Genomic DNA, 72,089 nt, shown 5'->3' with positions numbered 1-72,089 from the left:
CCCCAAAAAACTGATTTTAAGCCACCAAATGTGTGGTAATTTGTTGCAGCAGCAATAGAAAACTAATATAGGATTAGGATCCAATCAATGGGTTTTTCTTGAGTAATTGATCACAAAAGAAATTTCATGTTTTCTGTATGGTATATAGAACAGATATGAGGTATGAAACCATTAGCCATTAACCCATATGATTGAAGACAGCTTGAATGTGAAACTGACAAATGTAGAAGAGGAAAAAGAAAAAGAAAAAAAAAAATTATAGAAAAGCAGGAGCACAGCCCTGGTCAAAACATGCTTGAAACCTGCAACGATTCAGGACTGTTGTAGTTACATAAACTTATAAATTCCCTTCAACATTGACAAGAGTTTTCAATTACTTGCAATGGAAAGCAACTTAATATAACAGTTTTGCACAAAAACCTAAATTTTTAAATACAACATCTAGTATGCTTTCAAAGCTGAATGAAGTAAGAAGGAAGCTGTCCTGGTTTGAACCAGTATAACTAATTAGTAAGAACTCTGAAAGCAGGCATAATATTATGGTGCCTGTCTTGTTCACCACCATAGCCTCACTCTAGCACTGTTAACAAATGTAAATGGTGCTTAATAAATATTTTTGAAATGGGTTGATGACTATAGTGTGCTTGGATGGCTTAGTCAGTTAAACCGAAGTGCCGAAGTGCTCTTCGGTTTTGGGTCAGGTCATTATCTCAAGGTCATGAGATGGAGCCCTGGTCTGGCTCCACTGAGCATGGAGTCTGCTTGAGATTCTCTTCCTCTCACTCCCCCTCTGCCTTTCACCCTGCTTTTGTGTGCACATGTGTGCTTTGTCTCTCAAAAATAAATAATTTTTTTAAAAAAGAAATAAGTTGATGACTAAATATAAAATGTACAAAGTGTGACTAGAATATCGTTATCAGCTAATCTTACCTTTTTTTTTTTAATTTTTATTTATTTATGATAGTCACACACACAGAGAGAGAGGCAGAGACACAGGCAGAGGGAGAAGCAGGCTCCATGCATTGGAAGCCCCATGTGGGACTCGATCCTGGGTCTCCAGGATCGCGCCCTGGGCCAAAGGCAGGCGCCAAACCGCTGCGCCACCCAGGGTTCCCCATCAGCTAATCTTACCTTAAAAATATGTTTTAAGCTGTAAGAGGTTGAATATACAAATGCACAATGGCCGAGCAGTAAATAAAAATAGAACTCTGATCCACAACCTCTAGTAACCAGTCAGGAAGGCAAATCACAACCTCTGTAAGTAATCAGCTCTAAACAATCAGAACTTGGTCAGTGACTGCCAGCTTCCCTATCTTTGCCCTATGACTCCAACTCAGGACCTACCAAAGAAAGCCAAATATGCTCCTCAAATCAATCACATAAGATGCCTAACTTCTAGTTAGCCTGCCTCTAGCTTCCTCTTGCCAACAATCTCCAATAAGTACATACCTGACATCATCTCTTTTTCCCTATAAAACCTTTCTCATTGCCAAGTGAGAGTGGCTTGTGGCTGACTCCTTTGCTATAGCAAACTGAATTAATAGCTTCTGTTTCTTCTCATTTGGATTGTCTTCATTTATTTCCACAGCTATACAAACGAGGCTGACAATAATCTTTCTTTAGGTTATTTCTTGTCTTAGTCATTTATGCATAAGACACACTTTCTGTGAAAAGGTACCTTTCCAATAAGTCTTCACCAAATGAATGGGTCGAACAAATTTTTTTGAAATGCAAAGTGAATAGATGGGAATTAAATATTTCTGTCCTGAAATAATCTCCCATTGATCTGGAATTTGCTTAAAGTTTGACCACAGATTCTGCACCAGACCTTGGGGAAATTATATTCTGGAGGGACAGAGAATATATAGAATTTATATAATTTATATTTATATAATATTTTTAATTATAACCTTAGTAAGGGCTGAAGGTAGAAATTCAGAAGGATAAAATGATGTGGTACAACGGTTCCAGGCTTGACTGAGGACTGAGAAGTGCTTTATGAAATAGAGATAGAGGATCCAGTTGCCCTTTCCTTTAATTATCTTCTAAAACTTTAGAGATTAGTTATGATTTCAGGAAGGATTTAAAACCCAAATGACTTTAACTGAATTCTTGTCATTTGGGCAGAATGGGGCAAAAACCTTTTGGCTTATTGGAAAGTAAAGTTACATTTCTTAGCTTACTAGAGATTTCGGATTCTGACTTATACCTACCATACTTACATACCCTATTCCTTAGGTGTTAAAAATGATTGTATCAGATTCATTTATTTTCCTTGTAGAAATATCTGTGCTTTTATAGTAAACTACTTGTATAAAAAAAAAAAAAAGTGAATAAGGACTGCTTGAAAACTCATTGGCTTTTGTTTCCTGGCAAAATACAGGGCAGATTCCTTAATAGAGTCCTTAGGAATACTCTTCATAATTTATCCTCAAACCTCTCTTGCTTTAATTTCCTAAGACTACCTGTCACTCCTTTAGTATTTTCAACATGCCAAGTTTCTTTTCCTTATACATGGAACTTATTTTCATAGCTCCATCTTTCTATTCATGTGCTTTAATCAACTTGAATTGCCTTGTTTGCCTTCTTTCGCTTGTATATTCAGTACATATGCCCAGGCTAACTATGATTTCTCTGTGAGACTTTTCCTACACAACCCCCCTTAGATAAGCATTATTAATTTCCTACCTTACCCTTATAATTTAGCACAATTTCTTATCACTAATTTAGTTTTCTGAAGTGTTAGGGCAAGCATTTGGTGATGAAAACCACATATTTCAGTTGTCTTCACCAACAGCATTCATAATATTATTGTTCAAATTTCCTTAAAACAATATAATACTTCATATAACTAAAATGCGGTCTCAAATATATAGATTATTTCAACTCTATTTACAATTTGGAAAATCATTTATTAAGAGAGGTTAATGGTGTAGTTATGAACAGTAATTTATAGTGGTTAAGAGGTCAAGCTCTAAAGCTCTGAAACCAACCTATTCCAACTTGACTTTTGGACCTGCTACTTACTAGCTGTGTGACCATGAGCAAATGACTTCTACTTTTTGTGTCTCCAGATCTTCATTTCCTGATATGTCAAATGGGGACATTTATAGTACCTGGCATAGAATGTTGCAGTAAGGTATATAAATGGATAAAAAGAGGTTAAAACAATGTCTGGCACATAGTAATGTCTTAGCATATTGTACCTATTAATTCTATCAGTAGTCATGATTGTAATGTAGAAAGAGGCAAGGGATCAGTTGTGTTGTTAGTATGTACCAGACAATATTCTAGTTTTTTCATCCATCATGGACTTATAGTCTACCAAGGGGGCAGAAACATAAGCAGATCAATGCACGTCACATCTTGTGTCACACAAGAGGTGAAGGCACATAGGAGATCAGGAATATTGTGGGAGAAGCATTAGAGAAGAAGTGACATCTGGGTTGAGTTACAGAGTTCTAGTAGGAGTTAGCAACAACAACAACAACAACAACAGAGAGGCAGGGTCCTAGGCACGTACAGTCCCACATGAATGCCGGGAACCTGGGAGACCATGGCACTAAGAGCCCCTCACTATAGTATGGCAGTGGTAGTCAATAGCCAAGGTTAACAGAGAAAGATGATTTTAGATTTGAAAAGGGTTTGTGTTTCATGTGGAGATGTTTGGATCTTTCATAGAAAGAGTTAGAAAAAAAATTAGCACAGAAATTTTATTTTTGATTATTTTAAAACTATTACTTGCCATTAGTATGGACAATATATTAGGAGACAGTGAGTTAGGAGCAGGTATGCCAGGTAGAAATTTACTGCACTAATTCAGAAATGATTACAAAGCCCTGGATAGAAAGAGGAATAATTTACAGAGTAGAGAGACAATATTTGAAAACATATCAAGCAGGTTGAGAAGAATAACAAGGCTAGAGGTGAAAATGGGAGATTGTGAGGTTTGGGCATGTTTGCAGAAACATAACTATAATTAAGTTTCAACTGAGGAAAAATAAGATGGAATAGAAAAATGCCACATGGCACTGAATGTTCAATATTTTCTGGCTTAAAGTATTGAAGTAGTTTTTTAATCAATTAACTGATGTCCTGAACTTGGAGACCACACTACATAAATAAGAGGTAAGTAAATGTTTGTCACTATCATTATGAGAACACTGAGGTTATAACTTATTATAAGCTATAATTTAAATAATTTATTTTGATAAACAAAATGAAAGGTAAAAAAATTGGTAAATCTTGTTACTTATGTAATTTGTGTTAATTATGGCTTTGTGTTGATTATTTTAAAAATACATTATAACATAAGAGCAATCTTACGAAATGGGTATCTATATCCCATTTTATTTATGAAGAATGTGAAGTTAAAAGCATTTAAATAATTTAAAGTTAAATGAGAAGTGGCAGAGTCAGGATTAAAATTCTAATCAATCAACTCTGCATATTTTATTCCTCTACAGCCACATTACACTCTTGACAAAGTAAAAAATAAAACAAATAAAAAGATTAGATAGACACTAAATCCAGTTTTGTATAGGAAGGTCACATTTCTTCTACATGCAAGGAAGAAAGCCTCCTCCAGTATGAAAAAAACATTAATTAATATTGTACTCCTTACAATGTGCTGACATTGTGACACGAGTTGGGACTTTAAAATATGCAAAGTACTGTTTTTGTGTGTAAGAAATGCAAGGCTCTGACCTCAAAGAATATTTACAGACTACTACTGAAAGTATAAAAAGGCAGAAAAGTGGGGCTAAAATGGTGAAGCAATACTTAAATCCAGGGGCACAATTTTGCATAGTCTGAATTCACCTTCACCTGTATAAGGATAAACAGAAAGTACCTCAGATTTCAGTGTTAGGAGATTTAGATTATTATGAAGAATTCAGAGAAACCCTGATGGTACTCCCACTTGATGCTCTTTACATTAAAAAAAAAAAAAAATTTATTCCCCCTAGAGACCTTTTTCCAATTAATTCAGAGGAAAGGAAATAAAGTCAGACACTTCTCCACTCCACCCCTAAGCTCCGCCTCACCCAGAACAGGGAGTGAAAGAGGGACGGGGCCCAGTCTCCCACGGAGCCCACCCCTTCTCCAACACTTCCTTCCTAACAAAGTGCAAGATTAGAAAAATTTAACTGTATTGTTTTTACCCTGGCACTGCAAAGAGGCCCCTCTGAAGCCAAAAAGTAAGTGGGGGGGGGGGGGGGGGGGGGAGGCAGATTTTTTTTTTTTTTTGTAATGCAAAACCAAATTATTTCCGTGTCCGACAATGAATTGTGGGATACTATTAAAAGCAAAGCAGTCTTCTGTCAAATAGAGATCCAGATTTTTAAGTAGCTGCTTTTGGGAACGACTACGATGGACGACTTGCTGCGTTGCCTTCACGTGTTAAGCCTGTGCTGCCTGACGCTTCACCAAACTGTTCCGACGGTGCCTTCCTCCGAAGTCAGCCTTTCTAATTCCTTCTGAGAGCTATGCTGGTATTCCAGATATTTTGTTCCTCTTCTGTTTACCTATGAACCTTTTCAGGAATTCTAAGAGCTACAAGTCAAAACAAACAAAACCCACAAAAACGAAAACAGGGAAGGGACGCATTAAAGACCATGAAGGCCCCTCTGAGGCAGAGAAGATGCGCTGGCTGGGCGTGGGGGGTTGACGGAGGTGAGATAATGGGACAAGGAGAAGAGAAAGGCCCCAAACCTTTTTCTTTGAACCTGAACCTCTTTATATATTTACGGCTGTCACGGAGGGGAGGGAGTTTGGAGGGACAGTACTTCATCAAAGGCAGGGAATGAAAACCAAATAAGCAATTGTTCGGGTCATAACCTCCTGCCTCCTTGCTCCTAAAATCTTTGGGGACCGGGAGGGGAAAACGGGAAGTAGGAAGTGGATGGGGGGGGGTAATGTTTGAGGGTCTGGAGCTCAGCGCTCACTGCCCAAGGAGAGGCTGCTGGGTCCTACCGAGGGAGGGGCCTCAGCGCGACCCGTAGGGCGCCGCCACGCTCGCTCGTCCTGCCTCTCCGCCGGCTCCGCACAGCTCCGAGGGCTCCTGCGGCAGGGGCCGGCCTGCATCACAGCGGCGGCGCGCTCTCCTGGAAGCTGTCCCGGACGTCACTCCCCATCAGAACCTCACGCTAGATGAAGGAGGCCTTCTCACAGCGAAAGACCAAGTCCATCGCGCACACGCGGCGGGAGGATTTGTCCAGGAGCTTCACACCTCGGGGGGGGGGGGGGGGCATCAGCCCCGGTGTGGGACTGACTTGGCCGGCAGAAGTAGAGGCTGGCGGATCTTTTACAGACGCCCTTGAGGTCCTTCGAACGCCCTTGAGGTGCTTCTACGCCAGGAAGCTGCACATTATGGGCTTGCAAGCCAGAAGGACCTGCATCAAGTCCCGAGCCATCTTCTTCGGTGGCGCGTCTGTGGTGCTCTAAGGCCATGTGCCCGGCGGAGCGGCTGCGGGAATTGCATGCTCTCGCGAGACCTCAGCTCTGCGTGTCCCTCTTCGGTCCCTCTTCGGGCACCGTAGGCTCTAATCTCTCTGGATGCCTTTCCGCACCTGCTGGCCTGGAAACTTCTAAGATGCCGGGCTCCAAGCAGCGAAAGGTCAGAAGGTCAGAAGGGTGTCTCCTAACTATGAGCAACCTTTGGGTGGCCCACTTTTTTTTAAGTTTTATGATTTAAGATTTTATTTATGAGAGACAGAGGGGGGTGGGCAGAGACACAGGCAGAGGGAGAAGCAGGCTCCATGCAGGGAGCCCGACGGGGGACTCGATCCTGGGGCTCCAGGGTCAGGCCCTGGGCTGAAGGTGGCGCTAAACCGCTGCGCCACCCGGGCTGCCCAGGGCCCGCAGTCTTTTGACTGACGAGACTAACTGCTCCCCTGCTGCCTTTATCTGGAGTGCATGAGTCAGTCTTGCTTGGGGCTTTGACATTCAGGGATCAGTTCTTGATGAGGACAGCTAACATTTCAGTTTTTTTGTTTTTTTTTTTCCCATGAGCTGAACTTTGGTGAACTTAAAACAATTTTTATTCTATAGTGAAGTGAATTTATATATATACACATATATGTATATATATATTTCAAAGAAGCAACAATTTGTTATATATGTAGAATCTTATGAATAAGCAAATACATGTTTTATCCAGTTTTCCAAAACATTTTTAGAACTGACTTAAGATAATGGTAATTTATCTTGAATTGCTTTTGAATGCAATATAAAATCATTCTTTTCTTATGATTGCTTGATTCTCGATTTCAAATTTGTCTTTGTATGTAATGATAATCTCTCTAGTTTTGGAGTTTGTTTGTTGTTGTTGTTGTTGTTGTTTTTTCAAATGAAACAGGTGGATTCGTAAAGCCTGTAGAAAATGTACTTAATTTTACATGATCAGTTATCTATCAAGTATCAGTTAAGGTTTTAAATAGTGAATAAACAATTCAATGACAAAACAAAATCTAGTGTCACCTCTAGAAAAATGGCAACTATGTATTAATATAAAGGTCAGCTAGAATGCCGGTGTGGAAATGCTACCTCTAAGGCTCTATGAGTTACTAGGTGTGGGACTTTAGGAAAGCATTTTACTTAAGCATGCCTGGGTTTCCTCACCAATAAAAATGTACTTAGCATTGTTGTAGGTGTTCTATGACTTACAGAGATACTGCATCTGAAGCATTTAGCATGTTACTTGCCGTATAGTTAACATTGAGTAAGCATTATTATTTATCTATTGCATACCCACAGACAGATTTGGGAAGGAAGGAGGCTGCATAGTGAGTTGCCTAGCTTTATTTTTCCTGCTGCCGAAAATAACCTGATAGGTCCAAGAGGGTACTGAAGTTAACTTCTATTGGGAGAACTGATTGTGAAATTTTCAGGAAATTTGGGAGTTGGTTGCAATTATGTTGGTACCTTGAAATTGGCTATGATGGGATTATTTATACCCATTATTCTCAGAAGGCTGTTGCTTATAAACATTTACTACGATAATACTAAAATTAGCTTTGTTATCCAAATCAGTAGTGTTCTCCTCTTTTGTTCTGCTGGTCACATGTAAAGGATCCTTAGACAAATTATAGAAAATATTACATTCATCAAAAAAAAAAAAGAAGAAATTGGAAATTTGGCAGTTTATGATATTACCTGTTTACCAACAGCATGACCTGGAAATTCTACTCCAAGGTATTCGCCAAAGAGAAATGAAGGCATATATCCATAAAAGAATTGTTCAGGAATTTCCCAGCAATGTTATTCATAATGGGCAAAACCAGAGTTCTGACAACAGAAGAGTATAAAAATAAATTTTATATTTGTACGAATGAATACTAAATAATAATAAAAAGAAATGAATTGTTGATGCATAAAACTGAGTTAAAGAATCTCATAGAAGTATGAGATTGATTGAAAGAAGCCAGACAAAAAAAGAATTTGCAGCAGATGACTTTATTTATATAAAGATTAAGACCAGATACAAGTGATCTATGGTGAGAGAAATTAGAACAGTTGTTGCCTTTGGTGACTGAGAGGTGGTGGTGGTCGTGGTGATGGTGGTGATTGATTGGCAAGGAACATAACAGGAAATTTTGAGGTGATGGAAACATTCTATATCTTCAAGTGGCTGTTGGCTACGTGGATATACACACTTATATTTTATCAAACTGTGCACTAAAGATCTGTACATTTTACTCTATGTATAAATTATATATCAATAAACAAAAGTAAAGCGATATATTTAATAGAAGATAAGAGTAGATAGGGGTGATGACTAAATTTAATAATTAGAAAATAAAGTTTGGAGAATTATGTATATTTATGTGAAAAGAAAAAAGGTAATAATTAAGTGTATAATCCATCTAATCTTTCAGTCACTATATATTTTTTTTAATTGTGGGGATCCCTGGTTTGCTTAGCAGTTTAGCGCCTGCCTTCAGCCCAGGGTGTGATCCTGGAGTTCCAGGATTGAGTCCCACATCAGGCTTCCTGCCTGGAGCCTGCTTCTCCTTCTGCCTGTGTCTCTATTTCTCTCTCTCTCTCTCTCTCTCTCTCTCTCTCTGTCTCCCTGTCTTTCATGAATAAATAGATAAAATCTTTAAAAATATGTATACTTTATAATTTTTTTTTAATTGTGTGACCTTGGACAACTAACTAGACTTTAAGAATATTCTGGTTTCTAATCTGCTAAAATGGGATTAAATATAATATTTATCTCAAAAGCTAGCTAGCTAGATTAAATAATTCATCAAAAAAATTTAAGGTGCCTGGCATTTAGTAAATGCTTAAAAAATATAAATTCTTTTGTAGCTATTTTTATTATTAGAGGATATATATATAAAATAGAACTCAAGGAGAATACTTACTGAATTTCCAGCTCCATCTCATGAAAGTGCCAGAAAGAATAAAGCAGGTAAATAAAAAACTAATAGATTAAATTTCCCCTGAGATGAGTGAGCACTTGGAATCTTCAAAACGAAAGGACCCAGGAAGTGCAAAATAAGTGAGAAGAAACAAATTTAATCAGTTTTGCTGCAGTTTCAATTTTCAATTAGAAAGAGAAAGTATCCCCCAGAAAGAGGGAAAGTGATAGATTACTTTCAATAGGCAAGAGACAAATTGTCATCATCCTTCTAACCAGCAATAATGTATATTCTAGAGAACAATGAATTTGTGGCTTCTAATGCATGTGGAAAATAGTTTCAAATCTAGACTTAAATGTAGGGAGGGATTGAAGAATAAAATCATAGGCATTTAAGTACTCAGAAATTCACTTCTGACATACTTTCCTTTTCTAGGAAAAATAAAATCTTTAGTATCTTATATTTAGCATTAGTAATAAATGATGAAGATGAGAATGGAATTTGTGGGCAGGAGAGAGGAGTTAATTTACTTCATTGCATACATCTCTATATTTCTACAAAATCTTTTTCACTATGATTACTTATTTCATTAGCAAATATATAACTTAGGTAAGTTAAACAAAAATATCATATATGTATCATTTCTCTTTTTAAAAAAATATTTATTTTTTTAATAAAAATACGGAAAGGAAGAAGGACAGGGAGAGAATCTCAAGTAGGCTTCCACTCCCTACTGATCTTAGAGCCTGACACGTGGCCCGATTTCACCACCTTAAGATCATGAGCTAAGCCAAAATCAGGAGTCTGACACTTAACTGACTGAACTACCCAAGCACTCCTTTAGGCTGTTTTTTGGAAAAGATTTATCTATGTTGTTTTGAATACCAGTAGTTTATGTTTTTTATAGCTAAGCAATAATCCATTTTTTGAATATACAAGTTGTTATCCATTTATATGTTAATGAGCATTAAGGCTGTTTCAGGTTTTGGCTATTATGAATTAGTGTGGTCTAAAGACCCTCATATGAATAATTTTGAGAATGTATGTTTTCATTGCTCTTTGATAAATAGTCTAAAAATGACTTTTCAGGCTCATAAGATACACACATGTACACAGAGTGTGCACACCATATTTTAATGCAGTAACAGCAGGTTATTTTGTTATAGTATTAAGGAATGACAAACAATTTTCCAGAATATTTGGAGAATATTTTCCTCAGTAGTGTGTGAGAGTTCCAGATCCTCCACAGCTTTACCAACATTCTGGTAGACTTTAACTTGAAGAATTCTGGCTCATTGTAATTTCAGTTTGTATTATTCTGATGATCAAAGATGTTGAGAGCTTTTTCATGTGTTTATTAGTCATTTGTATATCTTGTTCTGTGAAGGTTTAGTTCAAGTTTTGCCCATGTTGTATTTTTTATAATTGATTTTTAAAAGTCATTTATATATTGTGGATATATATTCAGAATATGAGTCATTTTCAAATATATTTAAGGAAAATAGTTTTTTTTGTTTGTTTACTGTGGCTTGTTTCTTCATTTTTTCTTTTTCTTTTCTTTTTTTTTTTTTTTTAAGATTTATTTATCTATTTGAGACAGAGAAAGAGCACTTGCATGTGTGAACAAGTGGCGTGGGGGCCAGGGGAGAGACAGAATCTCAAGTAGACTCACCACTGAGCACAGAGCCAGACTCAGGGCTTAATCTCAAGACCCTGAGATGGGGACCTGAGTGGAAACCAAGAGTTGGACACAACCTACTGAGCCGTCAGGGTGCTCCTGTCTCTTTGTCTTCTTAGAGATATTCTTTTATTACCTGAGAATTTTAGTTTTGACATAGTTCAACTTTTAATTTTTTTCTCTTATATCAGTGTTTTTTTTTTTTTTTTTTTTTTTTTGCCTAATCTTTCTTTACTCAGGAAAGATTTAGTTCTTAAACCTCAGGTTTTGAGGTGGAAATATTCTACCACTCTAATTATTTTCCCCTTCTTAATGATTATCCATATCTACCTTTCTATTCAAAGAATGGGATATGACAAATTCAAATAATCAATGAAAGCACCTTCCTACTAGAGATGACTATACAAGTGTGGTTGTTCCAAAAGATTCTTAAAATGCCAAAGCAATTCCAGAATGTTTTAGTAGGTTATGTTTTTGTGGAGGACATTATATTTGAGCTATTTCTCTCAGAAGGAGAGAAAAACATATTTAAGTCAAAGTCAAATTTTCTACAAACTATGTCGATATAAAACCCTAAATACACATCTGGTCTTCTGGGAAACTCTTTCAACTTCACAGACTAATGTTATAGTCAAAAGTTACAGAAATTTTGGGATGCTGGGTGGCTCAGTGATTGAGCGTCTGCCTTCAGCCCGGAGCGTGATCCTGGAGGCCTGGGATAGAGTCCTACATCGGGCTCCCTGCATGGAACCTACTTTTCTCTCTGGCTGTGTCTCTGCCTCTCTCTCCCTCTGTGTTTCTCATGGATAAATAAATAAAATCTAAAAAAAAAAGTTACAGAAATTTTAATTTATCAAGTGTTTTAAGGCAATGATTATTCAAATACAAACTCAGGTCTATTTTGCAGAATACGTATAGTTGTGCTACAGATCTAAATTTATACTAAAATATAAAAACACAAACTTTCTTGGCAACGTGTTTTTTTTTTTCTAGTTATGTATAGATATAAGCATTTTATAGGAAACCATCCTGCACATTCAAAGTGGTCCTTGATTTTGTGACACAAGTAAAACATTTGAGATTTTTAAAAAGATTTTATATATTTATTTATTTACTTATTTTAGAGAGAACATGCACATAGAAGAGAGAGCGCAAATGGAGGAGGAGCAGAGGAAAAAAGACAAGCATACTCCACTCTGAGCACAGAGCAGACTAAAAGGAATGTGATCCCATGATCCTGAGGTCATGACCTTAGCTGAAACCCAGAGTGGGATGCTTAACCGACAGAGCTACCCACATTTGAATTCTTAACTGAAAATTGCATTGCTCTTTAGCATATCTTTATACTTTCAATTGATGGTCACATAATACAAAAAATAAGTTTAAAAGTGCAATCAGTGCTCCAAAGCTTAAGAAAATCCATTTCCAAATGTTTATCTTTCTTACAATTTAAAACTCTGGAAGTAAAATACCATTCTTTCACTCCTATGTCATATGTATTTTTAATATGTAAACACACACTCTGTATATTTGTTTTCTGTAAGTAAAGTATAAATGGGCAAGGGCACCTGGGTGGCTCAGTCGGTTAAATGTTGGACTCATGATTTCTGTTCATGTCATAATCTCATGGGTTGTGGGATTGAGCCCCACATTTGGGGCTGTATGCTCAGTGGGAAATCTGCTTGAGATTCTCTCTCTCCTTCTCCCCTCACTCTACTTACTCACTCTCTCTCTCTCTAAAATACATAAATCTTAAAAAAAATTTAAGTATATATGATTAAGTTAAACACTGGTGAACAGTCAGTCATGCTCTATTGTTCTGCCCCAGATTTCTGAAAAGCAGCCAAGTAGTATGTCATCCCAAGGCCAAGATTGTTAAAATAATATATTTTCCCAAAATGAGATAAAAACTGTAATTATGAATGTGCCTGAAGTTGGTTCACAGGGATCCCAAGGAGAATGTGTGGTCCCTGACTTCTGTTTTTATTTGATCCTGAAATTTAGGGGTTTAATTTTTTTTCTTCTTATTTTACTTGTAATAATTGCTTTTTACAGTTATTCAATAAAAATTTCAATTCATAACTTTGTATTTTGAAATCTACACAGATGCAAGATCCTATTTATATATGTTTAGTAAACCATGTTAGGATTTTCAAAGCTTAGATTATTATTACAGGTAGACCTTAATCGAGGACGCTTATATTAAATTAAGCCAGGCACTCCAAAAAGAGTGTAGAAAATCTAAGCAGTTGCTGAAACAACTCTTATTTGTAAGCTGGTTGAAATCATTAAGCTTCTTTTACTTATATTGTAGGCCAGAGGGCATATGCTGAGATATGGAACCTGGTATAGTTTACTCTTGGCTCAGGATATATCAGCTTTCATATTTTTTTTTCCTTGAGCATGAAATACTCAGTTTTTAAAGGAATTTTCAGAATCATTAATATTTAACTTATTCTGCATATCACAAAGAAGGAATGACAGCAATCACCTTAATTTTCAGGTGTGTATTCCATGTAGCATAATATATAAATTGCTTGGTTAGACTGTTGTCATACTTACTCTAAAAATAAGAATTTATACTAGAAAGTCCAAATATTAACTGCATTTATTAAATAATACAAGAGCAGGGATGATTTGTTAAGATTTAGTTTTATTTGCTACATTCAAAAAATGTGTTCTACATATTTTGCTTTTAGGTACTTTTTTCATTACATCCATTCTTTTTCATCTCTTAGATAAAGGAGAAATAGCAAACACTATATAAATTAAACACACATGCAAGGAAGAAACAGAGTGCCTAGGGACATTAGGGAAGACTTCAGAGAGCCTTGAGTTATGACCAGAAGGATAGTAGGCTTTTTCCAGATGGACAATGCAGTTCTAATTATTCTTTTTACTCTCCCCTCCAGCTGTTTTGTTTGTGATTTTTGTTTAAGGTGTTGACTCTTGTATTTGTAATAATTTTTTTTCCCTTCCCACATAACTGTGCATTTGGGAAAATGGTTACTGCCAAAAATCCTTCATTGGTTGGTCCAGGTGCCCAAAGGGTGAAGAATTTATGGAGACTTTTCTTTTAGCCATGACAGAGGCAAGTTTATTACTATAAACTTTCTCAAACCCTATTTGGCAAAATACCTTTCTCTTATTGCTATTAAGTATCCTGTGAGTATTCATTATACATGCAAGAGTGTAAGGAAGTAAGCATCTTTTTAATCTTATATCTAAGGAAAATAACTTCTAGTATTCTTTCTACAACTCTTAAGTATGTAGAAAAAATCATAATCATGAAATATCCATTTCATGGAATTTTCCTGAGGCAAAGTAGTAAGTAGCTAAATCACCACTCCTCCACTTATTTTTGTGTACTTCCTTGGCCCCCAGTTTGATCTGATTTAATTCTTTAGCCTTAATTGCCATTTCTTTTTTCAATGGTTAAGTTATATAAAAAAATGTGTACAATTTCTAATGAATTGCACATAAAAATAACTGTTATATATCTCATATTAAGACTGTAGAAAAAATATACTTCCAACTCTTAACATGGAGAAGTACATCTTAAATACTTGTTAATGTGCATTAAATATAACCTTCCTACAAGATGTGATTCCATTTCAGCAAATCATGTTCGTGGAAAAAGTAATATGGGATTCAAACAATTAAATAGGACTATTAAATTGCAGCTCACTTATGTGCTGTATTTCATGTGTTTTTTTGCAGAGTTTTAATCACAGAGCATGTAAAATTATTTCTAACCAACTGACAAGGAATCTGAAATTAAGGTAGAAGAAAGACTTTTTACTTAATAGATTTCCGATTAAGATTATTATTTCTTAAGGAAGGCATTATGCCTAACTGCCGGATTTGTGTGCTAATTTTGCAGACAAGGTGCTTGTGTTTCTGTGTTTGCAAATTGTAGAAGAAAAAATAAACTAAGAAAAGTTTTCCATTTTTAATATTTTAAGTATTTAATAATTACTTGTGTATTAATTGCATGGAATGCAGTTTACCTTCTGAAATATGTGACTTAGTTTAAGCATCCAATGAATAAGGGTTAAAAGTACAAATTAACTTATTTTTGTGTGTTAGTTGAATTTGTATTGGCCTACCTTACCCCTGACAAAGTTGAAGTTTACCTGAGCTTTATGATCTTGGAAAATAACAGTTAAGAAATACCTTCCCCCATGCCTCCTCATTTGGTGTTCTGGTAAATGCCCTACTACAAATAACTATTCCCATGCAACTTAAATGAGATTCATGGATAGCACTCTTGCTTATATATTGACAAGGCTAGACATAGACCCTTCAAATTTCTATTCCTTGGCTTATAAATGGATAGATAAACTGTGCTACTGAGCAATATGGACAAAATGCTTGGTAACCTGACTTGACCCAGGTTTAGTGTTTTCCCTTGGTCCCTGAACTTTGGCTCCTCCTTTATGAGTCCCTCCTGAGAATCAGCTCACCTCACAGAAAAACATTTCCTGATCAGCTGTCTGAGTAAGCCACCTGCTCAGCATCCCACTTCTGCGCAATGAGTTCTTTCTAGCCTTGTTTATTCATTCCTATAAATAAAATTCATTTCTGCCTGACCTTTGACAGGTTTATAGATGTTTTAGGTTCAGAGTATTTTCTCTACTGTCACAGTTGGTCTCCCTCTATTGCAACAGTGTTTTTACCTTACCTGAGTCTGGATTTGGTTTTAATTGATAATCCCTTTTAAAATTATGATTAGTTTCTGACTTAAGTTAAGAAAAATTGTTACAGACAATAATTCATGCAAACCCATCTGTACAAATCAGAAATAGAATTAGGATCCCTCTCAAATTTGAGAGTTTAGCTTACATATTTTTAGGAAGAAAGAGAATCAGAATAATTTAGTCTTCATTTTATGCTGGCCTAGGTTTCAAAATAGTCAATTATATTCAATTTACTATTATAACTATCTGAAAAAGCTAATCAAGTATCATAAAATTGAAGTAGAAAATGAAGCAAGCTCAAGACTTTTACTTTGCACGTTAGGGTAAAATTCTGGTCTAAATGTGCACCTTGAGAAAGCTAACATGCTTTACTTCTTGAAAGGAAAGTTTTAGGTATAATCAAAGGCTCATCTTTATGTAGGGTGTGGCAAATCAGGGAAGAAGATATCTGGACAATTTATTTTTTAATTTTTAAGAGTTTTATTTATTTATTTGACAGAGAGAGAGAGAGCACAAGGAAGGGGGAGTGGCAGGCAGAGGGAGAGGGAGAAGCAAGTTCTCCACCGAGCAGAGAGCCCTATGTGGGTCTCAATCCCAGGACCCTGGGATCACGACCTGAGCCAAAGGCAGACACTTAACTGAGTCACCCACGCACCCCATGGACAATTTATTATATTATATCCCAAGTACCTAGCCCGAGGTGTGAAGTATAGTGTATAATGACTCAGTATTTATAGAATAAATTTGTTTTTTTTTATGGTATCTTTTTGACACAAATGTATTTGATTTTTTATTTTAGTTCACTCAAAAACATGTCAATTCTCGGAATAAGATTGACAAAAGTAAGTATGTACATATTTATTCATTGAATAGAAGAAAGGGGATGTTAGGAAAATGAGAAAGTGACATGTGCATGTATTTATAACACTCATATTCAAGTTTAATAAGCAACTCTAAATTTTATGCTTTGTCATCTTGAGATGAAATTTTGCATGGCATTATGTATTTTCTGGTCATTTATTTTTTTTTATTTTGAATTCATAAACTAATGTTATTATATACTTTCATGTGTATATAAACTAATGGTATGGTAGTATATTGTGAGTTAATAAATATAAGTTAGATTCCAAAAATCCAATCCAATATGAATCACAATTTAAAAAATAAGACTCAAAATCGTTTTCTTGAGATCTACAATCTTGACCCTGAAATTTTTTTAAAAAAGTGTAACATGATAAAGTCTTTGTCAGCTTGAGTGTTGGCCACTCTTGGTGTTTTTTTCTGTCTCATTGTGTACCCTTCATCTACATTCCCAAATTTTAGGAAATAGGCACTTTTGGTGATACTATTTATATAAGGAAATTTATTCTGTTATGCACATACTTATGTTACAATAGCCCTCTCCCTCTAACCCAATTCTTATTCTCTCCCATACTATACTGGGTTGATGATGTTGCCTCAGAATTCATTTCCATTAGGAACCTTATAACATGACCTTTTTTTGGAAATAGGGTCTTAGATGAGGTCATAATGAATTAGGATGAGCCTTGAATCAATATGACTGTTGTCCTTATAAGAAGAGGGAAATTTGGACACAGAATCACAGACATGAATTCAGAAAATCAAGGATTGCCAACAGCTATCATAAGCTAGAAGAGGCAGGGGAGGATTCTTCTCTTGAGATTTAAGGGAGAGTATGAGATATTTATCTGGTCCTCTAGCCTCTAGATGTATGAGAGAATAAATGTTCATTTAAGCTACCCAGTTTGTGCTACTGTTACAGTAGCTACAGGAAACTAATATATTCTATACCCAAAAGAACCTGTGTGGGTATTTAGGATAGGGATTTTGTAAAGAAGACTAAAAAGAGAGCTGTAGGAGCTCTCATCACTCACAGAGTACCATATGCTTCTAAGGGCTGACAGTGAATGTTTTTTGTGTCTAAAGGGTGGCATCACTGATTCCTTCTATTAAAGGAGAACAAAGTTTCTTATTTTTAAAAATAAAGTCTGACTTAGATAAGATAGCAATATAAGCTGTAAGATATACAAAAATAGTTAATAACTTAAAAATGATGGAAATAACATGTCCCACTCATGTAACTGTTTAAAGTAGGTGTTCCTGGTTGGGAGACTATTCTCCAAATCTAGGTTCAGGGACCCAGGTTCCTTTTCCTGTTTTGTTGCAACATCAACACAAGGCTTCAAAATCACCATGGAAGGGAAAAGAATGATACTATAGGAAGATTTTAGTAGGTCAGATTTGAAAGTGATACACATTTTTAGTAACTATATTTCAAAGCCAGAACTCAGATTGCATTGTTACAACCAGGAGTCTGATAAAAGATCTGGAGAATTGTTCATATCTTATACCCAGCAAATAGACAAAGTGAGTTTGGTGAAAGTTTGGTCATAAGTTCAATTCACTTCAATAAATAATTACTGAGTAATCATGGTGGGCCAGGAATATGTGCTGTCAGTCTGTAACTAATGAGTTATTAGGGGATTGTCTATAATTCAGAATTCATAATAATGTAAACCAAGTTTAAATGGTTCTTAATATATTGATATTAAATATAAGGTCGATATTTTCTATTTTTATTTGTATTTAGGTTTTAAATATTAATTTAGCTTCACTGATATAGTCTTGATATTTAATGTTAATCTTTTTTTTTAAATTGTTATTTATTTATGATAGTCACACAGAGAGAAAGAGAGAGAGAGGCAGAAACACAGGCAGAGGGAGCCCGACGTGGGATTTGATCCCGGGTCTCCAGGATCGTGCCCTGGGCCAAAGGCAGGCGCTAAACCGCTGCGCCACCCAGGGATCCCTAATGTTAATCTTTTATTCATTAAAATGTTCTGAAATTTAGGCAGCCCGGGTGGCTCAGCGGTTTGGTGCTGCCTTCGGCCCAGGGCCTAATCCTAGAGACCAGAGATCAAGTCCCACGTTGGGCTTCCTGCATGGAGCCTGCTTCTCCCTCTGCCTGTGTCTCTGCTTCTCTCTCTCTCTCTCTCTCTCTCCTCTTTCTCTCATGAATAAATAAATAAGATCTTTTAAAAAAAATGTTCTGAAAATTTTAATTTTTTTTTAATTTTTTTTTTTTTTTAATTTGTTTACGATAGTCACAGAGAGAGAGAGAGAGGCAGAGACACAGGCAGAGGGAGAAGCAGGCTCCATGCACCGGGAGCCCGATGTGGGATTTGATCCCGGGTCTCCAGGATCGCGCCCTGGGCCAAAGGCAGGCGCCAAACCGCTGCGCCACCCAGGGATCCCTAATGTTAATCTTTTATTCATTAAAATGTTCTGAAATTTAGGCAGCCTGGGTGGCTCAGCGGTTTGGTGCTGCCTTCGGCCCAGGGCCTAATCCTAGAGACCAGAGATCAAGTCCCACGTTGGGCTTCCTGCATGGAGCCTGCTTCTCCCTCTGCCTGTGTCTCTGCTTCTCTCTCTCTCTCTCTCTCTCTCCTCTTTCTCTCATGAATAAATAAATAAGATCTTTTAAAAAAATGTTCTGAAAATTTTAAAATAAGGATCACTTTGGTACAGATACAGGATATTGAGCAATATTTAAATATGTACTCACTTCAAACCCATAATCATACCAGTCATATTCAACTGAGATAAAAATTGGAAAAGTGTGGTTAAAGGAAATGGCAATTTTGAATCTCTGAGAGCTAATTGAATGAACCTCCATGTTAACTGCGGCATTTGAAAGCCTTGTTTACAAGAGTTACTCCAGAAAGTATTACAAGAAAGTATCATTCTGCAGTATCTGGTGATCTTAGCATACGACTGAATAGCATCAGAAGCATCTTAAACAAAAAAAAACAGAAAAATTAGGAAATACCTTTTGTTCCAATGATAGGAATTTTATTTGTAGGCTGTTATCTCTTGGTTTACAAAAGTTAAGTGTCGACAATGTTCTCAGTAATTTATACTCTTCCATTTTAGCATAGAGGATTTCAGATAGGTGTCTTCACATTTCAGCTGGGGTGGGACCAGCAGGAGCTGGGGAGTCAGCCCCTGCAGTATTTGGGCATAAAGTTTGGAGAAGGAACTGGGCTCAGCAGGGTCTTGATACAGGGTGACAGAATTATCATTTCAATCTCTTGCACTTAAATTAGGAGTTCAATAAAGAGGCTACAGAGATCAAGATGTTTTGATCAATGGATTTATTTTTGGCTATCCTGGACAAAAATGACTGGAGCAAGATGTATGTTTTTCTCTCTGTCTCAACCTGTCTCTCCCTTTCCTGCTCTGGAAATTATCCTTGCAGCCCTATATCTTAGAAGTTAAAATGCAAATAAAAGTGAAAAGCCAAAGTGTTCATTGTTATACATTTTTATCATAGTTATAATGGAAAATAAAACATCTTTTATTCAAATTGTAATTGAAGGCTGAGTTAAATTTGTGATTGTAGTTTACCCTGAAGTAAATGGTAGTTAAACACAACAAATTAAAACAACAAAAACAAATAGTGTGTCTAAGAAATATGTAGTATGGGGGGTAAAAAAGTTACCACTATCATATTTCCGACTAATTATTAACTGTTAGTACCTATCCGAATCTGTTGCTGAAATTTGTCATCATCCAAACTTGAAATTGCCTAGGTAGAAGTAGTTAGAGAGACAATGGGAATCACAGCAATCCCAAGGAGAAAAGTTGCACTTCTTGTTATCTGTTATCAAACAGATGGACAAAATGCTTGTTACACTTTGCAATAAAGCCATGTATCTAACATGATTGTACATTATGAGATTTAATAGGGAAAATTCAGGATGTCAGAGTGGATTGTTAGCTTTTCCCCTTCTTATAGATTCGGTAATATCCTGTAATAAGGATACAGACCGGAGTTAAAACTGACTCATTGAAAAGGAAAGGCATACTTTTTGCCCCTGGCCAACCTCCAAGGATGGCTGAGAATATAATAACCTGGAGCCCTGTTTAGATATAAAAGCTAAATTATTTAACAAAAAGCCTGTTAGTGTTAGCAGAGGTAAGGAAGTCTGAACAAAAATTGGCAATAAGATTGAGTTATGTGAGAAGCCTGATTCCCACAGGCCCTTTCCATGAATCTCCTGTTATATACTACCAGGCCGACCCAAGAGACAATTATTTTTATGGTAGAAGTGCAGATAGCAGGGAGGAGTGCAGATTAACTGTGCCTCCCCATGCTGAACCATTGTCTCAAATTGTCCAAAGCAGATACCTCAGTGGAGGTCATTAAATTAAGGGCTAGGGAAGTGAACATATAACTGAGAATTGTTGCTAGGAAACAGATAACTCCAAGTTCCAGCTCTAGAATCCGGAAACATGGCTTAACACAATATCTGACTTTAAGGGAGTTGCTTTCCCAGTGCCTGGGATTAAGAGATGATGTTTGAACTTCCACTTAGGAATCAGTCCTCTATTCATCACTTGCTCTTCTCACACAGAAATGAAGACACATACACCCAAACCTACAGGAAGTGAGATGATGCAGAAAATCAGGACCCAGAATATGCACTCTTGCCAATTTCCTCTCAGGTGTGGTCTGGATAACACTAAATAAGGGACTCCTTTAGAGGCCCAAACCAAGAGGCAGGAGGGGCTGGGGTATAAGTAATAAACCAAGAAACTTTTTTTCTGGAAAAATATCTAGGAGGGTTGCTGAAGGAGAGGTGGGTGGGGGGATGGGTAACTAGGTTAATGGACATTTAGGGGGGCATGTGATGTGATCAGCCCTGGGTGTTATTTTATATGTTGGCAAACTGAATTAATAAAAACTAAAAGAAAAAAAAAAAGAAACTTAAAAAATATCTAGGAAACATCCCACTATCAGGGAAAAATTCTTTCAAAAAGGATATGAAGTAAGGAGCAATGACCACTTGACTTTGTTTCCAATTAATTATTTCTTCAATGATTTTTTTTTCTGTTGTAAGATCTTTATCCTCCATTTTATCCAGAAATATCTAAACTTTGCAGTTATGTGAAATAAAATATTTCCTTAGGTTTCAGTCAAGGTAGGTTGGCTTTTCTTTTAACCAATATTAAAAACTTTCTTAGAATGGAAATTCTGTTCTCTGATCTTTATGTTCCAGAGAATATCTTTGTCTTCTAACTTAATTAAGAATTTAGTAACATCCTTTAGTCAAAATTGCATTCTTTCTGATTTTTAAAGATATTTATACTTGGTCTGGAAAGCCAGGAAGATGTCTGTTTAAAATTTAATTATTGTTGCAATATAGAGGACCTGCTTTAAAAAATCTGGAAGCCTTTCATATCTATTTTTTTCCTCCTTGAAATTCTGAAATAGTTTTCAGGAATGAATTGTTTATACTCATCTTGATTGGCCTTCTGTACATCATTTGAAATTAAAGACCTCTGTCTTCCTTCAGTTCAGAGAAATTCTTGATTAATTTTTTTTCATTTTTTACCCTGGTTTTAGTCTCACTGTCTGAGTCATATTTTAATTTCTGGTTTGATTTCTTCTTGTCTTTTCTTTTTGAACCTTGCCTTTCTCTTTTTGCAACTTATTCTGGGAGATTTTTCCAGATTCATAGTCCAAATCACTGTATCAACTACATTTCTTTTTTTTTTTTTTTTTAGGATGGTGATTAAATATTTTTATATTTCTTTAAAGTACATTTTCTATTCCAACCAACTACATCCCCTGCTGGACAAATCACCTTGTTTCTCCTAGTATAAGATTTAGTCCATGCAACAACCTCTTCATAAAATGCTGTTCTACCTGCATTTACATATTTCCTACTTATTCATCATATTTCAAATAATATACCATATTCTCAGGGAATTCTTCAATTCCAGGGATGTTTTATGCTGTTGTTAAATCTGTTATTCTTATCTTCATTGCATGTATAATTCGTAACTTAAATGTTATTTAATGATTTTTCTTCAACTAATTTTACACTTCAGAAGAAAAATGATGTGTGATCACAGACCATTGTAGTATCTGTGTGGAATGTTACAAATATGTGTGGGATGAATGAATTAACAAATTATGGCATGGGAAAGGAAGTTTCTTTTTCACTCCAACCTCCTCTCCAGTTCTTATATACTTCTTAAACATTCCTTAGCGATCTCTGCCATTATTATGGTTAGTGATTAATTTCTGAAGACCTTAGCCCCACAGTTCCTGTTAAGGAAATGCTTATATATATATACATATATATATATATATATGTATATGTATATATATATATATTTTTTTTTTTAAATGCTGCTGAGATATTTACCCTATAGCTTATGACAGTCTTACCTGGTTTTTCTTTATACCCTAAACTATGATTGCAGTATTATCCTTATTATCATGTATAATTTATCTCTCTCTCCTCTAAGCATGGTATTCCTGACTTCCTCTTCCACCATTGTTACAAGGAATTCATTGAGTATTCTCATAGTAGCTTATCCTCCTACAGTCAGATTTCTGTCTGAGAACATTCTCTTGATCATCTGTTGTAACACAGTAGCACATCTCCTCATTTTGGACTGTGCAGCTGCCATTTTCACATTTCTGAATTCTGACTGCAGCTTGCAATTATGTGCATTTGTTGATTTCTTGTATCTTTTGATTTATTATATGTCTCATTTAAGTCTCTCAGCAATGAGGAATCTGAAATTCAGAGATTTAAGCAAACTTCTTAATATCAGTCATTAATAAATGACTGAGCTAGCTTACTCATGCAAGTCTCTTTAGTATGGAAATCTATTTTAAAGTCAAAATTTGTCCGTGTCATTCACTTCCCTGTTTAAATTCTTCAATTGCTCTCTGTCACCTAAAAGATTAAGTCTAATCCTTAAGCATGATACATAAGCCCTTCCATGAATTGGCCTCTTTTTATAGATCCTGCTTCATTTCTTGCTCTTTTACACCACAAACTTCGTACAAAGTGCTTCACACAATATATCATTTCATACAGTTCTATTCTTTTATTCATACGGTTTCTTTTGACAGAAGTGCCGGCTCCACATTTTTCTTTAACATTTATAGTTCTTTTTCTTCAAGCCTCAGCTCATTTCTGCTCTTAATGCTTTCTAAGATTATCTGGGTGGTTTAAATGTTCCTCCTCTGCTCTTTTCAGCACGCTGAGTATTTGCCTTCTTACATATATTGTATTACATAGGAATCAGTGATATTTTGTCTTTGTCTCCTCCACCGGGATATAAAGTACTTGAGGGGAGCACCTCTAATTTTACTGATTTATTTTATTTTTAAATTAAGATATAATTGGCATACAATACTACAGTAGTTTCAGGTACAACATAATGATTTGATGTCTGTATACACTGCAAAGTGATCACCAGGAGTCTTGTTACAATGTTACCTTACAAAGTTAGCATAAGTTATTGACTATATGCCCATGCTGTACATTGCATCTCCATGACTTATTTATTTAATAACTATAAGTTTGTTTTTCTTAATCTCTTTCACCTATTTCCCCCCTTCCAACCCCCCTGCCCCCCACACTCTGGCAATCACTAATGCGCTCTCTGTATCTATGAGTCTGGGTTTTATCTTGTTTTGTTTTTTAGATTCCACATATGAGTGAAATCGTGCAGTATTTATTTTTCTCTATCAGAATTATTTCATTTAGTATAATCTCCTTAAATTCCATCTATGTTGTTGCAAATGGCAAGACTTTTTTCTTTTTCTTTTTTTTTTAAATTTTTTTAAATTATTTTATTTTATTTTTTATTTATTTATGATAGTCACAGAGAGAGAGAGAGAGAGAGGCAGAGACATAGGCAATGGGAGAAGCAGGCTCCATGCACCGGGAGCCTGATGTGGGATTCGATCCCGGGTCTCCAGGATCGCGCCCTGGGCCAAAGGCAGGTGCCAAACTGCTGCGCCACCCAGGGATCCCCGACTTTTTTCTTTTTCTATATCAGAGTAGTATTCCTTTTTGCATATACCACATCCTTTTTATGCACGTATCTATTGATGAGCAATTAGATTGTTTCCATATCTTGGCTATTGTAAATAATGCAAGAATGAACATAGGGGATCATTTATCTTTTAAAATTAATGTTTTTATTATAATAATAATAATAATTATTATTATTATTGGCTGGATACCCAGTACTGAAATTTCTGGATCATGTTGTAGCTCTCTCTCTCTCCTTTTTTTTTTTTTTTTTTTTCTTTTTTTTTTTTTTTGAGGACCACCATATTGTCATGGTGGCTGCATCAATTTACATTCCTACCAAGAGTGCATGACGATTCCCTTTTCTCCACATCCTTGACAACACTTCTTGATAATAGCCATTGTAACAGGTGTAAGGTGATATCTCATTGTAGTTTTGATTTGCATTTCCCTAATGATTAGTGATGTTGAGCATCTTTTCATGTGCTGATTGGCCATCTGTGTGTCCTTTTTGTAAAAAATGTCCTTTTAGCTCCTCTCCCCTTTTTTTAATTGGATTTTTTTTAAAATTATTGAGTTGTGTAAAATTCTTTATATATTTTGGATATTAACCCCTTATTGGATATACTAATACCATTCAGTAGGTTGCCTTTTTGTTTTGTTGAGGGTTTCCTTCACTGTGCAGAAGATTTCTGGTTTGATGTAGTCCCAGTCATTGATTTTCACTTTGGTTGCCCTTCCTTTGGAGTCAGATACAGAATAACATAGCTAAGACTGATGTCAAGGAACTGAATGCCCATGTTTTCTTCTGGGAATTTTTTTTACAGTAAGCTGTAGGCCTAATGTGAAGTTTAAACTCATGACCCTGAGATCAAGAGTCACATGCTTTACTAACTGAGCCAACCAGGACCCCTTCTTCTAGGATTTTTATGATTTTAGCCTTTATATTCAAGTCTTTAATCCATTTTTAGTTGATTTTTTTATATTGGGTAAGATAGTAGTCTAGTTTCATTCTTCTCCATAGAGTTTTTCTAACAACATTTACTGAAAAGACTCTCTGTTCCCCATTATATACTCCTGTGTTGTAATTTACTTGACCATATATGGGTAGGTTTATTTATGGGCTCTCTATTCTGTTCCATTGATCAAGGTATGTATTTTTATAGTGGTACCATACTGTTTTGATTATTATAGGTTTTGTAATAGATTATTATAGGTTAGTAATATAGTTTGAAATCAGGCAGTATGATGCCTATGGTTTTGTTCTTCTCTTTCAAGATGGTTTTGGCTATTTGGGGCCTTTTGTATCTCTGTAAAAATTTTAGAATTATTTGCTATAGTCAGTGAAAAGGGTCATTGGATTTTTGATCGGTATTACATTAAATCTGTGGATTGTTTTGGGTAGTATGGACATTTTAACAAATATGAATCTTCCCAATCCATGAGCATGGGATATCTTTCCATTTATTTGTGTCTTTTTCAATTTCTTTCATCAGTGTCATATAGTTTTCAATGTACAGGTCTTTCACCTCCTTGGTTAAATTTATTTTAAGGTATTTTATTATTTTTGATGTAATTGTAAGTGGGATTGTTTTTCTTGATTTCTATTTTTGATGGTTACTTATTAGTGTATAGAAATGCAGCAGATTTTTAGATATTAATTTTGTATCCTGTAACTTTATTGAATTTATATCAGTTCTAACAGTATTACTGTGGAGTCTTTAGGACATTTATATATAATATCATGTTGTCTGTATATACTGACTGTTTTACTTTCTTTATAATTTTTATGATTTTTATTTCCTTTTCCTGCCTAATTGCTCCTGTTAGGATTTTCAATACTATATTGAATAATAGTAGGGGTAGTAAGCATCTTTGTTTTCTGATCTTAGAGAAAAAACTTTTAGCTTTATACATTGGATATGATATTAGTTGTGAATTTGTTATACAAGTCTTTTATTATGTTGAGATACAGTTTCTCTATAACCACTTATTAAGAGATTCTATCATAAATGGACGTTGAGCTTTGGCAATTTTTTTCTGCATCTATTGAGATGATCATATGATTTTTATTTTTCATTTTGTTAGTATGGTTTATCACTTTGATTATTTTGAGTTGTTGAACCATCCTTGCATCCCTGGAATAAATTCCACTTGATCATAGTGTATAATCCTTTCACTGTGTTGTTTAATTCAGTTTGCTAATATTTTGTTGAGGATTTTTGCATCTATTTTTTAAAAATATTTTATTTATTTATTCATGAGAGACGTAGAGAGAGAGAGGCAGAGACACAGGTAGAGGGAGAAGCAGGCTCCCTGTCAGGAGCCCAATGCAGGACTTGATCCCAGGTCACTGGGATCATGCCCTGAGCCTAAGGTACCTAAGGTAGACACTCAACCACTGAGCCACCCAGGCATCCTTGCATCTATGTTCATCAGGTATATTGACCTGTAATTTTCTGTTTCTTTTTTTGTTTGTTTGTTTGTTTGTTTTTGGGGGGTGATCTTGTCTGGTTTTGGTATCAGGATAATATTAGCCTTGTAAAAAACGAGTTTGAAAGCTTTCCCTTCCCTTCAATATTTTGGAAGAGTTTAGAGAAGGATAGGTATTCAAAAACGAGTTTGAAAGCTTTCCCTTCCCTTCAGTATTTTGGAAGAGTTAGAGAAGGATAGGTATTACTTTGAATGTTTACTAGAACATTTCACCTAGAATGAAAAAGAGAAGTGTGTATTTTATATTATACTCTTTTCTACCATTCTACTGAATAGAATCCAAGAAGTATTTGAAAGGAACTATTTTTGCAATCTATTCTATTAAAAACAAGCAAACAAACAAAATACAAAATGGTTTTTCTCTTAAAGTGAGGAAAAGGATGCTAAAATTCTTTATGTGACTGACACTAGAGCAGATGGTATAAATCAATAATTTTCTTTTTGTTTTAAGACTCCTGGGAAGTAGAGAGCTACAGGTATGAATAGAGTAAAATTTCAGTTTCTTTCCTTATATAAGACATCTAGCTCACATTCTCAATTGCTAAATTATATGGATTCAAGGCATATTACTTTTAGTACTGAGCTAGTCTATTTGAGAATTTTTTTTAAAATTACAAAATTTAAAATGATGTATTTCCAATGAAAAACCACGTGATGTCATTATTCCTTTCAGCCTCATCTTTACTTCTGGACTTAATTTCTTTTGGAAGTCCATTTTATTATTTATTTATTTAAGAGAGAGGTGAAGAGGGGAAGAGGAACAGGGGAAAAGAGACAAGCAGACTCTTCCTTGAATGTGTAACCTGACATGGGGCCCAATCTCATGACCTGAAGATCATTACCTGAGACAAAAAGAGTCAGTCACTTAACTGACTGAGCTATCCAGGTGCCCCTTGGAAGCACATTTTAAAATAACTGTTTCATAGAAGGTTTTGAATTTTTTATTGAATTATCAGTATTTAATTATTGATTTTAAAAAAGTAATTAGAAGGATATGTAATTATTTTATCTTCATATTGAAGATATTATTTCATTTATAGTTGATCTCTGTTTCTACAAAAATATATATTTCAAATCAACTTGATCCATTTTGTGAAATGGATCTTTTAATTTCCTTTAGATTCTAAGATTTTCTCTTTGTCTTTGATATTCTGCATTTTCACTATCATATATCTAGAAATTGATTTCTTTTTTATTTATCCAGATCAGAACTTTATAAGATACTTCCATCTCTACAATTTGAGTAGTGATAATGACTTGATGGATAAAAATGACATGATGCATTGGCTTACTCATCCTAGAATCCCCCGCCTTCATCTCACACAGAAGATAAAGAAAAATCTTTGAAAACTTCTATATGAAATTGAGGTGTTAGTATTTGATATAATTGTGAGAGATTTATAAAGTTGAGGTAAAGTCAAGATCATCTACCTATTCATTTGTCTTTTCTACTAATGAACAAGATGAAGAAAATATTAAAGTTACTACTATATTATTTGGGGTGCCTAGCTAGCTCAGTCAGTAGAGCATGCACCTCGATCTAGGGTTGAGAATTTGAGTACCATGTTGGGCATAGAGATTACTTTAAAAATTTAATACAATATTATTCAAGTGCTCCTTTCCAGTTTTCTGAATGTCAAGCAGTTCTGGCAACTGTAGCTCTTTTGTTTTGACTTTCTATCTCTTGATTTCCACTACATAGTGTTCTTTTCCTGTAACACAGTGTTGCATAAACAGGTGTCACCAAGCCTACATCTTGTCATCCTATGTGAATTGAGGCTTGGGAAACTTATATAAATGGCCGATGTTCCTCTATTGCTATTGTGAGTAGTAAAGTTCTTTGCCTTTGACTTGGGAGTCTTGTGTCTTCTGCCACTATTCAAGAAATTGGAAGACTAATTTGTTAACCTGCAAAGTTCAGTAAAATCTCAGACCTTTCACCTTTCATATATGGATGTGTCTTGATCTTCATATTACCAGATTGCTACTTGTAATTCTAATTCCTGGTAATTAGACATATATTTTCGGTAAAAGGATTATATGATTTCAACATTTGGCAAGACAGGCCTATTAAAACAAAACTCAACTATCCATTATAGAATACAATTAGAATATCCTAGATTAATGATGGATAGATAATAGATGTGTGAAAAGATCATTATTAAAATGTTTGCAATGTACACACTCTATAAGCAAACTTTATTTCATTCAATATTTGTGTTTTACTACTGTATTATTTGGGGTACATGGCTAGCACAGTCAGTATAGCATGCAACTCTTGATGTAGGGTTGAGAATTTGAGCATAAGTAACATAAGAATATATAGTTTTGAATAAGAGTCCGTCTTTCCTTCGAAAGGACTGTAGAGACACGTTAGGATTGAGAAACCAAATTTGCCATGTTAATCTTTTCTCACACAAGATTTGGCTCAGTTTTTCACTGCCTTCTTGAAGGGAAAGTTTTTATTCATGCCTGATTCCCTGTGTATTGCTGGAGTTGTGTTGGCATGGAATAAGATCCCCATTGAGACATTTAGGAATTGATGGTCAAGGTCATGTGGACCAGAAGCACCTTCCTAGATGGAGATTCATCTTCTAGGGTGTGTTTGAAATTTCTGGTGTTTTTTCAATGCAAAAATGTTGCAGCTCTTTAACTTCTGATTTATAATCCCATCCATACTCAGACTTTAAAAAAATGAGTGTCTGTGTATAATGTGAAGGAATATACTTAGTGAGAGATACTAGTGCTTCAGTAAAAATTGTCAGAGCAGATGATTTGCTCATCAGGAATTGAACACACATTAGTGAGTGGACTGAGAGCCAAAACTGAGAAGCTTTATTTATTGTCATAAGTGATTATTAACAGTTTGGGTGAGTAGAACTCACTATGACAGGCAGTAAGGGTTAAATGCAGAAATATTACTAAAATATTATTTTAGAATAATCTAGGAGTTTCTAAATGATACAAATATATCTAGTTGACATCTTCAAAATAATGTTGGATATGGCTTAGAACTTAGCAAAAATAGACTCTGTTTCCTTGATATCCATGATCACTTTGTCTTCAAAGATCTGATTTTTTTTCTCTGTATATCAGAGTTTCTGTTTCATAAGAGAGACTTGATTACAGTAGCTCAAGCAAAAAGGCTTTGTTTACATCATTCAAAAATAAATCTACTGGTAGTACTCTAAGAATGAAATTCTGCCTCAGTAATGACAGGAAATGGTCTTCTATCTCTTGCTACATTTTCTTTAGCAATGCTGTTATATTCCCAGTTATCACTGGCGTTCTAGAAAAGGAAAATGGAAAAGCCATCAAGGTAGTGCCAGTTGACTTCTCCTTCATTTCACAGTTCAGAAGTAAGTCACATGAACATTTTTCTGTCCCTAAGAGATTTGAAAGAAATGTAGGGATTTTAAAAAAGATTTCTAGCCTCTCTTTTGGAGGCAGGGTAAAAAGCCATTTTCTGTTGAGTGAGCCAAACTACAGTATCTGTCATACTTTCTTCTGAAATGTCACTATATTTTTATCATTTCAAACCTATGGTTGACTTTTCTTATTCTATATTTACTGATTTCTCTGCATTAAAATTCATTTAAATGCTTTACAGTTGCAGTCATAATGCATATCACTAAAATTCTCAATTAAATACCAATTGAGTTAAACAAACAAAAGTAGACATTGAGATAAATGATAAGATGGTGTTATTTTAGAAAAAAAAATTACGAACAGCAGGCCTTGGATGGTTGAGAAATTCGTTTACAACCTATATAATCTTCCATGTGGGGGAAAAAAGCAGAATTAATGTCTATAAAGAAATTGTAAAGAATATTTTATTCATTGTTTTCCTACTATAATATTGGTTCCTTCTAATGCAGTTTCAATCTTTTGCTGAGTATGACCTAAAATGGCCATTTTTTTTCACCTGTCGCCGAGTTCTTATTTTTCTGCATCTACTCATAGAGTACAGTGTATATGATATGATATGATATGATACATATAGAGGAAAATGGACAGTGTCAATTCTGTAATGTTATATATAGTAATTTGTCAAGAAGCATAAAGGAACTTAGGTCAGTATGATCACAGTGAGCAACAAATGCTGATGATTTATTATTTTTTATACTGTACTATTAAACAAAACAAATTAATAAAATTATCTTTAGGCACTACCATACCCAAAGAACCTGACAGCAGAATGATCCAATCCTTTGTTTCAGAGACTCTACATTAGATAAATGCTTTCCAGGGCCTGAATATTTCCTAGGGAGTGTTCATAGTGCACTCTAGAATAGTACTACTAAAAAGTGGGATATATGTGTGGCTAAGAACTATCCATACACCGATTTTATGCTGCACACTGACCTAGAAATACAGCTTTTCAAGTGAAGTTTTATAAAAGATATTTTATATAAGATATAAAGTATAAAAGATGTTTTATACAAGTCATAATACTAATCTAGAACTAAAATTCCTGAGTACGTTAATGGCTAGACTATAAATTCCTCATTTTATCCAGGGAGCAGTGAAAAGCTGCTTCTTAAAAAAATGTTGTGATAAAGAAGTAAAATTTTAAGTTTTAAGTCTCTATGGCAGAATAGCTGGAGAGAGAAATTAAATTACTTGTTTCTCATCTGCAAGCTTCACATAATAGAGAAATTAAATTACTTGTTTCTCATCTGCAAGCTTCACATCCTTCCTCCATCTCCGTAACATTATGAGAGTTTGGTGTCTTAAATGTTTCTTCATTCCATTTGGTCAAGGGATTATTAAGAATTATTTGTTTTTGAAAGTCATAAGCTGGTCATAAATTAATAGCCAAGAGGCCACATACATGGCCTTACATTTATTTTATTTGGCTTACATAATCTGAAAAAGTGAGCCAACATTTTGATTTCAAAAGACATCAAATAAAAATACACATTTCTAATTTTCCTATCAGAATCAGTAGTTTTGATTCTTCTGGTGCCACATTTCTGTACAACAATATTAACTATAGTTGAGCAGTCCCACTCCCTTTGGTTAACTATTTCCATGATATTTTCTCCCCATCCTTTCACTTTCAACTTATTCAAATCTTTGAATGTAATCTCTTGTAGATGGTGTATAAGTTGGGTCATATGTTTTTAAAAATCTATTATATAGTTTCTGATGTTTGGATTATGTTAATTGATTTATATTCAGTGTAATTTCTAAGAAGGTAGGATTAACATCTGAAATGTAGATAAAATTTTTTATGTCTTATGTCATCTTTGTGCCAGATCCAGGCTGGGTGAAGAGAACTATTCATTATCTAGACTTTCTTGGCTTTAAGCTATATGCAGAACTGATGGACTATTGAAGTTACTGTTGTTTACATACTTCAGTTTAATTTGGACAGACCAATAGGTGAAAGAAAACAATTGTAAGGATTGTAAGAAAATGTAATATGGTATAATTGGTCCTCAGTTACTTTTTAGAGTTGCTCAAGGTTGAATACATGTGAAGTAAAATAAGTTTTAAATCAGATTATAGCATTAAGATTTTCATTTTCAAATTTCTATGCATGCTTATAGCGTGCAAGGTAGAAAGAATTTCAATTTTGGTTTATTTCTGTACATGGGATAATAATCAGTGGAGGCATAATCAAATCAGTTTTTAAAGGAATAGTTTTTTTTTTTCTACATTCATTATGATGAATTATAAAGCAGGAAAGAAAGGTGCAACTTTAATTCAGCTTTCTCATGGTTGAGCATTTTTTAATCAACATAGCCACAGGGTGTCTAATTTTCTCCTTTTGGTATGATTCTTTTCTGTATTCAATAACAATTGCAGTTGATAATGGTTATGATAATAGAGGCTACATTTATTGAATTTGTACTCTGATCCAGGCTCTAAGCTATTAGTGTCACATTCTCATATGCTTGTATGCCTACTTTTTTTAATCATTGTTTTTCTGTCTCTTCCTCTTCTCTCCTTCTCATTGTCTCCCTCTTTCTAAACTCAGTCTCTTCACTCAAACATAAGAGCTGCTGGCTATAAATGTCCCTCAATCATTGGTAATAAGATGTATTGCAAAACAATAACAAAAAAAGTTGACAGTTATAGAATATTGTGTGCTGGAGTTAGAGATTTATTCAGTATAAGCAAACTGTACTGTGTTCTGCCACCATGGATGTATTGATGTTCTCCACTAGTGTGTGTGTGTGTGTGTGTGTGTGTGTGTGTGTGTGTGTGTGTTTGTGTGAATAAATTGATCTATTTTAATAAATTGGTTCATGCTATTGTGAAGGCTGGCAAGTCCAAAATCCATGGAGTGGGCTGGCAGGCAATAAACCAGATCAGAGCTGGTACTATAGTTTGAATCCAAAGGCAATCAGGTTGAAGACAACAGAGAAGAGCTGATGTTGCTGTTCAAGTCCCAAGACCATCTGCTGGCAGAGTTCCATCTTTATCAGGAGAGATCAGTGTGGTGTTCTACTCAGAGGTTCAACTGATCACATTACACTTACTTACATTATGCAGACCAATCTGTTTCACTCAAGTTTACCAAATTAAATGTTATTACATCCAAGAACTTCCAGAATAATGTTTTACCACAGATTTGGGCACCATTGCCCAGCATCCTTTGTTAACTTGCCACCTAAATGCATCTCCTTAAACCATATTTATTCTCCAAATAAAGATAACACCAACGTCATACTTCCCCTAATGTGATACAACTATTCTACATGGAGCAAAAAACATATTCATTGCCCAGAAGAGGATGAAAAGTCGAGCATTGTTTACTATTCTTGATAGCTCATTACTTAAATACTATGATATAAAGTCAGTACTTCTTATATTACATGATTACATGATATGAGCATAAGAGGAAAGAAAACAAAGATAGCTATACTGCATCTGTCACACAAACACATATATATATATCACACAAAGTGAAGAAGAAATATGACAATTACAGTCCTTGGTTTTATAGCAGGACTATAATATTTATCATTACCTTCTTCCACAACCAATTCTGCATTCCCTTTGCCTTCAGCAAGCATCTCTTTTGGTAATGGTTCTTTACCTGTTGAGATGACCCAAACCTTCATTCCTTAAGGTTCTGGGATATTATTATACCTGTCTGGATTGAGCTGCTGCGGTTTACCACTGACTTTATCACAGGGTATGGTAACACTAAGAGAGACCCCAGGGAATATTCTATATTTCAGACATACTCTTTTTTATTTCTGTTGTAGAGGAGTAGTATCGTTGGTCATCAGGATCATTCACCCCAGCCAATACTGTAACTCCTTTTTTTTTTTTTTTTTTTTTTGCTTTTTGATTCAGATCCATGAAAATTTAAAGTGGCTGGGTAGCTAGCTAAACTCCTAGTTCAATGGAATCATTGTTGTGTGCTCTGGTGAAAGTGTTCCTCCCTCTGGAACTACATCTCCAGGCCAGGTTGCACGGACAGGGAGCAGGCATTTTGCTACTCTGTCGTTAACGCATAAACTATGTGATAAAACTTCCTTTCCACCCTTTCATTCCTGTACCTGTGAATCCTAGCTATCTGAGAAAGCATCATTTACTGGACACTGATTCAGAGCATATATAACCTTCTAGGAGAATCTTGCCTCAGTTCTGTGAGATATTATCATCTAGCTGGCACCATAGCTGAGCTGTTGAAAGGCCATTCCACCAACGTAATATTAACTTTATCTAAAACACCCTTATAAAAGCATCTAGAATACTATTAGACTACATTATCTGGGCTCTCTGGACCAGCCATTTTGACACACAAAATTAACTATTACAATGGACAGGATACTTTCAGGCTTTACACTGAATTAAGAGTGATCTTCCATCAGTTAAGTGATTGTGGTGTCAAGAGGAGAGAGGGTGCTATCCACCACCACATACTGAAAGTGGTATTTTAGATATCTTTGTCTACTTCCTATATTTAAAAACTTGTTCTGATGGGCCTAAATCATCATGACTTGAAACTGTTTCCTTCTTCAATATATTTAAAACCACATAATTTCCACTAACCCTCACTCTTCCTTGACACCGAGTTTTGAACTGGTTATGAGTTTCATCTTGTGAAAACTTCCTTTCTCTTTTGTGAATCAAGCACCGCACATTTTCCTCAAACTATCTTTTAAGAAAATTCACATTCTACATAGGGACAGTCTCATATCCAACATGTCCTTGAGGCATTTTAGTTATGTATGATATTGGCTGCTGTCAGAGCTTGTTGATCTGGAATTTCTTCAACTTATTAAATGTGTTTAAATAAAAATTTCTCTCATATTTCCACATTTGTTTTCATTAGAGAATCACCACTGATTCCTGTATTGAAGTAATTATGTTTATAGAAGCAATGTTCACAAGTCCTAAGGAGGACCAATAACTTTGTTTAAATTTTCCCCAGTCATTCCTTTCCCCAGCTTTGGAATTTTTCTGTTCTTGCATAGCATTCTATTTTAATGGTAGCACCTGTGTTTCCTTACAGTTATTCTTTTCCTTTTATGAAAGAATATGATTCAAAGTTTCCAATTCTGTATGATCATACATGACATCGTTGAATAATTACCGAGCACTTAGTGTGTTCAAGAACTCTTTGGGAAAAAAAAAAAAAAAGAACTCTTTGGGCAGTTGTGGTTTATCAGTGACCGAGGTAAGTAAAGACCTCTAGCCTCATGGTGCTCTTCAAATTCCTCCTGCTCTATTTAGATTAGTTCAGTTGAATATTTTAATCTTCTTTTTACTTGGTCACTTTTCTACTACATGTGTATCTTTTGAGAACAATGGAAATGTGAAGCCATTTTCACAAAAACAAAGGTTAAGGTTTTATTATCAACAACATAATTTCACTTCAGGAAGAAATGAAAATATCATGGAAGAAAGACCTGAAATACAAGAAGGAATGGTGGGCATAAACATTAGTAACAATAACAACAAAAAAGTAAAAATTAGCTATATAAAATTTTAAAAATATAACAACATATAATTAATAATAATGTATCACTTGAAGGAATATAAAACTTAAGACCAAAACTCCAGACAATATTAACATGTAAATCAACAAGGGATTGATTGGCATTAACGTTCTGTAAGGTATTTACATTGTAAAGAAAAGAATAAATTTAATTAGCACTAGTTTCTAAAGTCAAAATAGTAGAGTTTCAAGGATAAACATTAAAAAGAAAAACTAGAAGAAGGAAATAGGGGAGCTTTAAGGAAAGAAGAGAAATAGAAGTATCTACTAAATAAAGAATAAAAACATAAAAAATGAAAAAAGCAAAGTAAAGCTAGATATTAAAAAATGAAAATCTCAGCAATGAAAGCAAATATGAATATATTAAACTTACCAGTCCAAATAAATATTTTTCAGATTGGATTAAAAATCCAGCTGCAAAAGGAGACTCCCATGAGTAAATGAAAAGCAGGAGTGGAAAAAAGTTACAGCAATAAACGAATAACTTTAAGGAAGCTGGCATAGCTATAAAAATATGAAACAAAGTAGTGCTTGAAAATATGAGTGTATAATTATGAAATGGATATATAGTGATATGATATCATACTTTTAGACTGAGGAAAATATAATAAAAAAAAAATGTTCTAATCTAGAAATCCTCTCCATAAAGGTAGTATAGAAAGACAGCACTTTTTATTGAATAAGCATTAACCATGTTGTTACTCATTATAGGCAATCCAATAAAGAGATTACACAGACAGAAAAAAGTTTTCAACCTTTTGTATAGCCACATCAGTACAACCCATTACAGACATGTTCTCAAGATAAACAATAACCAGTAATCAAGTAAGAGGACTTGATAGTACTATTTATCACACATAGTTCATCTTAACTCTACCTTTAACCATCAGTGTTCACTAATTGTCTTTATTCAGAGGAGAAACAAACTACATACCTTTATGACAAGGAGTAGTTTTGTAATTTGGAGCAAGGCATCCATTGAAGTTAGGCTCCAGCTCTCCCACAGAAAATACGAAAAAGGGGTTTTATTTTCTTTGATGTTCCCAGGTCATTGAGAAAGATATTTCTGGGTCCTACATATGACAAAAGGTCTATATTTTCTTCAGAGAGATTTATTAACATTTGATAGGAGAAAGTACTTAGAATTAAAAGCCTCTAAAGTAAATGCCCTGAGGAAGAGGAAAGAGAACTATCTTACTATTTTTTAATTTGTATTTGTCCTTACAATACTCATCAGGACAATATAGAAAAAAAAAAAAAAAGGAAGAAAGAAAGAGAGGAGAAAGAAATAAACCTGTATGCACCTGATAAAATAACCTCACAATATATAAAGCAATAATTGATAAAATTATAGAATAAGACTACTATACCATGGCATTAAAATATTCTAGTATACCTCTCTTTAATATTGACAAATAAAGTAAATAAAAATGACATTAATCAAAATGTATTCTAACACAATATACAAGGTTGATTTGATGGAAATATGGAGCCTTTCTGTTCTAGCATTGGTAGACTAGAAATTTTTATTCCCCAGATTCTGGTCTATAGAATGGTGAAGATACTCTAAAAGCACTCGTAACAAGAAAATGATGGCCAGTTGTGAGGTAATATTTATTATCATACTGTTTGTCTTGATTAAAGACAAGACAATACAATTAATGATTTAAAAAGTAAAAGAAAGGAGTAAACTTTCTGCATTTAAGGCAATCATAATGAAATATAGTAGATTGAGTGGCTTAAACACAGAAATTTATTTTCTCACAGTTCTGGAGGCTGGAAGTCCCATATTAAGTCTGGTAGTGTCAATTTCTGGTGAGGATCTCTTCCTGGCTTGCTAATGACTATTTGTTGTTGTTGTTATTGTTGCTTTGTCCTCACATTATCTTTCTTGGCATGAGTGCATGCTGGAGGTAGGGATAGGAGAGGAGAGAGAGAAAGATAACTGGTTTCTGAGGTCTCTTCTTATAAAAACACTAATCCTAATGGATCAGGGCCTGACTTTTATGATCTCATTTAATTTTAATTACTTTCTTTTGGACTTCATATTCAAATATAGCTGTACTTGGAGCTTCAACATGTATTTTAGGAGGGCACAAATATCCAGTCTATAACTCTGTCATTATTCTCATTGTATAAAATTTGTCACATAGAAAACAGAAAATAATCTATAGATACTTTATATGGTTAATAAGACAGTTTGTAAAGGTTATTAGATAAGATATCGGTAAACAAAAATCAGTTTTATTTATGTGATCCAGTGGCCAGAGAACAGTTAATTAATACAAAACACTATTTCTAGTGACAGCAAATACATATGTGATTTATCATAACTTTAAATAAATCAAGAAAATCCCATGTTTATTTTAGAAATAAAATTTTAAATATTACTTCACAAAATTATTTATTCACTATCATTCCAGCCATAATTTCAAAGGGATTTTCCAAGTAACTTGATAAGCTTATGCTACCCAGAAAACAAATGCTCCAAGAGAATCTCAATGCACACTTTACAAGAAGAAATAGAATATTTTTATTTTGGGGTATCAATATTTGTTACCAATTATAGTGACTTAGAAGGCTGTATAAATTAGCAAAAAACAACATACAGACAAACCAAACAAGAATATACAAGTTGAATCTAATGGTCCAGAGCAAGGAGCCTCAAAATAGCACATAGTTAGGGAAACTTGGTATTTGGTAGAAGTTATTGAAGATCACTAAGGACGGAAAATCTAAGATCAATGTAAGTGAAAAAATGGGAAAACAAAAAGGAATCTGGCTACTTCCCCTATCATTCACATTCACAAGAATCAGTTCTTGACAGACTAATAGCAAAAAAAATGACAAAGTTAAAAATAAATAATTAAAGAAAAATATCATTATAAAATTGGAAAAGACTGAAAATTAGATTACATTAAAATGAAAACATTTTGCCTCATAAAAGAGAACAAAAGTAAAATTGAAAACTTTACAGATTAATGCTGTACTTTAAAAAAATTAATAAATTTAGACTATGACATTAAAGTAACAATTATATAAACAAAATTAAACAAATGTAATAAGGTCCAGTATAAAAATAAGAAAAAAAAGAATATGAACATTTCATACACAAGGAAACTCAATTCTAAACTATAAAGTGTAAAAAAACTTCTCAATTTTCTTAGTAATCAATACAATGCAAATTAAGACAGCAATGGTGTTAGAGTTTACATCTAATGAGAGTAGTGTTAGTTAAAAAGCTTCATAACATAAATTGGTGAGATTATGGAACAAGAAAATTTCATATGTTAGTGGAGGATAATTTGTTACAAACAGTTTGGAAAATAATTTGGCATTATCTTATAAATTTCAACACAAACACACCCTTCAATCAAGCAGGATTTTTTTTATTTTAAAGATTATTATTATTATTATTATTATTATTATAGTTAATGATGTATTAGTTTCAGTTACACAACATAGTGATTCAACACTTGTGTACATTATGCAATCCTCCCCACAATAAAAGTAGCAATTAAACAATTTGATTTCTAGGTAAAATACCCACATAAAATCTTGAACATAGACATGAAGAAAAATATTCAAGAATGATCATAAAATTATTCATAATAGAAAAAATCTGGACTAATGTCCATCAACAAAATAATGCATCAATAAATTATGAATATTAACAAAATGAAACATTATAAAAGTTGAAAATAATTAGTTTTGTAAAGCTAACATGGATTAATTTTACAAAATTTAGTAAAACAAGTCACAGAATGGCATTTTCAGTGTGATATTTCATAAAGCTCTAAAATAAGGAAAATGCTTGATGTATTAATCAGATATGCATACATATATACATATCCACACATACTATGAAAAAGTAAAAGAAAGAAAGGAAATGGCATGCAAAATCTAGGCAAAGAGATGAGGTTGAAACAGTGTACACATTTAATTTTTTTATTTGGCGATGTTTTGTTCCTAAGTGTGCAGTAAATTTAAAGATGTTCATTTTATTATCACATGACATAACTTACATGTATAATACATGCATTTTTCTGTGGTCCATGTATTACATAATTAATTGTTCCATAGGAAAACATTAAAAATGCAAGGAAAATAAATATAATTTGGAGGAGGGTGGTTTTCTGTTATTTCCCCATGTCTGACACTAATTATTTAAAGGCCAAAATGTGACATAAGCATCTTTTGTAAACTATACCACCTTTAACATCTTTCTGGTCTTAAACCAAGACTGCAGTCCTGGCTGAGAAAAGAAAATGAAGTAGATAAAATTGTTCAACCCACTAATACTTGAAATTCTCATACATTGAAACTGTCACTTTTAAGGTGAGCCTTGTCTTGCATTAAAGACTCTTTCTCATCAAAACGCTGCCCTGTCTGTCCCCCATACCTGCAGAACCAGCTGTGGCCAAGTGCTGAGGTTTGTTGGACGCAGAGGTCTGCGCAGTTTGTTCACTGAACCCATACAGCTTGCATTGCTCAAACCTGCACCTGTTATAAACATTCACCTGCCTGCACACACCTGCTGTGACAGCTGCATCAAGAGACTGGTTCTTACCATGGAGTATTTTGGTCCCAAAATATGACTCCTTTTGCCAGTTTCTCAAGGTTTCTTGCCAAGGCCCCATGTGTTAGAGTGTGGAAGTAATGATTTTGCATATACCCCTATAATCCACATTTTGAAACAATTAGGAAGTAGATATAGAATGAGATAGAGATAAAAATATACATGATAATGTTGTATTGTTTCATGTTGTGTCATGTTACGTTATAGGAGAGCACAGGTTGTACCTGAGACCAAAATGATCTTTTTATTACTTCCTTCACTATCACTGTAGACCTTTGGACCCACTGAATCAGATGATCAGCTTCCCAGTCAGTTTAATAAAAGATTGCACTCATCCTTGGATAGGATTATTAAAGGTGTGGAACAAAAGTCAGCCTTATATATTTTTTTAAAGATTTTATTTATCCATTCCTAGAGACACACAGAGAGAGAGGCAGAGACACAGGCAGAGGGAGAAGCAGGTTCCATGCAGGAAGCCCAATGTGGGACTCGATCCCGGGTCTCCAGGATCACACCCCGGGCTGCAGGCGGTGCTAAACCGCAGCGCCACCAGGGCTGCCCAGCCTTATATTTTTTGCTGGTAGTGTAAATTGCTAGAACATTTTGAAAAATTATTTGTCATTATCTTATAAATGTGCATACCCCCTGTATAAGGTGAGGATGTTCATAATAAAATTATACACAAACACATAAATACTTGTAAGTCTCATATATATACCCCCATTATAGTATATATGAATATAATACATATATAATGACTCATATAATTATATGAGTATGTAATATTCATGTATACCCCAAAATAAATATACATATTTTATGTGTGTATTTTATGTATAATTTGTGTGTGTGTGTGTGTGTGTGTGTGTAATTATTGTTAGGTCTATGGAGAAAGTTGGTAACCTTCTAATTATAGGTTATTTATGCTCTGGTTTATTATATATTTGTGTATAAAAGTATAAAAATTATCAGATATATTTATTTTGTACATGGTATGTGTCATTCTTATGCTCAACTATATCTTTACAGTATTTTATGTGCACTGAAAATTTGCCCAATCTAGATTGGGATCATTGTGATTTACTTTCACAGTGTACTTTGACTCAAGCTCTAAATATTACTTAATGACTTGTATGTGTCCCACATGTTTAAAGGCTGTAAAAATAATTAGAGATATTGATGTTACTTTGAAGAAGCTTAATGAGAAATAAAGAAAGAAAGACATGAAAAAATGCAATAAAATCTTTTATACATGCTATGGTATAATCTGTAGAAGGCTATAATAGAAGTAGAAAAGATGATAAGAACAATTTATGTTTGAGAATATTGTTTCAGGGATGACTTTTTTTTTTTAATTAATTTTTATTGGTGTTCAGTTTACCAACATACAGAAAAACACCCAGTGCTCATCCCGTCAAGTGTCCACCTCAGTGCCCGTCACCCATTCCCCTCCAACACCCGCCCTCCTCCCCCCTTCCACCACCCCTAGTTCGTTTCCCCAAGTTAGGAGTCTTTATGTTCTGTCTCCCTTCCTGATATTTCTCAGGGATGACTTTTAAAATACAATGTAACTTGAATGGAATCACAAACTAGAAGATGATTTTCCTGGGCAGATTAATGTGGAAAATATTTTCTAGGAAGGAAATTAGAGGAATCAAAGACTCTAGAAAATTTAAATAACCAAAAGCCCTTTGAAGGCCATATTTCTGGAAAGACAAAGGTATTTTACTTTTTACTTCACAGATATTTTTAGGGAAAGAACAACGAGATGTATAGCTACATTAACTCATATTTCTTTAGTATCAGAAAGGTAAAGAGCATGAGGCAGCACATTGATTTTATTTGGACTTTACATGAAAAAGATTTAAAATGTTAAATCTTATGTATTGGCAGCAAATTAAAATTTAGTTTACTTTTTCCTAGAAATACACCCTGAAGAATTTCATCATAGCTGAGAGAAAAATAATATATTTTATTCTTTTAAATCAGATACTTTTAATTTTTATTTTGTTCAAGATTTTTATTTCTTTTTAAAAAATTATTTAAAATCAGTTTAGTTAGCATATACGTATTATTCATTTAAGAGGTAGAATTTAGTGATTCATCAGTTGCATATAACACCCAGTGCTTATTAAGTGCCCCCCTTGAAGCCCATCACGTAATACCCCTTCCACTCACCCACCTCCCCTATAGCAATCCTCAATTTGTTTCCTAGAGTTCAGAATCTCTTATGTTTTGCCTCACTCTCTATTCACACCTTATTTTATTTTTTCTTCCCTTCATCTATGTTCATATGTTTTATTTCTTAAGTTACACACATGAGTGAAATCATATGGTATTTGTCTTTCTGTGACTGACTTATTTTGCTTGGCATAATACCTTCCACTTCCATCCACATCATTGCAAATGACAAGATTTCATTCTTTTTGATGGATAATATATTATATATATATATTATATATATACCATTTTGAACCATTCTGAAAAATTATTTGTCATTATTATATATTATATATATTATATTATTATATATTATATATATTATATTATATATATTGTCATTGTCACATTATATATGTGTATATATACATATGTACATATGTTTCATCTTCTTTATCCATTCACCTATCATTGGACATTTGGGCTCTTTTCATACTTTGGCTATTGTGGACATGGCTGCTATGAACATTGGGGTGCATGTGCCTCTTCAAATCCCTATGTTTGTATCCTGTGGATAAATTCCTAGTAGTGCAATTGCTAGGTCATAGGGTAGTTCTATTTTTAAGTTTTTGAGGAACTTCCATACTGTTTTCCTGAGTGGCTGCCCCTTTCTCTGCATTCTTTCCAACATCTGTTATTTCCTGAGTTGTTAATTTTAGCCATTCTGATCAGTGTGAGGTGGTCTTTCATTGTAGTTTTGATTTGTATTTTCATGATACTAAATGATGTTGAGCATTTTGTGTGTGTGTATTGGCCATCTGTAGGTCTTCTTTGGAGAAATGTCTATGTTTTCTGCCCATTTCTTGATTGGATTTTTTGTTTCTTGGATGTTGAGTTTGGTAAATTTTTTATAGATTTTGGATACTAGCCCTTTATCTGAAAAGACACTTGAAAATATCTTCTCCCATTCAGAAGGTTGCATTTTAGTTTTGTTTATTTCCTTTGCTGTGCAAATGCTTTTTATTTTGATGATAAAGATTTTTATTTTTAAGTAATTTTTAAACCCCACATGGAGCTCGAACTCAAAACCCCAAGATCAAGAGTTGCATGCTCCACCCACTGAGCCAGCCAGGTGCCCCAGATACTTTTTATTTTAATCTTCAAACCCATTGTGATTTTTTTGCATTAATGTCATCCATTTGTATGAATGTTTTTTCCTGGAATTAGTCTATAATAAGACCATTGAGACAGAACTTGACCCTCAATAATGAAACTTAGTTTTTAGCCTATCTAGCCATCCCTGAAAGCTAACATGTCATTTTCATGGGAACAAAATAGTAATTAAAATATTAAATGTTTTATTATTTTCTATCCTAACAGGGTAAAATAGCAACCAAATACCTTCAAGTTGAGTGTGAGAAAATATACAATATCATATGCCATAATACTCGACTTACCATGTAGTGGAATATTTAACAATTTGAAACACACAAAAAAACATAATATGGAGAGCAAAAATAAAAATATAATCTTTGAGCAGAAAATTGGAATAGGTCTTATAAAGCCCATATACTTATGCCTCAGTGTTTCCTTTTATCTAGCAGCTTTTGTAATATTTGTAAAGCCAATTGAAGACATTTGATTTTATGGTTCATGTTTGTATCACATTGGCACCTTTCTGGATAAAAGTTAGCAACTGAGAAGGAGGATTGGGCTTGTGAGACATATCAGTAGTGAGAAGTGAAAAGCCTTATTGAGAAGAAATACATACTTTAAAAATCTAAGTTATAGTGAAGAAAACCACAAATGTTGCATCAATTGTAAGAATCCTAAAGCACAAGAGTAAAACTTGAATTGTGTTAAATATTTTGTGTTTACTAAAGCAACACATTAAGAAAGCACTCTGATTCTTTAATTAACTTTCAAATTGCAACCAGAATAATTTCTTCAAAGATGAGGATTGATTATGCTACTTTACTCCTGTAAATTCTTCAGTAACTTTCCATTGCTCCTAGGAGTTAATCTCTCATGTTCAGAAACTTGTGCTCTTATTGCTGGAATACTTTGCATCTAGTTTCATGTAGTAAATTATAGTGATCTCACTTCCTCAAGGATATCTCCGCTGAACCTTTCCAGACCAGGTAATTTTCCCTATCCTACAATCCCACAGTATCTCATTTCCTCTTTTGAAATATTAATTACAGATACTTATTCAACTGACTGTGTTCTTACTGAGACTATAAATTCCATAAAGTTGGTTACAATGATTGTTTTACTCCAACTGCTACTTAATGAATAAATAGGTACCTAAAAGATGAGATGAATAATTTTTATACCTTTGATTTAAAATATCCTCAAACTAAAAGAAAATCTGACATGTGGTTAGCAACATGCAAAGAAAACAAATGAGACTAACATGATGAAACTTCTACTAAAGAAAACAAAACAACTTTGGAGTATTGACATTTAAAGTGTTGGTAAACTCTTAGGACACTTTTCATTAACTAGCAGGCTAATAGAGCTGTTTTGAAACAGTGAATGGACAAACCATGCTCAGAAGCTGCATGGTGATCCTCCACACCTAAAAATTCACTCACAGGTATTCCATAACTTTCCTAGTGTTTGTTAGTTTCTTTAGTCCTGTAAAATTGGATAGGAAACAAGTTTTCTTTATACTATATGAAGGCTGTGTTTCAAGACACCTGTATTAATTTCCTATTGGTGCTGCAACAAATCAGAAGCCAAGTTAGTGGTTTAAAGCAACATCAAACTGTTATAGTTCTGGAACTCAAAAGTCTAAAATAGGTAGGCAGCACCTCTTGGAAGCTTGAAAGGGGAATCCATTACTTTTTTCATTGTATGGAAACTGCTGTCATTCCTTGAATTGTGTTTATATGTTACTTCAAATTCTACTTTTGTGATAATTTTTTCTTCTCTCTCACTTTTTTGCCTCTTTCTTTCCATTTTAAGGACCCTTTTGATTACATTGGGTCTTTTTGGATAATCCAAAACAATCTCCCCATTTTAAGATCCTTAATTTAATCACATCAATTAAATTCTTTTGTCATGTTAAAGTGACATATTCACATATTCTGTGGGTTGAGACATAAATATTTTTGGGAGGTCATTTTTCAGCCTCTGACAACAGGATATTGTGTATCTCAGTAATAACCATCTTCTTTCTCCATGTATAAGAAGAATAATGTAGGGTAGGAAACGTTTTCCACTACCCATTAGGTCTGCATAGCAAAAGACAAGAGAAAAGCATACAAATGTAAGTTTTACATGACAGGGGAGCCCTCAAAAGGAAATAACCCAAAGAAGTGGCAAAATCCAGAGTAATTGGAAATATGGTCAGGATAAAGGAAGATGAAAACTACTGTAATAGGTCTTTTTGAGGAGAATTCTCTTGGTCTCAACTTCTCATCCTTGATAATACTTTCTTTCTGCTATAGGGAGGACATCTTTCACATGGAATTTCATCTCCTGTCTTTAGGAACAAAGGGGAGATGAGACATGCTTCTTCCATTTGTGTTTTTTTCAAGCATCTTTAGCTCAAAATAACCCTTTGCTGAAGTGGCATATTTTGGGGTGCCGTATTCTCCCCATCATTTAAATACTATCAGAAAGCAATGTGCAGGAAATAGAAAACAGTACAGAAGGCATTCTGCACTCAGATATGCATAGATTACAAATCAAAGCTCTCTAAGCAAGACTGCAGACAGAACATAGCTGTATACCAGGGGTTTAGCCATGTAGGTATAGATAGCATCAGTTCAGAATACCAGAACACAAAATTGTAACTCTATCAGGTTTCCCATTTCAGATTAGCAGAACTGCACTAATAATACAACTACAAATACCATAATACTGTTCCTTAATTCTTGTAAGGACTTTCTTCTAGCACTATATTCATTAAGTGTGTGTGTGTATCTACAGGTTTATATATATATATATATATATATATATATATACACATAAATACATGTGCATATGTATTTCTAGCCAATATTTTTGAGCATTCCCTATAGGATAAAATAAGGTAGTGGCTTTAGGCAAGAAATGAAATAAACAGTAAATTTTAAGGAGATAATTGGCTACAGATAAGTACAAATGGTAAATTTTTCAAGAAAATGTAGTTAAAGGAATGAAAATGCAGTGATAGTGAACATTCTCACTCTTACATGAATTTTAAATAACAGATTTAGTGTGGAAAATTACATCAGAGATATAAAGAATAACCTGAAAGATTCAAAGTTTCAAGTAAAAAATGACAAAAAATTGTGATGGAGATGCTGAAAAATCTAGAGAAAAGAAAATATAGATTCAACTAATGGATAATTCTTATTCCTGAGCATGTACATGTGTCTGTAGGTGTGAGTGAGTAGTGTAGATGAGGGTAAGAAATTGATAGGAAAGCATTATCTAAAGATATAAATGGAGGATTTTCTTGATATAGAATATAATGTGACTATAAGTACATAAATAGGCACTTTTCCATAAACAGTTTTACATATTGCTTAATATGTATAAATAAATATGTATTGCTGTGTGTTACAAAATACTGTATATACATGTATTAAGTTGTTAAGTACTATATAATTTGTGCATTTTATATTATTCCATTCTGATATACATATTATAGGTTATATATAATATATTCTATATAATTATCTTTCTTTGAAAGATTATATAGTATACATATATACATAATTAATATGTATATTTGTATTTATACATATATAATTATATGTAGTTTATAATATATGCAATTATTTTTCTTTAAAAGATTATAAAACAGGACAGCCCAGGAGGCTTAGTGGTTTAGTGCTGCCTTCAGCCCAGGGCCTGATCCTGGAGACCTGGGATGGAGTCCCACATCGGGCTCCTTGCATGGAGCCTGCTTTTCCCTTTGCCTGTGTCTCTGCCTCTCTCTCTCTCTCTCTCTCTGTGTTTCTCTCATGAATAAATAAATAAAAATCTTTAAAAAAAGGATTATAAAACAAACAATTGAAATCTACAATGAAATTAAATATAGGCCTCCTTCAATTTAAAGGCCTTATTCTTGAGCAAAGCAATCCATCACCAAGATAGCCTAACAAAAATGTAGGTTTGTACAAAACCACTAACACATACTGTTCATTACCCTTCTATTTTGTAGCGCAGATACCATTATACATTAGTATAATAGATTCAGAGTTTTATTTTTTTTTAAGATTTTTTTAAAAATTTATTCATGAGAGACACAGAGAGAGAGAGAGAGAGAGGCAGAGATGCAGGCAGAGGGAGAAGCAGGCTCCATGCAGGGACTCCGACATAGGACTCGATCCTGGATCTCCAGGATCATGCCCTGGGCTGAAGGCGGCGCAGAACCGCTGAGCCACCAGGGCTGCCCCAAGATTCAGAATTTTATGTTATTTTATTTTTTTTTAATTTTTATTTATTTATGATAGTCACAGAGAGAGAGAGAGAGAGAGAGAGAGAGAGGCAGAGACACAGGCAGAGGGAGAAGCAGGCTCCATGCACCGGGAGCCCGATGTGGGATTCGACCCCGAGTCTCCAGGATCGCGCCCTTGGCCAAAGGCAGGTGCCAAACCGCTGCACCACCCAGAGATCCCTTTTTTTTTTTTTAATTTTTATTTATTTATGATAGTCACAGAGAGAGAGAGAGAGGCAGAGACATAGGCAGAGGGAGAAGCAGGCTCCATGCACAGGGAGCCCGATGTGGGATTTGATCCTGGGTCTCCAGAATCACGCCCTGGGCCAAAGGCAGGCGCTAAACCACCGCACCACCCAGGGATCCCAGATTCAGAATTTTAAAAGGAAGTTTGTGCTATAACCAAACATTTTTAATCCAAATAAGTTGACTTTCATCAATGATGATGGACAACATAGAATCCTCCATGATGTAATTTACTATCTATATTTTTGAGGAAATAACCCAAAACACTTGATCTTTTAATTTTACTGAGAGGTTAATAAAAAAATAATAAGGGGGAAGTACTGAGAAGGCATAAGGGAGAGGCTAGAGTTTATAGTTGTCCTCCTTTATCTGTGGTTTCACTTTGCACAATTTCAGTAACCTGAGGTCAACCCTGATCTGGAAAGATCCGAAGGTGAACAGTAGCCTACCTTATATCACAATGCCTTTGTTATTCACTTCACTTCATCTTATGTAGGACTTTTATCATCTCACATCAGCACAAGAAAAAGAGGGATGAATGCAGTATAAGATATTTTGAGGAAGAGATCACATTCACATGACTTCTATTACTGTATATTGTTATAGTTGTTCTATTTTGTTTTTATTATGAATCTCTTACCATGCCTAATTTATCCATTAATCTTTATCATAGGTATGTATGTATAAGAAAAAAAGCATAATATACATAGGTTTCACTGCTATCTGTAGTTTTAAATACCGTCTAGGGATATTGGAAGGTATCCCACATGGATAAGGGGGGGATTTCATTTGAACCTAATTAGATTATGTTTGATTGTATGAACTATAGCCAATAGGCAAAGCTTGATTGTACTCTTAGTTTTTCTTCTCATAAACCATACCAGAAATTTTCCCTTTTAATCTTAGTGGCCTCTCTCTGTAATTTATGGGGACTTCTTTTTTTCGTGTCTCATGACCACTTAACAGTCTAACCAAGCAGGGACAGCTGGGTGGCTCAGTGGTCGAACGTGTTTGCCTTCGTGTCTGCTTCGGCTCAGGGCCTGATCCTGGAGTTCTGGGATGGAGTCCCACATCGGGCTCCCTGCATGGAGTCTACTTCTCCCTCTGCCTGTGTCTCTGCCTCTCTCTTTCTATGTCTCTCATGAGTACATAAATAAAAATCTTAAAAAAAAAAAAGAAATCTAACCAAACAGCCATCTAGACAGCCAGTCTCTCTCCAAACTTGATCACCTGAGGTTCTTCATTGCTGACTCTAATAAAAAACTATTTATGAGATTCAAACACTACCAGAATAATTCCAACAAAGTACTTAAATTGTTCTTCCCCAAAGTAGATTCACTTAGAATTGCATAATTAATGTTTGTTTTCCCCAGAGGATTTTGTAACTAGTATTGGATAACTTGAATCATGTTTCCTCCACTTCATTGGAAACAATAACATATTCAGTCAATGCAAGTCTCCTCTGTGAATGATACTTTTTCTTAGTCTGATTGCTTCTATAATGTCAATAAATTTTTAGAAAGTTTAACAAATGAGTAAATATATTGGGTTCCAGGCTTCTCATTGTTGGAGAAACAAGTTATAAATAAGTAGTAGAGGGGGGTGAAGTAGGTGGGTGGGTAGAGAGTGTAGAATGAACTCTGTGATGCTGGATTGGAGTCAGATATCATTGTGAACTCCTGTTTTAATATACTGTTGCTGATTTAATGTACATTAGATATAGAAACATAAATATGTATGCATGGAGTTAGCATACAAACTGTATTCCCTAGCTCTACACACTGAAAGGGCTTAGAATCAGTGATAACCTCAATAATAATAGTGTGTTTTTTTTTTCTATAACAGCAAGGTAAACTCTTGTTCAATTATTCTAATTTTCCCCACGATTATGGCTTTTATTTCCTTGATTTCTTCACATTCTTCCATTTTATTTCTTTGCTTACAGTATTATATTCTGTTATGTTATTAACATATAATTATCATATCATCTTATAATTTATTATTTTAAACTTGTATTTATTGAGGGGCCTGAGTAGGTAGGTTAGTTAAGCATCTGCTTTTGACTCAGGTCTTGATCCCGAAGTTTTGGGATCCCACATAGGGCTTCTCCCTCTCCCTTTGCTTGCTGCTCCCTCTACTTATGTGCTCTCTCTCTCCCTGTCAAATGAATAATAAAATCTTTAAAAAAAAATTATATTTATCCCATCATGTTTTGCTAACTTCTGTTTTCACTAATACAGAACTGCATAATATTTCTAATTCTTTGTGTTTTAAGCTTCTAAATCTTATACATAAAAAGGAAAATTATAAAAGCCCCTAGAAAATCAAGATTGCAATAATTTTCCTGAATATACTTCCAAAATATAATTTCATGTAACTATATTTGTATTTACTCTTATGAAACTTAGTTGTTTATGTACTTCTTTTTATGGCAGGCAGTTATCTTAAGAATATTTATTAAGTAATATTTTTCACTAACACATCACTTTTATAATCTAACTAGACTTCTTATTTTGGGTAAATTTATGGATTCTACTTATTTCCTTTCAGAGGCTTCTTCCTCATAGCTTACCTCTTTAAAAGTAATTACAGCTTTATAAGAATTTCTAGTAACTGAAAGATTAAACCTTAAAGTAGAATTTTAAATAACTTTAGTGAAATTATGAACAATACACATAATATCTAATTGGCATCTTATCTGGTATGCCATTATACACTTCTCTTTTTCCTCTTACATATTCTTTTTTCCCCCTATGTATAATGAAATATTTTCTTCCTGACATACTCTGTTTTTAGCACTGTATGTGAAAATTAACAAATTTTTATCCCATAATTTTGTAGTTGATTGCTTTAAGGATAATCTGTTTGTTTGACTGGATTTTCAAATTATTCTCCATAATTTTCCAGGTGTTTTATTAACTAAAAGTTTTACATTTATTTCTGTAAAGAATATCAACTGAATAATTGCCTAGCTTTTTCTTAAAGTAAATATTTCATAAAGTACTAGAAAAAACTTTCTAGGTGATCCGTGGGTGGCTCAGCAGTTCAGTGCCTGCCTTTGGCCCAGGGCGTGATCCTGGAGTCCCAGGATCCAGTCCCACGTGGCCTCCCTGCATGGAGCCTGCTTCTCCCTCTGCCTGTGTCTGTCTCTGCCTCTCTCTCTCTGTGTCTCTCATGAATAAATAAATAAAATCTTCAAAAATTTTTTTTTCTAATTGGTGAAAGTATTACGTTTGGTCAGAATAAAAACTTCGAATATAATATTCAGTGACCTATGAATAAATACAGTGTAGATGATTGAATAATTATAATTTTTCAAAGAAAAGGCATTCACTTCACTTTGTATTTCTTATAAGAATACCTTTTAGTAGAAGGTTTTCCTTAACTTTGCTACCACTGACTTTTCAAAGTAAAACATTTGCACGCATATACTGACATCTGGTGGACATTTCAGTTTATGATCTGGAAGATAACAGTATAGTATTTCTAATGTAAAGTGAAGGAAAATAAAAAATATGTACCATAAGAAGAACAAAGTTATATATATATATATATATATATATATATATATATATATAGTAAAGACTTACTGCTTTGTCTTTATTTTTTTAGGAATCTAAATATAAGAAAAATGGAGAGTGTCATTAGATTCTTAATATACTTATTCTAAACTATGTTTTCAGTTTGTAGCATGTGTAGAAAATTATTTATAACCCATTGTATTCTAGTGTCTAACATCATGTTTTGCACATTATAGATGTGCTGTGTTAGTAGTATTTACACAAATGGCATTCTATATGTATGGGTAGCTAAAATTGTTTCTAGGTCAAACATTTAGATAGAAGAATTGATTGACAAAATAGAGGTGCTACACGTTTAGCAGTGTTTTATTAAATTAGGAAAATCTTGAAAGGTGGAGAGAAATGGAAAATGGAGTTTCATTAAAGTGAAATATTCCAGAAGCAAGGGGAAATATATATATATATATATATATATATATATATATATATATATATATATACTTGGAGAGGTAAGCTATATAAAGCAAAGCACTTTGTTTTTAAATGGCTAGTTCTGTTGCATGAGGATCTCAGATGGGCCCCAACACTGCTGAAGATAATATTCTTTAAAACTATTGTACAACTGAATTTGGGCATATTTTCCTCAAAATTATTTTCTTTCCCTGGTTTACAAATCTGAAAATAGACATGGTGAGGTTGAGGTATTTATAAAGTAGTGAAGTGGAGGCAAGATAGATTAACTCATAATTTTCTTAGCTTTCCTGTTAGGAAGCATGACTAGAATCTCTATCTTTGTCAGTCATCTACTGGTCCTTACATTTGAAAAAATTTATCTAAGTTTATATCTTTACTTCCATCCCTTCTCTTCTTCTTATTCATTCTATCAACTTTCTACTAAGAGTTTATTTCCCAGGTCATATGCTAAGCCCTAGCAGAACAGAGGTAAAGGGAACAACACTTACCCTTAATAACCTCACAGTAGAATTTGGAGGATCTCTGTTCCTTAAAATTTTCCACTCCTTCCACTTTCCTGATTGAGAAAACTCTTCATTATTCTTTCAGTTTTTCAAGTTCATAGTGCCTTTGTCTCTTTCTCTGTCTCTCTGTATCTCTCTTTTCCCTCTCAAGGATTTATTTATTCATTCTAAAATTTGGTTCCTTGAAAACTTCTTTTCTTTCTCCATATACTACCTTTGGATGCTTTCATTGATTTACATTGTTTCAACTGCTAATTATATGCCTCTTTTTTTTTCCAAATGTATTTGTCCTCCTAGACCTCTCTTTGCAGTCTAGGATTAATTAATCAAACTGTTTGCTCACTGTACAAACATAGGCAACACACAGGAGCTTCAAAAATGTCAAAATTGAATAAATATTCTTCCTCTCAGGGCCTATTTCTTCTGTATTTTCTTTCTTTACTAGCAGCACTGTGTTTGATCTATTAACACAACCTAAGACCTACAAGTCATTCTTGACTTTTGGTTTTTTTCCCTATCTCCTCTTGTGATTAATCATAAGTTTCCCTGAATTTACTCTCCGTGTATTTTTTTTAAGATTTTATTTATTTATTCATGTGAGACACAGAGAGAAAATGAGAGAGGCAGAGACACAGGCAGAGGGAGAAGCAGGCTCCACTCAGGGAGCCCGACATGGGACTCGATCCCTGGTCTCCAGGATCACACCCTGGGCTGAAGGTGGTGCTAAACCCCTGAGCCACCAGGGCTGCCCCTCTCCATGTATTTTTACAATGAATCCCCCCATCTCTTCTATCCATATTACTTTTGCTCTCTTTCAGATCCCAATTTTATCATAACTGAAAAAAACGTAACTGTTGCCTCCTTTCCTTGTTCTTCTTACATCTGTCCTTTCACACGCCATAGAGGTGTATTAAATGAAACTTTAAGTAATTATCTAAAGACTTTAATGGTTCGCTATTTTTTTATTGCATATATCCCAATCTCCTTAATCATACAGACATAATATAGAATATTTTATAAGCCAATGCCTTACACTTTACAGTCCAGTAACATTAAATTAGATTTAGTATTATATACATATTGTCTAAATCACATGTCTATGGCTAGAGTTTCTCTTCTGTAATCTCCTAGTACCATCTGTGTATTGCTAATCTTTGACCTTCCATCATGCATCATAACCAGCTTTGAACTGCATCTTTATGCCCCCACCTCCATATCCATTTCTAATAGACTATATTTTATAATCTGTGAGGAAGGGAATATACAGTATATAGTGCTCTATGCAAGACAGGCTGTCAATTATTCCACATATAAAAATAAAAAATAAAAATAATTACATTATATTTGGTAATGATTTATTATATATCTTTATTTTTTTATTTTTTATTTTTTATAAATTTATTTATTTATTTATTTTTAATTAATTTTTATTGGTGTTCAATTTACCAACATACAGAAAAACACCCAGTGCTCATCCCGTCAAGTGTCCGCCTCAGTGCCCATCACCCATTCCCCTCTACCCCCCGCCCTCCTCCCCATCCACCACCCCTAGTTCGTTTCCCAGAGTTAGGAGTCTTTATGTTCTGTCTCCCTTCCTGATATTTCCCAACATTTCTTTTCCCTTCCTTTATATTCCCTTTCACTATTTTTTATATTTTATTGGTGTTCAATTTGCCAACTTATAGAATAACACCCAGTGCTCATCCCATCAAGTACCCCCCTCAGTACCCGTCACCCAGTCACCTCCACCCCCCGCCCACAACCCCTTCCACCACCCCTAGTTTGTTTCCCAGAGTTAGGAGTCTCTCATGTTCTGTCTCCCTCCCTGATATTTCCCACTCATTTTTTCTCCTTTCTCCTTTATTCCCTTTCTCTATTTTTTATATTCCCCAAATGAATGAGACCATATAATGTTTGTCCTTCTCTGATTGACTTATTTCACTCAGCATAATACCCTCCAGTTCCATCCATATCGAAGCAAATGGTGGGTATTTGTCATTTCTAATGGCTGAGTAATATTCCATCGTATACATAAACCACATCTTCTTATATACCTTTAAAATACCAATTTGATCATGCCACTTTTCTGCTTAAAACCCTTCACCCTGAGCAGCCCAGGTGGCTCAGCGGTTTAGCGCCACCTTCAGCCCAGGGTGTGATACTAGAGACCCAGAATCAAGTACCACATCAGGCTCTCTGCATGGAGCCTGCTTCTCCCCCTGCCTGTGTCTCTGCCTCTCTCTCTCTCTCTCTCTCTCTCTCTCTCTCTCTCTGTGTCTCTTGTGAATAAATAAAATCTTAAAAAAAAAAAAAAACCTTCACCAGCTCCTTATTATACATAATTTGTGTCCCTTAAGAATCTCCTTTTTTTAAGAACCCTTATGTGTCTGTGCATAGAAATTTGTTCTCCCAGATCTGAATGATGTGCTCCCTTACTTCCTTTTGATTTTGTTTAAATTTTGCCTTATCAAAAGTCTTTACCAGTCTTTGTCACATTCTTTTTTCCCTTTGCCTTATTTGTTCATTGTTTAATGTATTCTGATACATATTAAATAAATTTATTTGTTTATGCATACCCCTGAGTTTATCAGGCTACATGTTCCATAAAAACTGGAATTTTATGTATTTTGTTTACTTCTATATTCACAGCACCCAGAGTGTTAATGGACTTATTGTGACAAATGTATTACATTCTTCTTTGTTTAGTTTCTCTCCCAGGTTAAATATATATATATATATATATATAATTTCTGAAAACTTTATAGAGTTTTATCTTAACCCAAAGAGTTTACCTTGGTTAGGATTTCAAATTCTGTTATATATACTCAGAAAAGAATTGTTTGAAACTTTTGAGATGTTGGTAATCCCTAAAAATATTTGTATGAATTTGTCTCTGTCCTAGACTTCTACATAGGATTTTTCCTACTTAATACTAAGATTCTTTGGAGCTTTGACTATAAGACTGAGGCTATTAATAAAACCAAGAGTTACCAAAGTTTCTGTGCGTAGAATAATAAATACTTCATATAGTTATTAGACTTGTTATATATATGACTAGAGTGGCAGGATGTATGTATGTATATATCAGAAGGGATTTAATATTTGCTAACTACTCCATGAATGATTGGGATTTACATATTAGGTACCATTATATTCATTCTAATTTTGAGTATCAAGCCAAGATTCAGAGCTTACTTAAGCTTACTCAGATTGAAAGCTTACTTAAGACCCAGTGGCTCTTAAATAGCAAAGCTAAGTAAAAAAATGGGGCATACATTACAAAACTACTAACACGTTGCTTGGCATGTAGGATATATGAATTTAATTATTTTTTGGGAATTTAGACTCAAAACATTAACTTCAAGAAACATCATGTATTATCATTGTTTTTTTCTGTACTAAAGCTACCCAGTTACCTCCACAAAACTGGGGTTTTATGTAATACCTCCAACTCCTTCTTCTCATAATTATTTTTAATATTCCTCTAGGAGGCATTTATAAAATAATTAAAGAAAAATGAACATCAACAGAGATTTAAGGAAAGGCTGAATCCCTAAAAAAAGGAAGAGTTAGAGAAAAATAAACAATTATAAAGTACTATATTAAAGTTAGGCTATTATGAATATCTGTTATTTGATATTTATGTGGATAATAAGAAGCAGATTATATCTAGATGAATGTCAACATCCATAGAATTAACTAATAAAAAATACCAACATTTATTTTAATTAATTTCCTACATACTTTTTAAGTATGGAGAGAGACACTGATTTTATGTTCTAGAATATGTGAAAATATTCTTAATTGAAACTATTTTTGAATATGAAATATACTTGGAAAATATATAGAATTGTACATAAAAACCTTTTTTAATCATTAAACACATTTTATGGTCATTTTGGTCATTAAACATAGTTTTGCTGTGGGCAAAAATAGGTATAATGCCATTTAAAGAAAGATACATTGCTTTCTTTCTTGAGGAGAGGGTATTCCCAAATAATCTGTACAGTATGGAGCTTAAAGGTTTTACAGTTATATTAATGAAGGACATATTTGGATAGCTATTTAGGACATTTGACTATTATTTAAAGATTAATAGCAACATCAATGCCATAATTTCCAGATATAATTTACCAAAGACAATATTTTCCCTGAAATAAGAGTGTTTGGGACTTACCCCAGTTAAATTGTCTATCAACACCTTACAGTACAGTGATCATATGAAGAAAATTTGTTTTAGAATCTCAAGAGTAGTTCATTTTCAGCAGCCTGACATTGAGAACTAAACATTCTTATTATTCTGAAGCACAGATTCCTGGAATCTCCTTTGTTGAAAGTTTTAGTACTTGATTCAGAGTTGACAGTGTTAAAAAACAAAAGCATAAGTGACCCCATTTGGGGCCTTTTGTCTTCTTTTTCATAATAGGCAGGAACTGCTTTGATACTGATAATGCCTTCTTAGAGTAGGAGGATTTGAATTATCTCACTTCCTTAGGGTTAGTATTAAATTCAAACTGTAGTTGTTATTACTGCTACTTCAAGTACAGGGATGTGAAATTGCAACTGGAGACATTAGATGATGTGCAGACAAACAGCGATCATAGATCAATGCAATAGAAAGGTCAAAACAAATGACTAAAATTTCTTTTGTTATGCCAAATAGTGAAGTTGTTTTGAATGAACTGGTTTTGCATGCTCTGGAATAGGGCTATAAATCTGGGAAAGTGGCAAGGTGGGTGAGATACTTACTCTTGGAAAATAAGTTAGGGAAATGTGCTATTCTTTATGAACATGGCAAACTGGTTTAGTGAATCACCAAGGAATAATAGCACTTCAGCATATTTCATTATATCACACTTCACATATGTCTGTATTGTGGGGTGGACTGGAATTCTATATCCCTCAGAAACATCATTTTCTTTGTCTTCTCTCCTAATTGGTCTCTGATCAACAATTCTGAATAGATATTATTAGGATTAATGCAGTTCTGCTCTGGTCAGTCACCCTTTTCATGTCCAGCTGCTTCAGTAGAATTATCAATTTTGTATGGAAGCTACATAATCAAAAGAACCAAATTTCAGGGTTTTTTCTTTTCTCTTTGAAATGTAGTGTAGTTAATTTGATTAATAGCAGAAAAATAAATTGTTAACATGACTCTAAAATCCTAGTCATTGTAGTTGCTGATTTGGCTATGTCAGTATGAGGCATAAATATTAGTTTCTTACAGAAAGCTAATAAATATTTTAATATTGCATTTACAATCAAACAAAAATAGGCTCAAATATCATCTATTATTTATGTTAGTTTTCAGGTGGGGGTGAGTGTAGCATAATTTCTAAAACAATTTTTAGTAAACTAATAATAAAATTCACATGATTCACAGATATATTTATATAATAGAGGGACCATTTTATAACCATATGATAGGGAATCTTTTATAACTAGTTAAATACATGTGCTTGCATATATGAAGCTGAAAGATAATTAATTTATTGAGGTATGGAGACTTGTCTATATGATAGGCAAAAGCTTAGATGAGGAATCTGTATCTGAGAATCACAAAATGACAAATTCCTTCTATGAGAAAAAAAACCTAACCTATTAGAGAGGACCCAATATGATCTGAATTTTTACAAAGGATTTGAGAAAAGTTTCTCAAATGGTTACATTTCTGACATTTTTTAACTATGTGGAGATATTCTAAGAAAAGAAACCTTTCTAAAACACCATAAAACAGAAAATAGAGTGAACTCTATGTGATCTTCCCTGTTACCTTTCTCATGTCCATAATACGAGGTTAAAACTCAAAATTCACCTCACCTATTAACATCTGATACTAGAAAATTTTTATATTCATCAATCAGCATTTAATGTCAGTTTTGTGCCAAATTGTTAAGACCAAAATTTTTAGTGAATTCCTCAAGAAATTTCATTATCTGTCCATATCCTGTCATTTAAACCTATTCCTATTTTTCCTTCAACAAACACCTATAGACCTTCATACTATGTACTAAGTACTTTTCTAAATGTAAGAAACAGCAATGGATGCAGTAAACAAAACTTAGTTTCATCCATTACTCCCACTTGTCTACAATAACTATACCGAGGCTCCAGCAGTCAACATTACTTCTACATATATTCTAGAGGTGCCCTCAAGTCCTTTTCTCTTTCTTCTCTTCTTGACAAACTTCTTGAGTTTCAAAATCAGGGCATACCGCTGCCATTCCTCAGGATCCTTCTTTGATTCTCCAGTGTAGAGTTTATTGTTCGAATTTTTGTTTACACTCATATTTTAAAATATATGCTATGTAATTTGTGATTTTTTGGTTTATCTCACAGTTCTCCAATATTTGGGGTTATTGACATCTTTGAGCATCAATAGATGCTATAAGTAAACACTTCCTCCTAAGAAGTGAACATGTTGGGGCGGCCCCCATGGCCCAGCGGTTTAGCGCCACCTGCAGCCCGGGGTGTGATCCTGGAGACCCTGGATCGAGTCCCACGTCGGGCTCCCTGAGTGAAGCCTGCTTCTCCCTCTGCCCGTGTCTCTGCCTCTCTCTCTGTGTCTCTCATGAATAAATAAATCTTTTAAAAAAATAAGTGAACATGTATACAATATCAAGGTGAGTATAATTTCAAAGGATTCCAAATTTCTTGAGAGTTGGTAATGTAATCCAAGATTGGCACCATATCATGATTTATTTTAGTATAATAACTTCTTAAAGTTTTATTTAAATTGCAGGTAGTTAACATACAGTATAATATTAGTTTCAGGTGTACAACATACTGATTCAACACTTCCATACAATACCCAGTGCTCATCACAAGTACATTCCTTAATCTTTATCACTTATTTCACCCATCCACCCCCCACTTCCTCTCTGGTAACCATCAGTTTGTTCTCTATAGTTAAGAGTCTGTTTCTTGGTTTGTCTCTTTCTATGTCTGTTTTGTTTCTTAAATTCCACATATGAGTGAAATCGTATGGTACTTGTCTTTCTCTGACCAACTTATTTTGCTTAGCATAATGCTCTAGTTCTATCCATGTCATTTTAAATGGCAACATTTCATTCTTTTTATGGCTGAGTAGTATTCCATCTCTCTCTCTCTCTCTCTCTCTCTCTCTCTCTTTCACACACACACACACACACACACACACACACACACTATCTCTTCCTTATCCATTCATCATTTGATGGACACTTGCACTGCTTCCATAATTTGGCTATTGTAGTTAATGACGCTGTAAACATCGGATTGCATATATCCTTTTGAATTAATATGCGTGTGTTCTTTGTGTAAATACCTAGTAGAGCATTGCTGGATCGTAGGGTAGTTCTATTTTTAACTTTTTTGAGGAACCTCTGTACTCTTTTCCAAAGTGGCTGCACCAATTTGCAATCCTACCAACATCGCAAGAGGGTTCTTTTTCTCCACAACCTCCCCAACACTTGTTATTTCTTACCTTTTTTTAATTTTAGCTATTGTGACAGGTGGGAGGTGGTATCTTGCAGTTTTGATATGTATTTTCCTGATCATCAGTGATTTTGAGCATCTTTTCATGTGCCAACTGTCTTCTTTGGAAAAATGTCTATTTATGTTGTCTGCCCTTTTTTAACTTGGATTATTCACTTTTGGGTGTTGAATTTTTCTAAGTTCTTTATGTATTTTAGACACTAACCTTTTATCAGATATGTCATTTACACATATATCATACATTTCTTGAGAGCATGGAGTATGTTCTATTTATTTTGAAATGACATTTTATAGGGAATGTTTCTTAAAGAAACGAAAGAGTTTATCAATTAATGGCCACTGAGACTATTGGTTGCATTAAAACAATATATTTTTTTAGGAGCAATAGTTCCCACCAAACTTTTCATCTCTACTTCTAAAATAATCTTGGTATATTAGTGTTTTGCAAGTTGCATGGTAAACATTTATTGTCTTTAATTTATGAATATTTCTCAGATTTATTTTTATTATTTCAATCATAAATTTAAAAGGAAAAGTTAAATTCTAAAAGAATTTAATGGAGTTTACATCTTCATCTCTATTTTAAGGTGCATAGGTGAGTCTGCATTTGGAAACTTGCATTCCTGGTCTATGAGCTGAGTCCCTTTTGTGAATGACAGCATTTGGAATTTAAGTCCATCTGGAACACCTCAAGCATTCAATTCATTTATTAACTTATTGCCAAGCTTGGCATATGAATCCTCAGACTATCAGTGAGGCAGAAAACTTAAATGAAATTAGATAAACAGACTTTAATAGAACAGTATGTGTATTAGAGATATTGAAAAGAGCTTCCTGTTTTTCATTTTTAGGAGTGTCCGTATATTTATCTCTTTGATGCCAGATTAGTCATAAATTAGCTTTGCCCAAACTTTGCAGCCGACTTTGACCACTGTCTATGAAAAAAAAAATGAAATAACTGTTATAGCCAGAAGAGGGAGATCTTGTAAAAATATTTGTAGTACAGGTTTAAAAGAATTCTGAGATTTGCACTTAGATAGTAAAAAGAAAAAAAAAAAAAAGACAATTTCAGAAGTTAATACTTTCTATAATTTTATTATTTCATTTTGCAGAATACTTCTGGGGAAAATAGGGCATAGCAATATACTTTATCCAACTTTATACAGAGAGCATTATTTATGTTAGTATTTTTTATTAATGATAAATGCCTTATAATATTAAAAATGAAATTACTAGATGGTATTGGTCTTATTTATAGGAGTTTGCTTTTATTTCCTTTAAATTAATATAAATTTAAGTCATTTAGGTGCAGCCTGGTTGGCTCAGCAGTTTAGCGCCACCTTCAGCCCAGGGCCTGATCCTCGAGACCCAGGATCAAGTCCCACATCAGGCTCCCTGCATGGAGCATGCTCCTCCCTCTGCCTGTATGTCTGCCTCTCTCTCTCTCTCCCTGTGTGTGTCTCTCATGAAAAATAAATAAAATATTTTTTAAAAATTAAGTCATTTATATAAATAATTCTCAATAAAAACACCTAAAACTGATGGAACAGCATCTAAAGAAGAGCAGTTTTAACTATTAATCAATAAAAATTAATGAAATATATGATAGCTTAAATACATACACAACTATTTGAGTAGTTGTTTGGGCTACAATATACATTCTCTTTCTGTCTCTGTGTCTATCTCTTTCATACACATATGTATATATATATATGTATGTCTACATATTTGTATCGCGATGTGAAGCCATTTGTCTTTGCCCCTTTTGATAGTATTAAAATATATGAAAACTATCACAGATGGGGCGTTGATTGTACCACCTGGAGAGCTTAATTAGATGAATTTATGACATGATACAAAGAGAAGTTTGTCACTGATTATTATTAATCTTTTTCGACAGTCAATTCATGTAACTTAGGGATTGACATTTCTTTTGTTTTGACTGCCACCAATAACACTTGTAAATTTCCATAGGTACTACCAAAATTTATGCCTATTTTGTAAAAGTTACAGTATAAAAAAGAATTGGTATTGTAGCCAAATATAAGTTCAGTTGCTGTTTATGTATTTGAACACATTTAGCAAGTTCAGTGATACATTTATTTGCTTGAATTATTAGCTCCAACTGTTTTGGCCCTTTATTATAGGAACAGCGTTATTGCACCCCTTTTAATCTAAAATGAATACCTGGAACTTCAGATCAAGACTAGCATATTTGCCATGGCCAAACTTCTTTATGCTCATCCACTAGAGGAAGGTGCACTTGTTTGTTTGTAGTACTGGGATCCTTTCTATGCCCATTGTAGGAACCTGTGTTCATCATTGGTAGATGGAATACTGATGGGAGTTTGTGTAGTTCTGGAATCTATGTGGCCTTTCCTCTTACCTACCAAATCTCAGCCTTCTCTACAGAGAAGCAGTGCATTGGAATCTTACTCAATGGGGTCTTAGGATTTGACTTTGACTTTTGTTCATATAGTATAATGTAGTCTTCACTGAATCCTCCTCAAATACACATCTGTACCTCATGTAAACATTTTGTAAACTTCCTCTAAAATGATTTGTATGTTTTTCTATCTCTGATTATCATTAAATGTAGAGTCCTCCATATTTTTAATTCTGTACATTTAATTTTCAAGGTAAAATATTAAGTGTTGTTAAAACAACAATTATTTATTTCTGTAGAAAAATTTACCAGAATACAGAACAAATATAAGAATTAGTACTTTTGATATCAAATATGGGTAACTTAACCAAAATCCACTCCTCTCTATGGTGGCTGAAGAGGTAAGTAGCTGGAGCATGCAGTAGGATGCCATTATTATAATGTTACCGTATGTAAAACAATACTGTACATTGGGTAGAGATAGATATGTATGTAATGAAAGTATAAAAGCCTAGGAGAGATTGATGAACTACCTAATCAGCAGCATACTAGTCACCCTTCTGAGAAGTGGAAAATTCTAACTCTACTTGGCATTTAATTTTTTTAAGTAGGGATGGATACAGAGGTTTTCAGAGTGCTTTATATCTAGTTTGTTTCTTAAATGTTACAGGATAAATATAATTAAGATTTTAAACTATAATTTTAAGATATTGTCTCCCCTATTTTTTGAAGTTACCCTAAATTAGCATGCAAAATTTTCTTTTACATTTTAGCGATCAATTAAAATGAGTCCCCACTGGAAAGTAATTGATCCCAATCTGTAATTTGGGAATTACATCTCCTTGTCCCCCTTGTTGAGGAAAAGAAAAGAACAATACAAATGGAAGAGTAGCAGAGTCGATATCATACACTGTGGCAGAGAAGACACTTCTCTGTTACTTTTTAAAATGGGCTTGCTTTGTCTATAGGCATTTAAAGATGTTTATTAAAAAAAAAACTACTTGATATCACTGAGCCATTGCTAGAATAAAATTAACCACTCCATTGTCCTTAAAAGCATAAGTGTTATCTCTTTCTTTTAAAAAAATTATCATGGAGATTCCACAGACTTTATTAGAAACTCTGATGATGGTTGGCTTCTTTTACTTAAATATTCTTTTGATGCTATGTTTGCCAGTCATATTAATTATGATTCCCAAGACCAGCATAGTTTCTCCTGGATAAGAAACATACCTATATCAGTTTCAGAGTCTAGTGGTTGGTAAACTTTCATGTGTGCTTGAGGGGAAGAGTATGTGTCTATGTGTATAGCTTAATTTTAGAGTTTGCTAAAATAAATTCTGCTTTTTAAATGGCCTGTGTTCCTTCCCTCTTGGCTATTTTTGGCAAGCATTGTCATTTTGTCCTCTAATAACTACAAATCTGAGAGGTGACTGTAAAGTTCAGCTGTTCCTGAAGTAGCATCAGTAATGGAAAAGTCATTCATTATTTTAATTATAACCTAGTATTGCAATCAGATGGAAAGGAGTGATCTAATTAGCTACACAAGTATAGAGCAACAACATAATATAACATACTTCTTCCTTTATCTCATACATTAGCCAAAAATCAAATCTAGTGTTTTTCTAATACAGGGCATACTTCCTAGATGGAGAGTTAAGGTATGTGACAATTGTTCAGTAAAAAGCCTCTTTGTCAGACTCTGTGTCTGTGTGCATGTGCTTTCACTTTAGCCAAGGGATTGACCTATCTAATAACTGGGTAGCTTTTTCTAAAATGAAATAGCAAGAGATTAAATGTATATCGAGTGAGAGAGAAATATATTTCATGTATAAATTCCTTTCAATATTTTTTTTTTGGATCAGGAATATCTTAACAGTTAATTATTCACTCTTAGTTTATAGCGAGTTGATTTCAGAAACAATTCTATTTTATTATTGTTATTATTTTAGATTTTATTTATTTATTCATGAGAGACAGAGAGAGAGAGAGAGAGAGAGACACAGAGACACAGCCAGAGGGAGAAGTATGCTCCACGCAGGCAACCCGATGTGGGACTTGATCCTGGGACCCCAGGATCATGTCCTGGGCCGAAGGCAGGCACCAAACCTCTGAGCCACTCAGGGATCCCCAAAAACAATTTTATATTCAACTTTATAAGTGATTGTTTTGTGTCTCAAACTCATTTTATTTTTAGTATGGATTCACTAGAATTTCCAAATATTTTTTTCTCCACACTATATGGTCCTATCAGCTCTAGTTTTGCCATTAATAAACTACGATTAGTTTCAGTGGAAAGAAAAATGGTCTGATCGGGCTCCCTGCATGGAACCTGCTTCTTCGTCTGCCTGTGTCTCTGCCTCTCTCTCTCTCTCTGTGTCTCTAATAAATAAATAAAATGTTGTGTTTAAAAAAAAAAATGGTCTGAGTGAAAACACTTAAGTTTTAGTCCTAATTTACTACCTCCTAGTCATCAGGCTTTGAAGGAGTCCATTTAGATCTTTGCCTGTCTGCTACATGATCAGAACAAGGTGGCTAACTTGACCATAGTTCCTATTTCTACTTATTAAATGTCAAAGTATGCATGCAAGCACATTAAATAAATTAAAAAAAAAACTGTGCAACCAGGCATCAGCTAGTGCAAAACAACACAATTTTTTTGAAAAAAAACTTTTGGAGCTCTAATGTAGCAGATTCTAAATAGATAGGGATGTGAACAATTTATATAACTAGTGTTACTTTGAGTAACTTCTAGAACTGAGAAGAAAAGAGCAAAAGAAAAAATGAAAACCAATGAATTCCTTAATGAATATAGTAATGTTTCTCATCTTTGTAAAGTTAAGGAAAATAGGACAGTGAATTTGACTCAGGTTGATGATTGTACTAACTCTTTATTCTTATTTCTACTTTATACACTTCTTTCTGTTTTCCCTTTTTTTATATGATCATTTGGTTTATTTTCTATACTTTATTTTTGTTGAAACTGCCTCAATTCTCAATATATTGTACTGTGGAAAATATATAGAAAGTATCATTTTTTAACTTGCTCAATTATATTTTGGATGTTTTGTTATTGACATTATAATTTATTTTAGATTTATAAGTAATAGTGGTAATCATAATGTAGCCAACCATTTGGCATAATGTTACTTAAGTTATACCATCTGCCTTTTTGTGTGCATTTATAAAAGCTTATTGTTAATGACACATTTTAATTTTCTACATTCATTATCTTTAATATACGTGCTAAATTTGGCAGATGGTATTTGTGTATCTATGGAAATTATGTATACATTCTTATTTTGAACTTGATATACAGTGAAAAACATTTTAGAAGAGAAACCAATATATAACATAATTGTCAATGATATATCACTTTTTTTTTTCAAATTTCTTCTCTGTCAGACAATTTTCTGGTTTGGGATAATGTTCTATAAACTGTGATCATTTATTTACAACATTGTCTATTTGAAGTTTTCATGATTAATGTCATTTAGTTGATAGCTATAGGAAAGGAGTAAAAGTTAAATCAGTGTAAAAAAAACTATGGTCAGTGGGAAAGTTCTTGCTCTTTTGCTTGATGATGATACAAATCCCATTATCCATGCTTAAATCTTTAGCAACAGCTATCCATATCAATCTCCATATCAATCTAGATATTTTTAGTCTAATATCAGTTGTCATAATAAATCAGCTTTAAAGCAAAACAAAAAATTGTAAAAATTTTTTTTTTGATTTTTATTTATTTATGATAGTCACAGAGAGAGAGAGAGAGAGAGAGAGAGAGAGAGAGAGAGGCAGAGACACAGGCAGAGGGAGAAGCAGGCTCCATACACCGGGAGCCTGACGTGGGAGTCGATCCCGGGTCTCCAGGATTGCACCCTGGCCCAAAGGCAGGCGCCAAACCGCTGCGCCACCCAGGGATCCCCAAAGCAAAACAAAAAGTTTAAAAACACAGTAGTAACCATTTATTAAACATCTATTATGTACCATCCAGTATAATCTGTCAAAAAGAAGTGACTGGTACTATTAAAAGATTTCCAGATTTCTTGTGCCCAACTAAGATTTAATGGACCTTCATTCTTTAATTAGTACTACAGATTCTTCTTTTTTCTTTTCTACAGATTATTCTTATGTGATTATTCTAATACTGTACTTTAGGAAACAATAAGCTATTATATTACATACAAGACTGTACACATTCACACAAATGGCTTCATTTAATTCTTATAACAATACATCTTCAAGATGATTCTTTCTGTCCTACTTTTAACAGATAAGAATATTGAGAATACATTATTTTGAAAATTTGCCTGCAATCACAGACTCAAAAATGACTGATCTGTATTCCCAAATAAAGTCATTTTAAATTCAAATTAGATAGTTTTAAGCCATACAAAGTGTGTATGTATATATGTGTGTACATATTTAAATTATATTTCTTTTTCTGCACAGAAAAAAATGGAAACAACTCTATTGAAATAAAAATCAGTTCCTCAACTTGCTGTTTCAGTGGTAATGTCATAAAACAAGGAAGGTAATATATACTTGAAGGAGTGGATAGTCAGTTATTGGAGCTAAATTTATACGTGCATCTTCTTTTACTTTACAGAGAAAGGTTTCTTCATAGGAAGAATTATTTAAGCACTTTTAAAAAGCAAGGTAAAGTGGTGTGAGTACGACAAGGTCAAAAGAGTTATAAGAGGAAGAATTTAGACCACACTGCTCCGTTCCTATCCATTTATTCATCCTCTGTTAACTCTCTATATTGCATCCCCCTCATTGACTATTCCAAATGATTTTCATTCTTTCAGTTAATTTCCCAAATGAATCTTTAATATAGTGATGATTCTAAGCCAGTGGCCTTTATTTCTATTTCTTCTTGCTTCATTTTAAAAAATATTTCTTTTAATAACTAGTATGTTTCTTCACCATCCAAGACATGACATGTGTATTCCTGATGCTATTGAAATTTATTATCCTGTTTTTGGTATATTATTTGCATTTCTAATTCTCCCTCATGTGCTTTATTTTGTTCTAAAAATACACAGTCCCTCTTAGGATTAGGATTGCTGCAAATAGCACTGACCTCAAGGTAGAGACTTGAATAAGCCACATTCTAAAAAAAAAAAAACAAAAACAAACACAAAAATTGTAGTCCAGCAGTCATGGCCATTTATAAAGCCACTCTCATATGTCTGGGACTGAGTCTCCTTTCCTCTTGATGCTCTGTGCATGGCTTCTTTTCCCAGTGTCACATTACATTTATTATGCTGTTTGAGACACTGCATCCACATTCCAGCAAGACAAAGAAAGAGGAGAGCAGCCACTCCCATCTTTTTAAGATGTTCCAGAGATACAAATGTCACTCAACATTAGCATCTCATCTGGGGTACTTGGATACAAGGCCACATCTAGTTATAGGGTATTGTGTGATACAAGGATTTAGCCAGGTTTTAGAGAACTTGGTTTAACATCTAGGTTCCCTCACTAAAGAGAAATGGCAGAATAGATCTTGAGGGGAAAGTTATGGTGTCTAACCATACAAAATACTAAATCCCTTAACTAGCTATGATCTCAAATCTTTTTCTTCCATTTCCCAAGTTTATAAATACTTTCTATTCTTACTCATTGTGCATACTCTTCTTAGCCCCTTGTGATATTTTGTGAAGAAAATAACCATTGGGATGCCTGGGTAGCTCAGCGGTTGAGTGTCTGCCTTCAGTTCAGGTCATGATCTTGGGATCCAAGGATCGAATCCAACATTGGGCTCCCCTCAGGGACCTGCTTTTCCCTCTGCCTAGGTCTCTGCCTCTCTCTCTGTGTCTCTCATGAATAAAAATCTTTTTTTTAAAAAAAGGAAATAACTGTTAAAACTATTTAGAAAATGAATAATTTTACAAAGTAATTTAAAACTGATTAATGTTTTTTATAGAATTTTTCACAATTGACGTAAGCATACAGAGTTAAAAGGATTCTTATTTGAACTAAATAATTTTGATTAGTGGATTAGAATTAAAATATTTGTTCAAACATATTGAACTTATTTTCTAGTGTGAAAGACTGATTTCATGGTGCAGAATCAGTAGTGTAACTTAATCAGTAATAGAGAACTGACCTTCGATTGATCTTCAGTTGACCTTCAAGCTTCCTCCTTAGTGAAACTTTGTCCATGATGTCTGGATATAGGAGTTTCCTTCTGGAAGTTTTACATTTACACACATAGATTCCCCCTTAGATGTACTATTAATTAGATGGAATTTTTATTTTATCAAGGTTTTCTTCATTCCAGAGTCACTTGAGATCCATTTGTTATGTTCAAGACACGTTTTTAGGGTTTGGGTATTTGGTAGTGACTGGTTAAGTCTAAGTCTAGTAGGTCACATCTAAGCTTTTAATGTTTCTTACTTTTCTTAACTAAGTTCTTTTTTAGAAAGTTTTTTTTTTTAATTTTTATTTATTTATGATAATCACACACAGAGAGAGAGAGAGAGAGAGAGAGGCAGAGACACAGGCAGAGGGAGAAGCAGGCTGCAAGCACCGGAAGCCCGACGTGGGTTTGATCCCGCATCTCCAGGATCGCGCCCTGGGCCAAAGGCAGGCGCTAAACCTCTGTGCCACCCAGGGATCCCTAAGTTATTTTTTATTATAGCTACAGAAAATGCTACATATTTATTTTTTAATTGGCTGAAATGTGATGTTTTCTTTATATCTTGATGAAAAACTCACAATAAGATATGGAAGGCTAAGAGACAATAGAGGGCTGAATCGCAACAGATTCAGTAACTTCATAATATAATCACATTCTTTACCCTATAAGTCAATTTTTATACTATGTAATAACAGTGTTAGTAATTGATTACTATTAATCATGTTAATATTAATAATAGATTGATAATTTAATTTTCAAAGGTTTACAGTGATAAAGACTACATACTTCCTGGGAAATATTTACAAAATCAGATAAAATAAATTTTCAGCTCTTTTCCTCATATTTGATTATTTTTGTAGATAGGAAAAAAATGACCTTACAAGTCCAAATCTTCCCTTCCAAAGTTGACTTTGTGGCAGAGTGTCTGTAACTGGGAAAACTATATTTCTCCTTTGTCACTTTGTTTCTTGTTAGGCTATTCCAATAAGCTGTTTAAGGAAGAAAACTGCAAGGCTGGAGGAGAGAGGGATAGATTTCTTTCTGTTGGATTTTTCTTCCTGTTTGTGCTTTCTGTTATCATCATTGTCACTAGTCCTTTATCACCCCCAAACCAGCAGTTTGTTACATTTAGCAGTTTTCCACCTCTCACAGAACTAGTCTTGTGCCCTCTGAGACATCAGTACCAGGTGGCTAGTGTTCCTTTCTCTGATGTTTGATCTGACTCCATGGCTGTTTTCTCAGCTCAGAGATACGAGTACAGTTGAGCAACAATACATTCTCAAAAGTATGAGTTACAACTTCACAAGATCCTTTGTCCAGGTCTCTGAATTTTAATAATCAGAAACCCAACCTTAGGAGTAGTAGCTGCTTCTTGAATTTGCTACATTTGTTTCAGTGATCCCTTTTGGCCTTTTTTGTTTTCCAGTATCTAGAATCCTTTATAGTAAAATCTCTGTTTTTTTTTTTTTTTTTTTTAAGATTTTATTTATTTGTTCATGAGAGACACAGAGAGAGGCAGAGACATATCAGAGGGAAAAGCAGGCTCCCTGCAGGGAGCCAGATGTAGGACTCGATCCCAGGACCCGGTGATCATGCCCTGAGCTGAAGGCAGACGCTCAGCTGCTGAGCTACCCAGGCATCCCTAAATTCTCTCTGTTAAACCAACTAATGCAAATATCTGTTTCTGGATTATATCCTGAGTTTTTTAGTATTGCATATCTTAAATTAAAAATTTAGTGGATCATATTTTCATGCTAAGGCTAGTGTTTCACATATATATAAAATTCCTGTTTTTTATTATTATCATTAAAGGCATAACACCCAGACCCAATTAAACTTCCTTCATTACACTTTAAGGCAAAATGTAATCAGCAAAATAAAAGAAAGAAAAGAAAGGGAAGAAAGGAAGAAAGAAAAGGAGACATATGTAGTGGGAGTTCAAAAGAGGAAGATACCATTTCCTGTTGGAAAGTTTAACATGGTAGATTTTGATGGGTGAGTAGAATTCCTATGAGCAGAAATTCTGGAATGATGGGAAGGATATTCAAATGAAAAGAAGCAGGATGAATAAAGTATAAAATGAGAGCTATTTGGGGAGAACATCAATCAGAGCATTTTGATTACAGAAAATAGAAACTGAAAAATATGGGATGTGAGTCATGTGAACCATAAAATAGTAGTGCCTATAAAATCACAAATTAACAGTGGAAAATAATTTCTGGATAATAGAATATTAAATATTGTAAAACAAACTGATTTTTATATATGTATTTCAAAATAACAAGCTGTTAAGATAGACCCAGAATTAAGGGGAGAAATAGGTCTGAGATTTTAGTGGATTTTTTTTTTTTAAGATTTTATTTGCTTGAGAGAGAGAGGAGCAGAGGGAGAAGCCAACTCCGTGCTGAGCCTGAAGCCCGATGCAGGGCTCATTCCCTCCAGCACAGGATCATGATCCAAGCTGAAATCAAGAGTCAGATGCCCAACAGACTCAGCCATCCATGCGCCCCTTAGTTTTGAGAATCATAGACAAATTGATATTAGTCACAAATAAAACTTTGTTTTATTGAGTTTTATAATGTTGCAATAGAAGAAATGGTATAAATCAGTATACATTTATGCCCCACCGACTTTAGGCTTGATCTTATAAATTTTTTCAGCTGGTTGGGGAGGCAGTGTCTTGATAGTTGAGGATGAAACATGCTTATTTGGTGTATATATTATTCTGGTGCTCGTGAGATTTGCCATAGGAAAAATATACCTGGGTAGCAGCCAGAGTAAGAAGAATATGAAGATGACACAAACCTGATCCAAAGACTGAAGCTAAAAACAACTAATCTATAGCCTGGAACACAACTGTTCTAGCTGACTTACAAACATGTCAGAAAAAAAAATGCTATTGTATACCAATAACTTCTGGGGTGGTTCATTATGAGAAGTAGTTGACTAATACATGCAATACTTTATGATTTTGGGGGTGAAAACAAGGCAAATAGTTTAATTAAAACTCAGTTATGCAAACTTCAACTTTTTAAACTTAGGTTAGGCGGTAAGGTATTTCTCCAAACCTCTATACATTTCTCTAATA

The sequence above is a fragment of the Vulpes vulpes genome, chromosome 6 (genome assembly GCF_048418805.1).
Source record: "Vulpes vulpes isolate BD-2025 chromosome 6, VulVul3, whole genome shotgun sequence".
NCBI lineage: Eukaryota > Metazoa > Chordata > Mammalia > Carnivora > Canidae > Vulpes > Vulpes vulpes.
This window is presented reverse-complemented; position numbering follows the sequence as displayed.